Source organism: Triticum aestivum, chromosome 5B, assembly GCF_018294505.1.
Source record: "Triticum aestivum cultivar Chinese Spring chromosome 5B, IWGSC CS RefSeq v2.1, whole genome shotgun sequence".
Classification (NCBI taxonomy): Eukaryota; Viridiplantae; Streptophyta; class Magnoliopsida; order Poales; family Poaceae; genus Triticum; species Triticum aestivum.
In genome coordinates, this window is record NC_057807.1 from 653,940,153 (window position 1) to 654,012,241 (window position 72,089).

Sequence of the window (72,089 nt, forward strand, 5' to 3'; positions counted from 1 at the left end):
GATTTCTTTACCACATGGGACACATATTTATAAGTAGGTGTGCAGCACAGCGTAATTACGTAGGTGCCCCTGTCTGTTCACATCCGTGGGGTACGTGGCAAGCATGCAACACATTTAGAATTGTCCCACGTTCCCACGCCCGCCAGGTATGTCGGATGTTCGTTCTGGCTTCTCCGGATATCAACAATAAAGATGATTCATTTAAATAGGACTTGATGTTTTGTCTCTGTGTCTTCTGTTGACAAGGATGCAGAGAAGACATTCGACAGTTTCAATAGAATGCATATGATTTGGACAGATAGAGTTTGAGATAGTAAGCATAGTGAGATTAGGGTCCGATCACATTCACTTAGTTCAAAAGATTCAGCAGTGAAGACATAGCTATAAGTGAATGTTGTAGAGGACAGAACACTAGTATATATATATGCAATCAAATCATCATAGCGCAGAAAATCACGAAGATAAATTGAAACTGAAGACAAACCAAATGCGAAGTCTTTGCAAAAATAACGCCATGAGTGAAACACTTCAAACATGAGAAATTTGGTGGTGGCGTTTCCCACCGTATAGGAAGTATTAGACCCAGACACGGCGCACAATTATCGTGGCGCTCCGAAGTCAAATTCCATGTTAATATATTCACACTCAGAGTGTCAGTCTTCATTGATTGAAGATATACATTACTTTGTGTGTTGCACATCTAAGTCATCAACATGCATAAGTGTTAGGATGTGTGCCTGATCACAAGACATTCGAGGATTCCAAGATATTTAGCTCACACTGTAACTTGCAAAACCTTTTCTCATCCAAGGGCTTTGTGAAGATATCTGCCAGTTGCTCTTCAGTGTTGACGTGCATGATATCTATATCTTTCTTCATAACATGATCTCTGAGAAAGTGATGACGAATTTCAATGTGCTTTGTCTTCGAGTGCTGGACTGGATTGTTGGCTATCTTGATGGCACTTTCGTTGTCGCAGAAGAGAGGTACTTGTTTCAGGTTGATGCCATAATCCTTGAGAGTTTGCTTCATCCATAGAAGCTGAGCACAACAGGATCCAGCAGCAATGTATTCAGATTTAGCAGTTGAGAGTGATACACAGTTCTGCTTCTTTGAAGACCAACAGACAAGTGATCGACCAAGAAAATGACATGTGCCTGATGTAGACTTGCGATCCACCTTGTCACCAGCATAATCAGCATCCGAGAATCCAACCAGATCAAACCTTGAGCCCTTTGGATACCATAATCCGAGTGTTGGGGTGTAAGCCAAATATCGAAGAATTCGCTTCACAGCTAAGTGATGCGATTCCTTTGGTGCCGCTTGGAATCGAGCACACATGCAAACACTAAGCATAATATCTGGCCTAGATGCACATAAGTAAAGTAAAGAACCAATCATGGAGCGGTATACCTTTTGATCGAACTCTTTACCATTGTCGTCGGGACCAAGATGGTGTTTGGCTGGCATTGGCGTCGTGTAACCTTTGCAGTCTTCCATTCCAAACTTCTTCAGACAATCTTTGAGGTATTTTTCTTGAGATATGAAGATGCCATTTCGTTGCTGACGAATTTGAAGACCAAGGAAGAACTTCAGCTCACCCATCATGGACATTTGATATTGCTCTTGCATCATGTACCCAAACTCATCACTGTACTTCTGGTTGGTGCAGCCGAAGATTATGTCATCCACATATATTTGGCACACAAACAGTTCACCATCATATGTCTTCGTGAAGAGTGTGGGATCGAGGGATCCAGGTTTGAAGCCTTTGCTCTTCAGGAAGTCTTTGATTGTATCATACCAGGCACGAGGAGCTTGTTTGAGGCCATACAGTGCTTTGTTTAGCTTGTACACCATATCAGGATGTTTTGGATCTTCAAAGCCAGGTGGTTGTGCGACATATACTTCTTCTTCAATCTTGCCATTGAGAAATGCACTCTTTACATCCATTTGATATAGCAAGATGTTGTGATGATTAGCATAGGCTAGCAGTATGCGAATAGCTTCAAGCCTAGCAACAGGAGCAAATGTTTCATCGAAGTCAATTCCTTCAACTTGAGTATATCCTTGAGCCACAAGACGTGCTTTGTTTCTGACGACTTGACCATGCTCATCTTGCTTGTTTCGATATATCCATTTTGTTCCAATAATGTTATGCTTGCGAGGGTCAGGGCGCTTGACCAGTTCCCAAACATTATTCAGCTTGAACTGTTGAAGTTCTTCTTGCATGGCTTGAATCCATTCAGGTTCCATAAAAGCTTCAGCAACTTTCTTGGGTTCTGATATTGACACAAATGAAAAGTGCCCACAGAAGTTTGCTAACTGTGTTGCTCTTGAGCGAGTAAGCGGACCAGGCGCATTGATGCTGTCAATTATCTTCTCAATTTGTACTTCATTTGCAACACGAGGATGAACTGGACGAAGACCTTGCTCATGCTGATCATTGTCATCATTGGAAGTATTGTCTTCGGTCTGAGCATTGTCTTCAGGTTGGTTTGGTGCAGAAATGATAAGTTCCTCTTCAGGCTGTGCTTCAGAGGGCATGATTTCACCAGTTCCCATCAGCTTGATAGATTCACTGGAAGGAGCTTCATCAAGTGTGCTTGGCAGGAGCTCTCGTTGTGAACCATTGGTTTCATCAAATCGCACATCCACTGTTTCAACGATTTTGTAGTGGAAGAGGTTGAAGACTCTGTAAGAGTGTGAATCCTTTCCATAGCCAAGCATGAAGCCTTCGTGAGCTTTGGGTTCAAATTTTGACTTGTGATGGGGATCCTTGATCCAGCACCTAGCACCAAAGACTCTGAAGTAACTGACATTTGGCTTCTTGCCAGTAAGGAGCTCATAGGATGTTTTGCCCAGAAGCTTATGGATGTAGACACGGTTGATGATGTGACAAGCTGTATCAATGGCTTCAGGCCAGAACTTTCTTGGTGTCTTGTACTCGTCGAGCATTGTTCGAGCCATCTCGATGAGGGTTCTGTTCTTGCGCTCAACAATGCCGTTTTGCTGAGGTGTGTATGGAGCAGAAAATTCATGAGTGATTCCCATTGTATCCAGATAAAGATCAAGCCCGGTGTTCTTGAATTCAGTGCCGTTATCACTTCTGATATGCTTGATCTTGACGCCATAATTGTTCATTGCTCGATTGGCGAATCGTCTGAAGACATCTTGTACTTCAGTCTTGTAGAGAATTATGTGCACCCATGTATATCTTGAGTAGTCATCAACAATGACGAAGCCATAGAGACACGCCGTTGTTGTGAGGGTGGAGTAATGAGTAGGTCCAAATAAGTCCATGTGTAGCAGCTCGAAGGGTTGAGATGTTGTCATGGTTGTCTTTGAGGGGTGCTTGGCCCTTGTCATCTTCCCAGCTTCGCAAGCACCACACAAATGATCTTTCTTGAACTTGACACCTTCGATGCCTATGACATGCTTCTTCTTGACGAGAGTGTGCAAGTTCCTCATGCCAGCGTGCCCCAGCCTTCGATGCCAGAGCCAGCATTCTGAAGCTTTTGCAAGAAGACATACGGCAAGCTGTGGACCTGCTGAGAAATCTACCATGTATAGATCACCTTTCCTATACCCTTCAAAGACTAGAGATTTGTCAGATTCCATTAGTACAAGGCAACGATATTTTCCAAATATCACAATCATGTTTAAGTCACAAAGCATTGAGACAGACATTAAGTTGAATCCAAGGGATTCAACAAGCATCACTTTATCCATGTGTTGATCCTTTGAGATTGCAACTCTACCTAGACCCAATACCTTGCCTTTACCAGTGTCAGCAAATGTGATTTGACTCTTGTCGGATGGACGTAAGGTTGAGTCCATGAGAAGACTTCGATCACCAGTCATATGATTAGTGCATCCGCTGTCAATAATCCATTCTGAAGCTTTTGGTAACATGCCCTACAGTGCAGTTAGGAGGATAGGCTTCACAAGGTATGTTGTGAAGCATAAGCAGTTGATGCACACTTGGATTATCATAGCATAGATGAAAGTTAGCACACAGTATGACAGGTAAGCGATTCATATGTGGAATACATAGTAAGTCATTTTATCATGCGTCCCTTTGTGTTTTAGGTCCCCAGCAATATATCGGACGCCATTGATTGCTGGCTGGAGACCACATTCTGCAAAAGAGAGTTAATTCTTCTTTACCACCCACATCTTGAGGGGTGGCTTAGAAGCAATGAGTCTAAGTGCAGCATCTGTGAATTTCGGCTTTGGAGCCCTAGCAAATAGCCTTGCAGGAGATGAATGATACTCATATGAATAAGCAGAAAAGTTCTTAGTATTATGAACATAGCGGTTTGAAGACACACGCTCATATTCATGAGTTTGAGTATGATTTCCCTGCAAAACATTGGCGTTAGGGTGACTCAGGTGAGTCCTGTTTCCGTATGAAGCCGTTGGACCATGTGACGCCTTTGGTCTGGGTTTGTCTTCTTCCCTGGTGGTGTCATGATGACATTCACTGGAAGATTCTCAAGACAGCTTTTGGGAACCCAGATCTTCTTCATTGGCGGTCCATTCCTGCAGTTAGTACCAATATACCTGGCAAACACTTCACCATTCTGATTTTTGAACAGTTTATAGTTTGCATCAAAGGATTCATCAATGATAATAGGATTAGCACAGGTAAAGCCAGATAAAGTAGATGGATCCACTGAAGGTTCCTTTGCAGCAACCCATGTAGTTTTGGGATACTGCTCAGGCTTCCAGTAGGAACCATCAGCATTCATTTTCCTCTCGAACCCAACACCCTCTTTCCTAGGGTTTCGGTTCAGAATCTGCTTTTTGAGGACATCACAAAGTGTCTGATGCCCTTTCAGACTTTTATACATCCCTGTTTCAAGCAATGTCTTCAACCTAGCATTTTCATCAGAAATAGTAGTGGTATCCTCAGAAGAGGGGTTAGTTACCACATCAGTAGTTGAAGACAGAGCAACAGTAGCAGCAGTGGAACATTCAGCAACAGAGGCAGCGTTATCACGCTCAATGCATTTTAAGCATGGTGGTTCAAATTCATCCTGAGCGGGACTGATCTGTTGAGCAAGTAATGAATCGTGCTTCTTCAGAAGAACTTCATAATCCACTCTTATCTTTTCAAGATCTTGCTCTCTTTGAAGACATTCAGAAGAAAGTTTCTCATGATCAGATAAGAGAGCATTATGTTGATCTTGAAGGGCGTCAAACTTGGAATGAAGTCTCTGAAGACTCTCAGCCAAAGCTTTTGACTGATCCATTTCTTCGCCCAACATATCATCGCTCTTACTAAGCATGTTTTGAATCTTTTCCAAAGCTCTTTGTTGTTTAGTGGCAAGGGAAGCAAGTTTGACATAGCTGGGGCCAAATTCATCACCTGATTCATCATCACTAGTTTCAGAAAGATAGCATTCAGTTACCTTAGCACCCCCTGCCATGAGGCATGGTGAAGATGAAGACGGTTCAGGTGGAAAGGTCATCTCTTTAAGAGACTCCTTGTAGTCATCAAGCCAAGGATCATGACGATTAAGATGACTATCATAGACCTCAGAAAGTCGGTCCCAGATTAGCTTCGCGTGATTGAGGTGCATGACGTTCCTGAACTGATTTCGGGACAGGCAGGAGCAGATGACATCCTTCGCTGTGAGGTTCAGTAGAGTGTACTTGCGAATGTCATCAGCCTCCGCCATCTTGCATAGATCGGTAAGACCAATCTCGGTGACGGTCCACAGTTCGCTGTCCATAGCCATGAGTCGCTTCTTCATCATGGCTTTCCACCGGGGATACTCATGACCGTCAAAGGTGGGGCAAGATACATTCCTCAATCCTGCAGTCGACATAGCTGAAACTCCAGGTGGTTAAACCGAATCACACAGAACAAGGGAGTACCTTGCTCTGATACCAATTGAAAGTGCTAGTTATCGACTAGAGGGGGGGTGAATAGGCGATTTTTATCAAAGTCTTCAAAACGTGGAAGTTTCGAAGACAAACAATAGAAATGACCTAATTGATATGCAGCGGAAGATAAACTACAACAAGCAAGCCATAGTCAAGTATGCAATAGCGTTAACGTACGAAGACTAATAGCAGCTAGGTAGTAGGATCAGGATGGAAGATAGTATGAAGCCAATCAACAATAGTAGTCAAGCAATGAAGTCAATCAGATAAGACAGATAAGCAATGACTTCACGAAGACAAACTCAAAGTAAAGGAGGGAAGAGATAGAACCAGTCACTTGTTGAAGACACAGGATTTGTTGGACCAGTTCCAGTTGCTGTGACAACTGTACGTCTGGTTAGGGAGGCTGAGATTCAACTCAGAAGACCGTGTCTTCACCTTATTCCCCTTGAGCTAAGGACACTTAGTCCTCGCCCAATCACTCTGGTAAGTCTTCAAGGTAGACTTCCAAACCTTCACAGACTTCGTTCACCCGGCAATCCACAATGACTCTTGGATGCTCAGAACGCGACGCCTAACCGGCTGGAGGATACACAGTCCTCAAGTGTAATAAGTCTTCAGGTCACACAGACAGAAAGACTTCAGTGATGCCTAACACTCTTTGGCTCTGGGTGTTTGGGCTTTGTCCTCGCAAGGATTTCTCTCTCTCAAATGCTTCGAGGTGGGTTGCTCTCAAACGACAAAAGCCGTATACTAACTCTGAGCAGCCACCAATTTATGGTGTAGGGGGTGGGCTATTTATAGCCACTAGGCAACCCGACCTGATTTGTCCAAAATGACCCTGGGTCACTAAGGAACTGACACGTGTTCCAACGGTCAGATTTCAAACACACGCGGCAACTTTACTTGGGCTACAAGCAAAGCTGACTCATCCAGCTCTGGATAAGGTTTGCTCTCATTGTCTTCGCTCGAAGACATAGGATTTGAGTTGAGCATCACTTCAGTCACTCTGACTTAGTTCACTTGGACCCCACTTAACAGTACGGTGGTTCCTATGACTCAACAAAGAAGAAAAGGAAACAACGAAACCATACAGTCTTCGTGCTCCATAGTCTTCACGCAATGTCTTTTCATGTCATAGTCTTCAATATGAATATCTTCTCATACCACCATTGTCTTCAATGTCTTCATACATTTTTAGGGGTCATCTCCGGTAGATAAACCGAATCAATGAGGGACACTACCTGCGTTATCCTGCAATTCCCACAAACGCATTAGTCCCTCAACCAACTTTGTCGTCAATACTCCAAAACCAACTAGGGGTGGCACTAGATGCACTTACACCAACACCAGTCATTGAAGATCTACTGGATGAGCTCCATGGAGCAAAGTACTTTTCCAAAATTGATTTGAGAGTTGGGTATCATCAAATCAGAATGCACCCTGATGATGTCCATAAAACAGCCTTCAGGACCTTTTTGGGACATTCTGAATATTTGGTTGTGCCTTTTGGCCTCTCTAATGCTCCGGGAACTTTCCAAGCAGTAATGAATACGATATTTGGGCCATATCTCAGAAAATTTGTGTTAGTATTTTTTGATGATATACTGATCTACAGCAAAACACTCAAAGAACATATGGAACATATACAAACAGTGTTGCAACTATTGAGAGAAAACAAACTATGTGCCAAACAATCCAAATGTGTTTTTTCTGTTCAACAGGTGGAATATCTAGGTCATGTGATATCTACAGAGGGAGTAGCAACAGACCCAAAGAAAGTTCAAGCTATTGCTGAGTGGCCCACCCCAAACAATGTGACAAAACTAAGAAGTTTCTTAGGCTTGGCAGGTTACTATAGAAGATTTATTAAGGGATATGGATTTATATGCAGACCACTGCATGATCTTCTCAAGAAAGGGAAATTTGCCTGGACAACTGTGCATGACATGGCATTTGCACAACTGCAACAGGCTTTAATTACTGCCCCAGTACTAGCACTACCAAATTTTGCCCAGCCTTTTTTTTAGAAACTGATGCTTCAGGCAAGGGAATTGGAGTTGTTCTAATGCAACAGAGCGGGCCCATAACATTGATAGTTCTACACTCTTCCCTAGAAATGTTGCTATGTCAACATATGAAAAAGAGGCCCTAGCTATTTTAGAAGCACATAAAAGGTGGAGACACTATCTCTTGGGCAGGGACTTGATAATCAAAACAGACCAGCAGTCACTCAAGTTCATAACTGACCAGAAGATAACAGAGGGTGTAAAACACAAGTTGATGATGAAGCTGTTGGAGTTCAATTACCAAATCCAGTACAAGAAAGGGGTGCTGAATAGGGTAGCAGATGCTCTCTCCAGAGCTCTACCTGCATGTACGACAATGTCAACTGTTACACCTGCTTGGGCAGAGGAAGTAATTCAGAGCTACCAACAGGACCCTGTGGCCAAAGCACTATTGGAACAATTGTTACTAAACCCAAATCATACAATTGCAGAGCATCAACTGACAGCAGGAGTTATCAGATACAAAGCAAAAAAATTTAGTAGGGAATGCTCCTGTTCTCAGAACAAGGCTATTAGAAGTGTTGCACAATTCCCCTGTGGGAGGTCACTCGGGCACAAGGGCAACATAACACAAAGTAAAAGCAATATTTTATTGGCCAGGACTAAAGTCATCAGTAGAGAGTTTCATTGTTGCTTGCCCCATTTGCTAGAGAGCAAAACATGAAAACTGTATACAACCTGGTTTACTTGATCCAATTCCCAACGCTGATATGGCCTGGCAACATATCTCCATGGATTTTATAGAGGGCCTGCCAAACTCACAAGGAAAGGAAGTGATACTAGTGGTAGTGGATAGATTTACAAAATATGCCCATTTCATGCCCCTCTCACATCCTTATTCAGTTCTCACTGTAGCACAAGCATTTTTGGATAATGTTTTGAAGTTGCATGGCCCACCCAAACTGGTAATCTCAGACAGAGACAGGATCTTTACCAGCAAACCATGGAAAGATATATTTGCAGCTTGCAAAAGTGAATTGAGGTACATCACTGCATATCACCCCCAGACTGATGACCAGACAGAAAGAGTCAACCAGTGCTTGGAAACCTATCTCAGGTGTATGGCAAGTACAGAACCAAAGAAATGGTGCTCTTGGTTACCACTGGCTGAATATTGGTATAACACTACATATCATACTGCTATCAAATTGTCCCCCTTCCAGGCTTTGTATTGTTTTGCCCCTCCCATGATTTCTGAAATTGCTATACCTGGTCCTGAGGAAGAGGAAGCACAAAACTTCCTTTCTGGTAAACAACAGATGCTGGAGCAACTCAAAACAAATTTACAGCAAGCTCAGAACAGAATGAAAAGGTATGCCGATCTCAAACGAGTGGAAAGAATATTTGAGGTGGGAGATATGGTATATCTCAAAATGGCACCTTACAGATTGGTAGCATTTGGCTTCCGAGGCGCTCTGAAATTGCAGAATAAGTATTATGGGCCATTTCTGATTGTATAGAAGATTGGCAAGTATGCTTACAAGCTGCAGTTCCCAACGCATGTACAAATCCACCCTGTTTTCCATGTTAGTCAGCTCAAGAAGCATATTGGCCCTACTTCTATTCCCATCCCAAACCTATCAATGGTTAATCAGGATGGCACAATCAAGACTGGTCCAGCGTAAGTTCTACAAGTTAGACAAGTCCCCATACACAATGTACCTGTCGTGCAATGGCTAATACAGTGGCAGAATTTATTAGCAGATGAAGCTACTTGGGAAGATGCAGACTTCATCAAGTACGCATTCCCGGAATTCTTCAAGACCACAACTCGAGCTTGGCGTCATGCAGCTCAAGCATCGTGAGGACACGTCGATTCTTACGAGGGGGCAATGTCAGACCCAGTATTCAGTATCGATCACCTGTAGCGTTTCTGGCAAATACCGCTTCGGAGTGATGAACGGCTGGGATGATCTCTGGGCTCACGAGGAGCGTCCACCGTTAGATCTCAGTTACCGTTTACTGTACTGTTTCATGTGTTTCCGTTAACGGACAAGTCTCTGCTTATAACCAGTCGGGTTGTGGCTGGGAAAGTATGATGATTTTCCTATTTGCTTCTCATCGGGATAGAACCCTGAATAATACAGCTCCTCTTACAGCTCATACATGCTAGATCTGAGAGTTTACTCACCCTATCTCACGAACAACCTTATGTTAGATCCTTGGCACCCATCTGGGGTTTGACAGAGGAGGCTCCCTGGTCGGTGATGACTTGAGTCGCGCACTAGGGCACGTACGGAGGCAAGCGAGCGGGGGAGGGGGGTGCGAAGCGAACGGGGCAACAGGCTGCAGCGAGCGGTAAAAATGAGCGCATGCATGGGCTGGGCATTGCGTGTTTCGGCGATGGGCTGCAATCTAGGTCGTCGGACGTGGGCATCGGACGGCTGCACTCGTTTCGCTGCCGGGCTTTTTATTTTATCCGGATTAGCACAATAGCTAGCGATATAAAAACACACACACACACAATAGCGCCCGTTTGATTCGAGACCTAAATGATGGGTTAACCAGAAAAAAGAGAACAAAAAAGCTATTTTCCACTGTATTTTCGTAACAGGCGCGTATGATTCGCTAACCCTTCGATTTTTATATCAATGGCTGCATGCGCTTGCATCCTTTCTTCTAATCACACGCATGTCGCTTTCTCTTAAGAATTACGCTAAAAATCCCACGTTAATTGGAAACATCTGGTCGTTTATTTTGCAGAGCAAACATCTGGCGCCATTAGATCTCGAAATATCAATTTCACATCAAAGTTAATTAAAAAAAACACACACACAATAGCGCCCGTTTGATGCTCGAAAAAAAAGATAGCCCGCGCTCATCCATGATGGTATCTCTCTGACATTTTAGTGAGTGCAGTGCGCCGTGGATAATGCTCCTGCGCTCTCTGGCCAACAGCTTCAGGCAGGCGTCGGCAACATCAAGGTTGGCTTTGTTAGACTAAGTATATAGCATATATACGTGTTGTAACATAACCTGTATTTGTACGGTTCCCTCTTATAAATATATGACAGCCGTACCCACCAAGGGTAACGTGCATTGTTCCAAACCCTAATATGTCTAACATGGTATCAGACGACGCGTTCGTTCCGCGCCGCGCTTCCGCCTCCTCTGCTGCCGCCACGTCGGTCCCCCCCCCCCCGCCGCGCCGCCTCCCGCTACCCTGGCGATGGAGTCGCTGTTCCTGGCGTCACCTCCGCTCGCCTGGGCTCGATCTGCTGCATCCGGGGCGCACCCTCCAGGGCCGTCTCGATCGCCCGTCCTGCCCCCGATCACGGACAGCGCCTCGATCTCGCCCCGCGCCCCGATCCCGCTACATGGCGCGCCTTCGCCGCCGCCCTCCTACGGCGCCCACGCGCAGGCGACCTACGCCAATCAGCCTGCCCCGGCCCGGTTCCCTGGCATGCAATCTGCCTCGGGGCACTATGGCGCTCCCATGCAGATGCCATACGGTGGCCCGTACCCCGCGCCCTACGTCGCCCAGTCGGCGGCTTCCTACGTGTCGTATGGTGGGAACTACGGCGATGCACCTGCATCACATACCGCGCCCCTCGCACTCCCATATGGTGTGCCCCCGTCGGCCGATGCCCTGTTCTCGTACGGTCATCCCCAACAATCCCGAATGCCGCTGCCGGCTGATGCCCTGGTGTCGTACAGCACCGTCCCAACGGCTGATCTGCAGCTCTCAACGCCAGCAGCCGAACCAGGGCCGTTTCACTTCGCTCACCTGGTGACTGTCAAGCTTTCTACTGATAACTATCTTCTGTGGTGTGCTCAAGTGTTGCCGTTGATGCGTAGCCACTACCTCGAGGGATATGTTGATGGCACACTACCGTGTCCTCCGGCTGTGGTTCTGGTCCCTTCGTTCCATGGTGGCTCTGTCATGGTCCCTAACCCTGCTCATCATCGGTGGGTAGCACAGGATCAAGCCATCCTCGGGGATATTCGGTCTTCGCTCACGCCGTCCGCGGCCGGCATGGTGGTTTTTGCCGCGATGTCGCGAGATGCATGGGCTACCCTCGACTCCAGCTTCTCCTTGCAGTCACTGGCACGTTCGTCTGCTATTCGTAATCAGCTTGGTGAGGTCAAGGAGAATGATCTCTCTGTTACAGCCTTCTTCAACAAAGTCAAAAGCTTGGCTGACACACTGTCCTCAATTGGGAAGCCTCTCCGTGACGAGGTGTTTACTTCATTTATTCTCAATGGCCTGGATGAGGACTATGACTCTCTTGTTGAAAACGTCAACGGACGTGACACGCCGATGCCGCCTCGTGACCTCTACGCTCGCCTCCTCAGCACGGAACAACGGCTCGCTGCTCGTCGTTCCACTGGAGTCTACACGAAGGGCCCGTCCGCAAGTGCTGCTCTTTGCGGGGGTGCCCATGGTGCTAAGCAGAAACCACCTCCGTCCTCGGGCAATCAGCCCCGTCCGCCCGCTTCAGCTCCTCCCACGGCCGGCCGCAAGCGGCTCCACTGCGAGGCATGTGGTGGTGGGGTGGAGTATCAGCTTTGTGGCATTGAGGGACACTTGGCGTCCCGGTGCCATTGTCGGTTTAAACGTGACTTTCTTGGCATTGGGAACAATCGGAAAGGTAACGAGAAGCAAGCTGCTCTCGCCACACAGGAGCCTGGGTTCACTCCTTCATACTCGGTGGATCCTGCCTAGTACATGGACACAGGCGCAACAGATCACCTGACGAGCCAGCTTGACAAGTTGGCTACTCGCCAGCCCTACACCGGTCAAGATCAGGTCTGCACGGCCAATGGATCAAGTATGCCCATCTCACATGTTGGTCAGGCATCTCTTCTTTCGCGTACCGCTAAAACTTTGCATCTTCTTGAAGTCCTTCGTGTTCCTTCAGTCACACATAATTTACTCTCGGTCCCTAAGTTGACTTATGACAACAATGTGTTTGTTGAGTTTCACCCTTTCACTACAAGAAACATGTCAACTTGTGACCACCACTATTGGTCACTAAATGGTCATTGTTTTCCATTTGTGACCTTTTTGTGACCAAAAACAGAAGGTCAAAAGCTGGCGGTCGTAAACTGACATTCATGACCTTCTTTGTGATATGTAAAAGGTCGTTGGTTCCACGACCAAATTTTTGGTCACTAGCAACCTCCCCAGGCCACGTAGGTATCCAGCGTGGCAAGCTGACGTGGATAGGAATCAGCCCAGTCCATTTCGGTGCTTTAGTTGGGCCGAGCCCATTAATTCAGCCCGTTTGTAGTTGTTTTTTCTTTCAATTTGGGTAAGCTACACGGGCCAGGCCCTATAATTCAGCCTTTTTATTTTTGGGTTGTGGCCCTTTTTTTCTTTTCTCAAATGGGTCCCAATTGTTAGGTTCTGATAAGTGGGTCCCAAATGTCCGATTCTGGTTTGTGGGTCCTTGTTGTCATGGTCATGTTCCTCATATTTCAATATGCCAATAATTAAACAGCCAATATTTAAATCAAATAGACAGAAAACAAGTGTAATACTTCAAATAACAAGCAACAATCTGTTACATCAACACACATACAAATATGTCACATGAGCCAAGTTCGTGCTCTACAGGTGTACAGTATAACAAGGGCTTCATTACTCCTTGAACTAGCTCCAATGACCTTGAACTATGCTTCTTCCGACTTCTTCGTCTTGATGCTCGCGATGAAACAGGAAACGCCAGCATCTGCATGTTATAGAACAAAATGGTTAGGTACAAAATAAAAGCAAATCTAACAGCATATATCTAACAGCATATACAAAATAATGAAGGCCAATCCGTGTGCATATATACTAGCGTGCATATATACTAGCAGAACACATAAACCCATCGATCAAAATCTTGTTTCTGAACATTGGCATCAATTCAACACAACACTGAATTAACATGCACAAAAGGAAAGAGCTAATACAGGGCAGGTATATGGGTATCAAAACAAACAAGAAAGACACTACAATCTATTCTAAGTACTTCAGGTTTGAGCCATTTTCGATACTACAATCAATACATAACAGCCAACATTTCAATCAAGGCCAACAAGGTACTAAGGTACTTGCTACTTAAAACCACAACAAGGTACAGAGCCCATGCAGGCCAACAACAAATCAAGGAACCCAGAACAAGACACTTGGAGGAAGCAACTGATGTAGTAACAAGCTTTGATGGTGCTAAATGCAACAGGTTTGCATAACCTAATTCACAAGGCTAGGAACAGAAGGGGGGAGTCGGTCGTATCTCACAACAAGGTTGGAAGGTTGTCCTTTAAGAGGTGAACGGTGGTGAGCTCATCGACCTACAGCTTTTGTGGCATGGCGACGACATAGACGTGCCACCGTGGGTTGGTGCCCACGAGGAAGCCCACGATGAACGCCACAATGAGGGATCCACCGGCGGACGCCATAGGCCACAGTGTGGACTGTGGATAGAGGGTCTAGGGCGGCTGCTGGTCTGCACGCAACTGCGAGGGGGAGCATAATCAATAAGAAACATGGCAAAATTGATGAAGAATAGAAAGCTTCAGGCTAAAGAAAACATTTACAAAGGCACTGAATATGAAATCTTCTTCAATAGGACATAGCACAGATAGCTTAGTGTACGAGGATATAAAAAAACAGACTGATATATTTTAGGACAAACAAGCACAACCTGAAATAAGCCCGCAAAAGACAGCACGTACACTTGGATTTACGTGTACACATGTATGTACAAATGTAGAACCAGTTAAAACAGTGTACAAGAGTTGATGATCCTAAGATCCTACCTACCCAGCACTAAAATGCAAAACTTTTAGTAGTAACCGCTAAATATACATGTTATGAGGGGTGATAAACAATTGCATAGCAAAAGCATCATCCTCCATGTTTCCATAAAAAATTCTTCCCCAAGATTAACTACTGACAACAGGAAATAGGGGAGTTGACGATCCTATTATTCTACACACCCAACACTCAGATGCATAACTAATAGTCACACGATGTTCAGAGGGGGTGATGCTACCAGCCGCGAAGGGAACGTAACTTGACCCCTGGGTAATCAATTATAATTCTAGTAACAAAACATTGCTAAATAACAAAGGAACATCAGCTGATGGTACCTTGCAATGCTATCTAAGCATATGTTCCTTGTTCCAGCACTCGAAACAATAATACAAAGCAGGTCAAGCAAGCTGAAAACTTGATTAGGTGCTGTAGCAATGTTCCCAGCATGAATTCAGCATTTTATTGATGTGTATCCCTTGGATAACTTATCGTACAATGGATAGAAATGTCTCTTGGCAAGCAAGATCTTCGTACAATGGACAGAAATGATAGTAAGCATCCTCTTCTAACAGAGGAAACCTTGTATAGCAAACAAGTAAACTCATTCTCAAATCTCTACACAGCATTTACCTTGTGGTGAGCAAATTCTATATGCGAGGGATCAGAGACGTTCTCCATCAACGTGTCATACCCATAGAAGAGGTCCCTCTGGATCGTCACGATGGAGAAGGCCGGTCATCGAACTCCTTCGGCAGCCTAAAGCCAAGCGAAACAAAATGATGATGTTTCCTGTTTACTGAATTTTCCAGTGAAGAAGTCATGTAGCTAGTTGACGCACATACATTGGAGGCTTTGTGGCCTTGGCCTTGTCCCATCCCTTCTCGTCAGGCCAGACAAAGAGCAGCCCCTAGGAGAGGAGCGTGGGGAACTTGGTGGCGCAGGCCCTGGGCGAGCGCAGCGCCCGGGGCCCTCGGGCGCGGCCTGCGGGATCCTGGTGCAGGCGCCGGAGCCGTCGAAGGACCAGCCATGGTAGGAGCACTGCAGGCTGCCCGTCTCGTCGATCCGCCCCTCCTGCGCGCGCGCAGGCATGCAGCACCCACTCATCAGTACTACATGATTTGGCTCTTGAAACAAACAGAGGCGAGGGAGAGGAGATGAGATGAGAGGTACCGAGAGTGGGGCGAGGCGGTGCGGGCAGCGGTCGTCGAGCGCAACCCACTCGCCGGAGTTGGGGCCATTCCAGATGACGAGGTCGCGGATGAGGAGCTCGAACGGGGTGGGCACGCGCGGGTACAGGTCCTCCACGAGCGAGACCGGGTACCATCGTCCTGCTCTGCGCCTTGGTGTGAGGTGTCTGCCCCTCCGCTGCCGGCGCCGGGGCTCTGAGGCGCTCCGCCTCCATGTTGTACCGCAGCACCGCGAAGCACTCGAGCCGCTCCTTGAAGTTGGACATCTGTAGCGCGTGGCCCCGGCGCCGCCCGTGGCTCAGCAGCTCCTCCCTAAACGCGCCACCGTCACCCACTCGTGGCTCTGTTCGAAGATGAGGTTGGGGCAGAGTCGAAGTCGACCGCGGAGGGCGACCTGCAGCGCGGGGGAGTGGAAGGTGAGGGTGGGGCTTGAGGTGGAGGCCGCGCGGAGGCGGGCGAGGAGGACGGGGTGCGCGCTGAGGCGGACGATGGCAGATCGAGATCTGAGGGAGGGAGAGCGTGGCTTGGAGACGTGGATCGGTGGTGGCAGAGAGGAGATGGGGGAGGAGGAGTGCGATGTGAGTTAGGGTTTGGGTAGGTGGCTGCGTGTGGGGTTTGGGGGTTTGGGAAAGAAAGGAGGCGGGGGGTGGATGAAAAATCACCAGCTAGGGTTTGGGGGTGGTGTGGGAGGGTTGAGGAGAGCCGTTGGATCAACGAGCATCCGACGGCATATGATGCACGATCCGCATGAAACGTCTACGGACCAATCAGAATGCAGTATGATGCTATGACCATCTAAATTGGTCATGGTTGCCTAAAAACAATGTGTTAAAACCATGTCAGCTATTTTATGACCTAAGAAATTCAAAAAGAAAATAGAAAACCTTCTCATTGTGTCACCAAAATGTGAACGAGTTTTCAGAAAAAATAACAAACATGAAAAAAGATAAATATCTTCAAAAAGGAGTAGTGAGAAATGAGTTTTTTGGCAAAAAAAACATTTTTCATTTTTTGAGGGCCCAAAATAAGTTTTTTGTGAAGGACCTACCGTATATTTGTTGCAAAATTGGACCAGATCAATTTTCTAAAATACTAGGACATATTTAATGCACAATTGACCAAATGGTTGGGTGTCAAAAGTTTTGATCCACCTCTCGTGAAAAAGACAAATTTCCGTCGATTCAGTTGGAAGCGGGTCAAATTTGAACTATAGCTACCTCGTAGTTTGTTCTTAATATTTTTCAAAAATCATTTATAGGTACATAAGTATCTATTTAATCAGAGAAACACAAAAAAAATTCCAAGATTCAATCACTAGATAGGAACGGTCATTCCCGTTGTTTTGACCGCATCTTGAAACGGGCATAAAAAATTCAAAAAAATCAAAAAATTGGAAAACCTTCGCATTGTGACATTATATGTGACCAAGTTACCATCAAAAATTATAAACTTGTAATACATTAATTATTTTAGAAAAGTGTTCTCAGAAACGAGCTATCAAGTGTGAAGATGAATGGCTTTCAACCCAAATGCTCAATCTTATGGCCACATTCATGGCATAGTTTGTTCAAATGATCTCATATTATGCACAAGGGTGCATATTGGAATGACAAACAATGTTGCCTAAGGAAGTTTCATTTTCTTTGCACGGAAAATTCATTTTCCATTTTTCGAGTGCTCGAAATGAGTTTTTTTTGTGAAAGACCTACCGTATATTTGTTGCAAAATTGGACCAAATCAATTTTATAAAATACTAGGGCATATTTAATTCACAATTGACAAAATGGTTGGGTGTCAAAAGTTTTGATCCACCTCTCGTGGAAAAAACAAATTTTCGCCGATTCAGCTCGAAGCGGGTCAAATTTGAATTGTGGCTGCCTCGTAGTTTGCTCTTTATTTTTTCCAAAAATCATTTATAGGTACATAAGTATCTATTTAATCAGAGAAATATCAAAAAAATCCAAGATTCAACCACTAGCTAGGAACGGTCAAGCCTGGCATTTTGACCGCATTTTGAAACGGGCATAAAAAATTCAAAAAAACAAAAAATTGGAAAACCTTCGCATTGAGTCATTATATGTGACCTAGTTTCCAGGACAAATAATAAACTTCTAATACGGTAATTATTTTAAAAAAGTGTTCTCGGAAATGAGCTATCATGTGTGAAGATTCATGGCTTTCAAGCCAAATGATCAATCTTATGGTCACATTCATGGCATAGTTTATTCAAATGATCTCATATTGTGCAAAAAGGTGCATCTTGGAATTCCAAACAATGTTTCCTAAGGGAGTTTTCATTTTCTTTGCACAGAAAATTCATTTTCCATTTTTTGAGTGCCTGAAATGAGTTTTTTTTGTGAAGGACCTACCATATATTTGTTTCAAAATTGGACCTAATCAATTTTATAAAATACTAGGACATATTTAATGCCCAATTGAAAAAGTGGTTGGGTTTCAAAAGTTTTGATACACCTCTGGTGAAAAAGACAAATTTCCGCCGATTCAGTAGGAAGCGGGTCAAATTTGAACAGCAGCTACCTTATTGTTTGCTCTTTATTTTTTCCAAAAACAATTTCTGGTTACATAAGTACCTATTTAATCAGAGAAACACCAAAAAAATCCAAGATTCAATCACTAGCTAGGAACGGTCGTGCCCGCCATTTTGACAACATTTTGAAACGGGCATAAAAATTCAAAAAAAAATTGGAAAACCTTCGCATTGTGTCATTATATGTGACCAAGTTTCCAGAAAAAATAAAAACTTGTAATACGACAATTATTTTAAAAAAGTGTTCTCACGAATGAGTTATCATGCATGAAGATTCATGGCTTCCAAGCCAAATGATCAATCTTATGGCCACATTCATGGCATAGTTTGTTCAAATGATCTCATATTGTGCACAAGGGTGCATCTTGGAATTCCAAACAATGTTGCATAAGGGAGTTTTCATTTTCTTTGCACGGAAAATTCATTTTCCATTTTCCGAGTGCCCGAAATGAGTTTTTTTTGTGAAGGACATACCATATATTTGTTGCAAAATTGCACCACATCATTTTTATAAAATACTAGGACATATTTAACGCACAATTGACAAAATGGTTGGGTGTCAAAAGTTTTGATCCACCTCTGGTGAAAAAGACAAATTCCCGCTGATTCAGCAGGAAGCGGGTCAAATTTGAACTGCAGCTGCCTCATAGTTTGCTATTTATTTTTTCCAAAAATCATTTCTAGTTACATAAGTACCTATTTAATCATAAATACATGGTTTGGTGGCGATACGTCGAGGTTTGGACGGTGGCCAAGGGCCCCAACTCTAGAGCGCGTAAACTCGCATGCCCGCCGCATGGTCACCGTGTGACCTTGGCATTGCCAGGTGTTCTGGGCGGCCTAGGCATGTCTAATGGGTTGGGCACTCCCCAGGTAAGTGCTAGGAAGAAAATCACAACATAAGATTCTCACGAGGAGACCGATCGATGCTCAAACATGAATAAGGAGCCAAGTGTTTGATTAGCGGTACAGGAAATGCACATGGCTAATGGGCGTGAGTTTTGGCTGAGGATGATCAGTTACTAAGAAGACCGTCTTCACAAATTTTTAGCTCAAAAGGAGGAGCCTAGGTGGTACTTGGTTTGCAAAGTACCACACTCGACATAAATACGAATGTTGAAGCTGGGCTCAAAATAATGAATGGATTGAGCTGGCATTTGGTGGAGGATGGTTATTTGGGCATAGGAAAGCACTGCAGAAAATGGATACCATTTGGACATGCCAAAGTGGTACTTCCTTCACAAAGTGTTTTTCTGAACAGAATAGGAAAATGAATATTTTTGAATTATTTATGAACTAGGCAAGGAAGGTTTTTTACATATTTGATGAAGATATTACCCAAAGAATTTATGAGATTTTTTTGGGAATTTTGAGAATGACAGAAATATAGGTTGCTTCACAACCTAGGGCAAAAACTGCCACATGGACATGACACATAGGCAAAACTGATGAGGTGGCGCCTAGTCATAGCAATAAGTACTAATGCATCCACGTTCACAACCTCATGACCATTTATATTGGTCGTAATCAGGTAGAAATAAGGTCATGGACCACTCTTGTCTGCTTTATGACCATTTCGTGTAAGGCAATTCAGGGTTTGAGCCCTTCCAAGCGAAATGGCCGTGGATTTATGACCAATTCAGCTAGGGTCACTAAGAGAAGGTCACTAGTTGACATATTTCTTGTAGTGTTTCCATTTTTTGTCAAGGACCGGGACACGAGGGTCGTTCTACTTAGTGGTCGAGCTCGCGACGGCTTATATGCGCTTGATGTACCGCAAGTGCTTGATGTGCCACGAGTATCTCAAGTTTTCAGTGGTGTTCGGGTGTCATCGTCACAGTGGCATTCTCGCCTTGGTCATCCTGCCACTCCCATTGTGCGCCATGTGTTGCATCGTCATCATCTTCCTGTTGAGTCTAGTGATAAGGAGTTTTTAGTGTGTGATGCCTGTGAACAAGGCAAGAGTCATCAGTTGCCTTTCTCTGTATCGAGTCGTGTTGTTAAAGCTCCTCTTGAACTTGTGTTTTCGGATGTGTGGGGCTATGCCCAAACCTCTGTCAGTGGTCACAACTATTATGTCAGTTTCATTGATGCTTTCAGTCACTTTACTTGGCTTTATCTCATTAAGCGCAAATCTGATGAGTTTCATGTCTTTATGCAATTTCAAGCACATGTTGAGCGGTTGCTTAAGCACAACATAATTCATGTTCAGTCCGACTGGGGGGGTGAATACCGTAATCTTAACACCTTTAAGAAGCTTGGCATCTCACATCATGTGTCCTGTCCTCATACACATCAGCAGAACGGTGCAGCTGAGTGCAAGCACTGTCATATAGTTGAAACTGGTCTAACACTCCTTGCACATGCCTTTGTCCCGTTTCGGTTCTGGAGTGATGCTTTTGTTACTGCTTGTTTTTTGATAAACAAGATTCCCACACGACTTCTTCACATGAAGTCTCCTCTAGAAGTGTTGCTTCATGAAACTCCAGACTACTCCTTCCTTAAAGTGTTCGGTTGTGCGTGTTGGCCGCATCTTCGTCCGTACAATAAGCATAAACTTGAGTATCGATCCAAAAAATGTGTGTTCCTTGGGTACAGTCCTCTCCACAAAGGTTACAAGTGTCTCCACCTTCCAACAAATCATGTTTATATTTTTTGTGATGTTGTGTTTGATGAGACTGTCTTCCCTTTTTCCACGCTCACATCACCCACTGATACTCCTATCACCGAGTTGCACTCTTTTCCAGTTTTGCCTGATCAATTTGTAGATGCTGCATATTCTCCTTTGTTGTTGCCTAACCATGGTGCAGGAACTGGACAAGGTGCTCGACTCGAGCTTCTTGATGATGATGCAGATGAGGCCTCGACTGCACCAGCTGTCGCCGCGCCGGCTGACTCCGTTGCTACAACGGCTGCCTACCCCGACACTGATCGTACGTGCATGCCCCATGCACGTAGCCTCGATGGAGCGCCCACGTCGCCTGGGCTAGCGGCCTTGCGGTCGCTTGGGCTGACGACCCCTGTCGCGACGGACCCTACGACGCCCATGTCGCCTGGGCTGGCGTCTACGCAGTCGTCCGGGTTGACCCCGCGGCCCTGTCACTTAGGCCGGCGGCCTCGCCGGCTGGCGCCTCAGGTTCGTCCTTGTTGCCTCGCCTGTCATCACCAACCATGCCTGGCCTGTCTTCGCCAACTACTCCAGGCCCGGATGCGTCAGTGACTACCTTGCCAGCTGCGATCACCGACTCGCCTGAAGACGTGTCTTCCTCGTCGCTGACGGACAGTGGCTCCCTGTGGTGGCTGCTCTGCCGCCACCTCCGACGGCCGTCCTGCGTCCTCATACTCGCAGCAAGAGTGGCATCTTCCAACCGAAGAAGCGCACTGACGGTACTGCCGCATGGCTTGCGGCCTGTGTGGCTCATGCTGAAGCCGATCCTACGACTGAACCACGACATTTCCAGGCAACACTTGTATTCCTCATTGGCGTGCTACCATGGAGCAGGAGATCCATGCTCTTCAGAAAAACAACACTTGGCGTCTGGTTCCACCTCCATCTGGTGTCAATGTCATTGATTCTAAATGGGTTTTCAAGGTGAAGAAACATGTTGATGGCTCCACTGAGAGATATAAGGCACGCCTGGTTGCCAAGGGATTCAAACAACGGTATGGGATTGATTATGAAGACACATTCAGTCCTGTTATTAAACCAACTACGATTCGTGTTCTTCTTTCCTTGGTTGTTACTCAAGGATGGTTGCTTCGACAACTTGACGTTCAGAATGCCTTTCTTCACGGAGTTCTGGAAGAAGAGGTTTACATGCGTCAGCCACCAGGTTTTGTTGATCCTGCTCAACCACATCACTTATGTCGTCTTGTCAAGGCTCTCTATGGTCTGAAGCAGGCCCCTCGTGCGTGGCATGCACGTCTTGGCGCTGCTCTTCGTGCGCATGGGTTTGTGCCTTCTACAGCAGACACATCTCTTTTTATTTTTCAGAGACCTGAGGTGACTATGTACATTCTGGTCTATGTTGACGATATCATCCTTGTCAGTTCGTCCGCTACTGCTACGGATCGGCTTGTGTCCTCTCTTGGTGCTGAGTTTGCTGTGAAGGATCTTGGGAGACTGCATTATTTTTTGGGTTTGGAGGTACTTCGTTCTGATGGTGGCTTGACTCTTACTCAGAAGAAGTACTCTCAGGATCTCCTACGCCGTGCAGGTATGTTGCAGTGTAAGGCTGCTCTGACTCCCATGTCTGCCACTGACTGACTGACAGCTTTTGATGGTGACTTGCTCTCTTCTGTGGATGCCACTAAGTACCGCAGCATTGTTGGTGGGCTGCAGTACTTGCTCATTACTCGACCAGACATATCATTTGCTGTTAACCGTGTGTGCCAGTACCTTCATGCACCGCGTGACTCTCACTGGCCGGTTGTTAAGCGCATCTTGCGCTATGTTCGTCACACTGGTTCATATGGTCTTCATCTTCGGCCTGCATCTTCTGGCTTGATCTCAGCATTTTCTGATGCCGATTGGGCTGGTAGCCCTGATGATCGGCGATCCACGGGGGGACATGTTGTGTTCTTTGGACCTAACTTGATCGCCAGGCAAGCTCACAAGCAAGCTACAGTGTCTCGGAGTAGTACTGAAGCTGAATACAAAGCAGTTGCTAATGCCACAGCTGAGATCATGTGGGTGCAGTCATTGCTTCGGGAGTTGAAGGTCTCTTCGACTCAGCCGTCTGTCCTTTGGTGTGATAACATCGGTGCCACATATCTTTCATCCAATCCAGTATTTCATGCCCGAACGAAGCACATTGAAGTTGACTATCATTTTATGAGGGAACGTATTGCTCGGAAGCTTCTTCAGATCAAGTTTATTTCTTCTAAGAATCAACTTGCTGATATTTTCACTAAACCCTTGTCCTTGCCTTTTTTTGAGGGATGTCGACGCAATCTTAACCTTCTGAGTGTTTCAGGACATAGTTAAGATTGAGGGAGGGTGTTAGACTAAATATATAGCATATATACGTGTTGTAACATAACATGTATCTATACGGTTCCCTCTTATAAATATATGACAGTCGTACCCACCAAAGGTAACGTGCATTGTTCCGAATCCTAATATGTCTAACAGGCTTCACGCCTCAGCCCGTTCCTCCTCAATGACCGAGGCCACTTTGTGCAGCTCGCACAGCGGCCTTGACCGAATCACCCTCGACATGGCCGCCGTGGACGTGCATGCATCATGCATGTGTGGACAGCGGGTGTCCTTTCTGCTTTTTAAACTCATGTGTCCAATAAATCGCATCTGCTTCAGAGAGATACCATACGTAAATCGCAGCTGCAAAAACTCATGTGTGGACGTGCATCGCTTTTTAAAACTAATTGGTTCCTTTTTTTTAATAAAGATTGTACTTCATACAATAACCATATATTCGTTTGATATTTTGAAATTGGAAAACCTTGTCAAACTTTGCCTATTGATGTTAGCTAGAAGACATGTATTTGATATTTTGAAATGAGACGCCCTTTGTTGTGAGCAGCGTCGATCGTTTTTCTTTATTCATGTGTTCAGTTCAAAAGTAAATATTTACTCTGATGAGGTGCATATATATATATATATATATATATATATATATATATATATATATATATATATATATATATATATATATATATATATATATATATATATATATATATATATAAACGGGGCGAAAGCCTTTTTTAACACAAGAGTTGCTCGAGTGTATTTTGTTGGCTGGTGAAAACAATAGGACCGCACTATCTAGCCCTGATCCGTCGATGACCGAGTAATAATCAAACCAATGCGAGCACGCGATCAGCCGTCCGATTAGAATTTGTTTATCTGAGGATGTCTTCCTTGAAGTACATGTAAGGGATGGGCTCTCGCATAAAGTTATAGGAGAAAACAAATTACATACTCTCAGCCCCGAGAGAGAGCTGCTCACACATCACCGAGATTGGATTTGACTTGTGGGGGAGCAGTTTTTTGGATGTTGTTTTCTGAGTCCCGTCACCATTTTGTATATTCCCATATATCCATAACTTTGAAAAATATGATTTTTTTTATAGTTTTAACCGCCTAAATACTCTTCTCCCCCACGAGGCATGGTATCTCTTCGAGCCTATCTTCATATCTAACGCCCATTGTTATTCCCCCACACTTCCTTGCCCATATTTTAGCTATTATTGGGGACTAGGAGGGAGATTTGAGATCCAAGTATTCCTCCTCTTTTGGCTGGCGAAATATTTGAGCATTTCAGCACGTTTCCAAGACTCTTTGTTTTTTTTTTTACTCTTGGACTAGGCGTAGGTGTCCCTGATGAGCTTCCAAATTGTGGATTACCGTGGAGTTTGTTAAGGTTCTAGGTAAACTTTAAAGGCTGGGTCGGCTTGTTCGGTTCGTGAGAATTAGAGACGGGGAATGAGAGTTAAGGGTGAGGGGATTAAAAGTCCACTAATTGTTTAGGGCCAATTCTTTTGCTGGCTTTTTTGGGCTTCCAGAATAAGTTGCCCCCTACCCAACTTATTCTAGAAGCCGAACCATTTTTTTCTTTTAGAAGCCTACTAGTCAAGTCTTAACTATTAGGCTTATAAAAAATAGTTTGGGCTTCTAGAATAAGCTGGGGAGGGGGTAGCTTATTTCAACATATTCTAGAAGCTAACTGTTGTTTTTCAAGGCAAACGGTGTGGGTGCTACCGAGGTGAACCAAGCTCTGGAAGCTTACTGCAATGCTTCAGGTCAGAGAATTAACTATAATAAATCTTCAATCTTTTTTAGCAAAGGTGTTCCAGAAAACACACGTTTGGAGATAAAAACAATGTTGAATGTTCCAAACGAGACTTTGAATGAAAAATACCTTGGCATGCCGTCTGACATTGGTTCTTCAAAGAATGGGGCTTTCAAATATCTCAAAGATCGACTTTGGAGCAAGGTGTAAGGGTGGATTGAAAACTGCATGTCTAGAGCGGGCAAGGAGGTCCTGGTGAAAGCAGTTGCACAATCGGTCCCTGTTTTTTCTATGTCATGTTTCAAGCTTCCAAGAGGATTATGTGAGCACCTGAATATGTTAATCAGGAAGTTTTGGTGGGGCTCAAAGGAAGGCAAACGCAAACCTCATTGGGTCTCCTGGGAAACTATGACACAACCAAAGGGCATGGGTGGTCTTGGGTTTAAAGATTTTGAACTTTTCAATTTGGCTATGTTGGCAAAGCAAGCATGGAGACTTCTGCAGGAGCCCAACTCTCTCAATGCCCGATTACTAAAGAGTATATACTATCCAACTAGTGATATTCTGCAAGCCTCACTAGGGGGACACCCGAGTCAGATTTGGAGATCCATAATCGAAGGTCGTGACGTTCTGAAGCAGGGTCTGATCAGGCATGTTGGAAACGGTGCATCCACCAATATATTGATGGATAATTGGCTCCCAAGGAAAGAGATGCTCCGGCCCTATGGATGCATCGCTGCGAACCCACCACGGCTTGTGTCAGAACTGATAGACACAACCTCAGCTAGCCGGAACAAGCAAAGGGTGAACGAGGTTTTCATGCCAATGGATGCAAATATTATTTTGAGCATTCCTCTCTGTATGCGCAATATAGATGATTTCTGGAGTTGGAATTTTGACAGCAAAGGCATTTTCTCAGTTAAATCTGCATACAGAATGCTATCTGAAACAAAACAGCGTCGTGAGGCATGGCTTGAGGGGGCACCGGGAACGTCAATGTTGCAGTCAGAAGAAGGGATGTGGAAGAAACTATGGAAAAGCGAAGTGACAGGCAAAGTCCGGATGTTTCTGTGGAGATTGTCGAAACACTCCCTCCCCACTGAGGATGTGAGGGCTCATCGCCATATGACGAATTCCAGCAGTTGTGGTCTATGTGGGATGCCGGATTCATGGAAACACTCACTGATTCAATGCACCATGTCCAGATGTGTATGGGCGCTGGTGGACGAGGATCTCGCACATAAAATGATGGATTTGACAGAGCCAAAAGCGAAGCAATGGTTGTTTTCGCTAATTGAGTCCCTTACACATGAGCAGTTTGCCCTCTTATCAATAACTCTTTGGTCAATCTGGCACGCGAGGTCGTAAGGCGATCCATGAAGGAATTTTTTAGAGTCCTCAAGCAACTCAAAATTTCATTAGAAGATACTGTGATGAGCTTAACATGATCCGGCCTAAAGTGTTGAGGACGGAGGCAACTAATGCCACAGCAGGATCACAGCGACCCAAGGCTCCTCGTGCGGGGTTTGCGAAAATACACGTTGATGCCGCTGTCCGGCCAGGGAGAGGTGGTGCAGCAGCTGCGGTATGCCTCAACTCGAGCGAAAATTATCTTGGAAGCTCAGGTTTGGTGGTGGAAGGAGTGGATGATCCAGCTTCTCTGGAAGCGATGGCTTGTAGGGAGGCAATGTGCTTGGCAGAGGATCTTCTTATCAACAACTACATAGTTGCCTCGGATTGCAAGGAGGTTGTCTCGGATATAAATCCTGGTAGCAGAGGGCGGTATGGTGCCATAGTGTCCGAGATCAATATTAGAGCTACATTATTTCAATGTACTTTTACTTTCGAGTGTCGTGTTGTGAATTATGAAGCACATAGACTAGTCAGATTCTCCCTTAGAAGGGGTCCGGGGCGCCATCTCTGGCTCGGCCAACCCCACGACCTATCTTGTATCCCACTCTCTGTGGATTTTGAGTAATAAAGCTGGCTGAATTCTAAAAAAAACTTATTCTAGAAGCTAGCAAAAGAACTGGCCCTTAGAGGGAATGAAAGTTTAAGTGAGAGGAGAAATGATAGTTGAGGAAGTCAACCCGCGGTATGGTGCCATAGTGTCCGAGATCAATATTAGAGCTACATTATTTCAATGTACTTTTACTTTCGAGTGTCGTGTTGTGAATTATGAAGCACATAGACTAGTCAGATTCTCCCTTAGAAGGGGTCCGGGGCGCCATCTCTGGCTCGGCCAACCCCACGACCTATCTTGTATCCCACTCTCTGTGGATTTTGAGTAATAAAGCTGGCTGAATTCTAAAAAAAAACTTATTCTAGAAGCTAGCAAAAGAACTGGCCCTTAGAGGGAATGAAAGTTTAAGTGAGAGGAGAAATGAGAGTTGAGGAAGTCAACCCGCGGTATGGTGCCATAGTGTCCGAGATCAATATTAGAGCTACATTATTTCAATGTACTTTTACTTTCGAGTGTCGTGCTGTGAATTATGAAGCACATAGACTAGTCAGATTCTCCCTTAGAAGGGGTCCGGGGCGCCATCTCTGGCTCGGCCAACCCCACGACCTATCTTGTATCCCACTCTCTGTGGATTTTGAGTAATAAAGCTGGCTGAATTCTAAAAAAAACTTATTCTAGAAGCTAGCAAAAGAACTGGCCCTTAGAGGGAATGAAAGTTTAAGTGAGAGGAGAAATGAGAGTTGAGGAAGTCAACCCGCGGTATGGTGCCATAGTGTCCGAGATCAATATTAGAGCTACATTATTTCAATGTACTTTTACTTTCGAGTGTCGTGCTGTGAATTATAAAGCACATAGACTAGTCAGATTCTCCCTTAGAAGGGGTCCGGGGCGCCATCTCTGGCTCGGCCAACCCCACGACCTATCTTGTATCCCACTCTCTGTGGATTTTGAGTAATAAAGCTGGCTGAATTCTAAAAAAAACTTATTCTAGAAGCTAGCAAAAGAACTGGCCCTTAGAGGGAATGAAAGTTTAAGTGAGAGGAGAAATGAGAGTTGAGGAAGTCAACCCGCGGTATGGTGCCATAGTGTCCGAGATCAATATTAGAGCTACATTATTTCAATGTACTTTTACTTTTGAGTGTCGTGCTGTGAATTATGAAGCACATAGACTAGTCAGATTCTCCCTTAGAAGGGGTCCGGGGCGCCATCTCTGGCTCGGCCAACCCCACGACCTATCTTGTATCCCACTCTCTGTGGATTTTGAGTAATAAAGCTGGCTGAATTCTAAAAAAAAACTTATTCTAGAAGCTAGCAAAAGAGCTGGCCCTTAGAGGGAATGAAAGTTTAAGTGAGAGGAGAAATGAGAGTTGAGGAAGTCAACCCCACCGATTTGTGTTGATGTTGAGTCTTGTTAATTTGTTTTTAGGCTCCATCCCAAACTAATTTTCATCATGTACTCCCAAACAAAGCAAAAGATATATTTCCCAGACCTAATCCCTCCAACAAAGATTAGCTTCCCTTTTGCAAGAAAAACAAACAAAGATTAGCTTCCATCCACGGACATTAACTTTAATTTTTCCAACTTTAATTTTTCCTATCTCTTATTACTTCTATAACTAATTTAGGTTGCTAAATTGCTTATCATATATGATCTTCAGTTAGTTACATTTGTAGAGAACTTATAATTCTACAAATATCTAAAATCACCTGCAAAAAGTTTGTAGTCACCTATTCAAACCCCCATCTCTCCCTAGTTGACATCTTCAGTCCTTCATAGATGAGTGGTTCTCGTTTGAAATTACAACCCAAGTAATGGACCGAGCTTCTATCGTGGCAGTAAACTGTATTACCACATATACACATTAAAAAAGCTTCAACTCATCATCGGGGAAAATAAACCTAGGTAACAAATAAGCTAGACAAGGGGAGAGACTGCACACGAAGAAGGAACAAAGATCGAAAATTCTTATTCATATTGAGTGGTTTGGATAAATCAACAGAAATCACAACAAATCATATTACAGGACTCTAGCGAAGGGCGGTCAAACACAGCATACTGTAAGGTATCATCGAAATTAGATCTCCTTGAATGCAGCAAAGAGGTCCCCGCTGATGTAGTCATTGTCCACGAGGCTGACCAAGTAATAGCTCTTCTGAATCTGCAAGTGAAGAGCAAGAAAGATGTCAGCGAAACCCCTAGAGATATATTATCTGCTTCCTGTGGTATCGACATTATCTTTGCAGCATTTCAGAAATAGCAATATACGGAGTGTCAGTGGAACTTAGGTAGATGTGTTATATTATGGAGGCCAGGTTGAAGTGCTTAGATTATGGTTCAGAGAGCATGTGGTACCAAAACAATTGTAATATCTCTTAGCATTAGCTGATTGTCTGAAAGGTGACTCTATTCTAAAGACAAGTTTTTACTTTTTAGCAAAAGCTGGAAGATATTTAGAAACATCTATACATACATATGTAGTCTGTATTGAAATCTCTAAGAAAGGCTTATATTTAGAAACGGAAGGATGCAAAGCATTTATCTGCACAAAAAGTTTCTTTGAGCCTGTTACTAGCGCAAGAAAGAGCGATGGGCGATCTGAAAGTACCTGCTCTAGCAACTCCCTGGACGAGTCGCCCTCAGGGAACAGGCAGGCCCATCCCCTGGACCAGATCTCAAACGCTTCATCTTTCCAGACCATGAAGCTTGCCGAGTCAACGACGGTAGGCTGGATGATCTCCTTGCCGGGGAACACACCCCATGTAACAGCGTTCACGGCGTTCGCAGGGATGTTGGAGATCGATTCCCCTTCCTTGTTCACGGCGATGTACGTGAGGGAAGGGAATGCCTTGCTCTTCTCGATGAGTTGGCCCAGCTTCTCCTTAGCGCAGAAGAATTCGACGTAGGCCTTCTGGTAAACATAGCCTCCTGGGCCGCCCCATCCTGCAGAACAGAACAGAAATAAAGCAGGTTTGGTAAGGCAAACACCATACAAAGCAGAAAAACACTAATGACCCAAGGATGTAAAGAAAGCGTTACTAAAACAAGGATTAAAGGGCTTTATTTATGGCTGAGAATATGGTCTCTACCTAAACCTTGGTCCCAGGCTCCCACCAGTACCAGCATACAGCAATAAGAACAGCATTCTATCAAAAAAAAAAAGGACCAAGCATCCAGAGATTTGACGTACCAACACTAGGAGAATCAGATTTCTCTGCGTTTACAGCAGGTTGGCTGTTGATGGTAAGGAAACCCTTTGAGTTAATCTTCACCAGCTGATCATCAATTATCGTCGTCTCGGGTTGAAGACCGTCTAACTCAGACCATGGACTGCTTTTAAGTTTCCCTTCACAGAAGTTCACAAACCGCTGTAGGTGAGAAAAGCGGGTTAGCAAAATCAATGACACCTTGAAATTGTTTGTATGGCATACAGAGCAATAATATACTATCATGTAGTTCAAGACTTACCTCATTAATGTCTTGCACAGATTTCAGTGGCACAGCCCATTCCTCTTGGAGCTTCTTGCCACGCCCACGTGGCCGTGTGAACTATGAAAGAGCAGATACAGTTATTGCATACAACTACCACTTTATGAAACTTAAATCACAAAAAAGCAGCCTCACTACTATAGGTGATCTTGGAAACAGAGAATAGCCAATGCCCAACAACTGAATTACGTTGTTTGGGCGAATGGTTGAATTGGTACTAAGAACAGAAAATTGTTTCTTTTCGGAGAAAACTAACAGAAAGAGCCAATCAACAACAGTGTTTGGCAACCAATATTTTGTGCTGAACCACTATTTCTGGATCTTATGCAAATGTTCACTTCCAACTGTTGTGAATACCATTATTGTAGATTCAAATAACAAGATGAAATTACCTGGTGGTCATTAAGTGCTCCATATGATGGGTTCCTGGAATCACCCCACCGCCCATGTGGGTACTGATCCCAACCAGTGGTCCTTGAGATGTAACTCTTTGGTCTGTTGGCCCTGCTCAGTTATATCATAGACAAGACTGAATGAGTATATGTGTAGTACTAATACTCAAACAGACACACAAAGAAAAATTCAGAAAAGACTACCAGAATATAGGGCGAACATCCTCTTTGACACGGAAAACATTAGTTGGAGGCCTCCAAGGTAATGTTCTTGAAAGCTTGGACTCCTCTATTAATCCAAGATTCTGGAAAAAAATAAGTTAGCCATTAGAAACTTGCCAGAATAAAATATTAAACCAAGCAAGACAAGGAATCACCATCAAAATTGCTAAAGCAGTCTTTTCCATGTTTAGTGTGTAAAGGTGCAAAGTCTTGATCCCACTAGCCAAAATTTTCTTGCACATCTCAGTACCAAGGTGGATTCCATATGCTTTCACAGCCTCCTCATTGTCTTTAATAGGATCCAAGGCAGCAGTAATCTCAGCTGGAATCTGTTTTTACATTTGAAGTGGCATTCTGTTAGTACCACACTCCGAAATTCAGTAAATGAATAAAATATCAGATTCTACATGTTTTACATGTTCGATGTTTGTTGGATTATCTCCATAAAAAAGGTGTATCAGAAGTAATCCACCCCTTCAGGTGCTCCCATGAATCCCAGTTCAAAATACGGTGCAAATGGGCATGGAAAATTCTAAGGAAATCGAGAGCAAGGGTGCTATATTGATACAAAGTCAATATAGCACAAAAGGGAATGAAGGTACTATTACCTAAAACATGTCTTTTTTTCTGTCCTGTAATTTTATATAATGACCGAATAAACCAGTTTGCCATGTGTTTTGGGGAAAGATGTGAATCCAAAGGGGGGACAGACCAGATGTCATTACTTGCGATGGAGCTACAGCAACACACCATACCTTAGTTTTGCAGAATCCAGTCATGCGCACAAATCCTTTGTAGTTATTTATTGGCATTATGCCAGGAACAATAGGGCATGTTATACCAATTTGACGGCAGTCGTTCACAAACTTGAGAAAGATATCGGTATCATAGAAAAGCTGAGTGACTATAACGTCAGCGCCAGCATCAACCTGCAGAGACAATGTAGGTTGAGAAAGAAGCTGACAAAGAGCAATTTTATGCTCAACAAGTACGTAGGGTATGCAACAGGTTACATCATTAGGGAAGACGATACTATGCAAGACCATGTCCAGGCATCGATCAACAGAGTTAGCAACCATACAGTTTTCATTTTCAACTAAAAGAACCAACAAGATTGGAGAGAACCTTTCTCTTCAAGTAAGCAAGATCTTTGCTATATGCTTCCTCCGTAGCACCTTCCTCGCCTAGTATTACCTCAGGGTGTGCCTCTGACATTTGAAAAACAGAAATGACAATTATAATTTGCAACATTGAAACCGTCCACCGACTGTAGAGAGAAGCTAAGATTTGCAAACCTGGATAGCCAGCGACAGTTATGCCAAAGTAATCACCATACTTGGCTTTAATGTGCTCCACCTGCAATTGGAAAACAGAAGGCATCAGGACTCAACATCTGAAATCCTAGATATCAGAAGCAACAGCAACAGCAATAAGCTTGCCATCATGTCCATGCCTCTCCAATATAATAAGACTTAATTACATTCAATCCGTTGTAAGAAGAGGTGCTTACCAGATCTAGAGCACAAGAAAATCCACCAGCAACTTGAACAAATTTGTCCTGGCCATGTGGAGGATCTCCTCTAAGTGCCAGAACATTTTGAATCCCATTCGACTTGATGGTATCCAAAGCATTATCGATCTTCTCCACTGGCATGTTGGTGCACGTCAAGTGCATCATCGTTTCCACGCATACCTGCAAAATATTAACAAGGAAATATTAAAAGCCCCGACAATATTTATGGCAGCAATGCATAGAATCATTGAAATTTAAAAGAAGCCTCAGAAACTGATTTGAAATTATCCAGAGCAACATATTGGCAAGACAGAATGTTTGCAGTAAACTTTAATACTATCAAATGAGTGTCTTCTTCCAATCTTTTTTAAAAACAACGGTCACTACTTTTGATGGAATTACCCATTAACAATTGTACATTTCCCTGTCCCCAGATAGATACACCCAACATTGAGCACATGACATAAGAAATTCAGACCACGATGCCATGAAACCCAGACAGGAAATCCTAACAAAATGACTCATCCCAGAAAAACTCAGAAAGCAAGCAAGCAACAAGCCCCTTACTGAGAGTGTTGACCAAGTCAAAATGGATGAACTCTGTGAGTCAATGTGGCTCAGCTCATCAAAACTACTAATCTCAACAAAACCCCTACCGTTCCATAGCTTAAATGTACGCTGAACTAAGCATTACAAGCATAAAAATAAAAATATACCATGTTTATAACACTCCCCTGCTCACATCGAAGCATAAATTAGCAATAGGTGTCTCTTAAACACGATCAGCATTAATCGAGAACACAAATCAAGTAACTAAACCGCATGGAAGCAGATGAACTCCTACTTGGCACCAGTTCCATTTCATCCTAAATCAGCCGTTCGCACCAAATGCGCCCGCTCAATTTTGAAATTGGAGTAAAAGCAATTTAAACTAATTAGTGTTCCACCAATCTCAAGCAACAGTTTGTGGAATTAAGCATATCCCACCCCCGCACGAACTACAGAACCTCGCATTGCGCCTGAATCCGAGCCGGATCGAGCCCAGCGCATCCCGGCGGCGGAAGGCGCGCGCCGAAACAGAGTCAGAGTCAGAGCAGATCAGATCAGATCGCGCGCGCGCGGAGGGGGCGGCGGTGACGGGCCGAGGGAGACGTGCGTACCATGTTCTGCATGCGGTTGGCGATGTCGAGGGTGACGTCGGCGGTGGATCCGCCGGCGCCCCAGGTGATGTCGCAGAAGTTGGGGCCGTGCGCGACCATGCGGTCCATCCGCTCGAAGAGGTTCTCGACGCCCTCCTCCGTCTTGGGCGGGAAGTACTCGAAGGAGAAGGCGGTCCGGCCATTCGCCGCCGCCTCCTGGATCTTCTCGATCACCTTCATCTTCCTCTAGAACCTTCCCACGGCTCCAATGGCGTCGGGGCGGGCGGGTGGGCGAGGGGTAGCGGCTGGTGGCGAGTGGGTTTATAGGAGATCTGACTCCACCAACCACTCCCGCTGGGTGGGCGCGGCGCACGAGGCTGGCCCGCGCGCTGCCCGGTGGGGCCTGGTTGTATGCGCGAACGAAGGTGGTTAGGTGTGGCGCTCGTGGGACGGGTGCAGGGATGTGGTGGTGGGGCGGGTGGACGGTCGGTCCCCCGGCGTCGCTGTCCTGCACCTACCCAAATGTGTGGGGGAGGGAGGACACTGACCACTGCGGAGCCGGGTTTGGAAATCTGGCCCGCCGTCGCTGCCATGTAGGCCCCCCCTGAAACTCGGTGAAGATTTTTCTATGCGATCGATCTCATTTTGGTGTGGTAAGGCAACGACATGCCTACCTACGTTTGATTCCCGTGGGATTCTTCCACGAGTGCTGTGGACTTCCGCTGATTTGGTGATCCGGTGACACTTGCCATATGTAAAAAAGGAAATTGAGTGGAGCTTGCCAGATGTGATTGAATTGCCACTGAATTTTGGGGGTGTTTCCATGTACTCCCTCCGTCCCGAAATACTTGTCGGAAAAATGGATAAAAGTGAATGTATCTAGAACTAAAATACGTTTAGATACATCCATTTCTTCGACAAGTATTTCCGGACGGAGGGAGTACGTACGTAAAAGTTTCAACATTATTGGAGCACCAGAAGTCGTGCAACACGTGGACATAATAATCCAAGAGAAAAACAAAGGAAAATGCAAGATGGGGACAAGGCCACTCCTGCCGACTCGCCCAGCTCCACAGAAATGGAATGGGGTGGCGCCATCGTGACAACAATCTCGACTCGCCTCTTCTTGTCATCTTCTCCTCTATGGATTAAAAACAATGTATAGCAAATCAAATTTTATGGAGCTGGATCTGAAGAAAGCTGCTCCCTCCGTCCCATAATATACAATTCATTTTCATATTTCTTTAAAACAAAGATGTAACAGCTCTCTTGTTCCATAATTAACCGACTGAGTGAATTCCAATGAAAACCTATGTTTATAAGAAATTATCGGGTAGTCCTTACTTCATATAGAACTAAAATCCTAATGACTATAAAATTACCTAAGTTTTAGAATATCTTGTTTAAGAAACTCAGTATGGAACTAGCTCAATTCGCAGAGTTACAAGCCTTTGCACAATTCGCCTAAGATCGTTTTGCAAGCTCGATCTTATATTATGGGACGAAGGGAGCACGTCTGAATTAAACTCAAAATCTGATTGTAGGAAAGCCAAAACATAGAGAAATATAACAAATTTTAGCACTTTGAACTTGGCATCTTTGATGCCATTGTTTTCTTCGTCCGAACTCCCCCTGCCCCCCTCCTTTTCACTCATAGAGCTCGAGGTGTAATGAGTGGCGTGTATCGAGGGATGCCACTAGAGGCCTTTCGTGATGCTGGTTTAGAATGGCATATCTCTACTATTAAAACGAGTTTGTTGGCTTGGTTTCTACTCTTCACGTCGATACACGCTCTCTTCCATCATTTTTTTTCAAACCAAGTGGTAATCGTCATTAAGAAAATCAAACCAACGCCCCACCTCCTCGTTTATTGAGATAGAAATCTCTTGTAGGCAATCAGCAAGAATAAAAAAAATCATTAATAACAAGAAATCTCTTTGAAGCAAACAACAAAATCAACTCGCGTAGTTGTATGTACACGATCTCAATCTCATATTTTCTTACCTTTGCCTATGGATTCCCTCCTCACAGCATATCTCAATCTCAACCCAATCAAAAATTTCCTACAACTAACCAATAGAATAAATTTCCGCCATTGCAACGCATGGGTATTTAACTAGTATCTACTATTAATGGAGAATTTTTTTTCATTTTGGTTTCATCGTTTCCGCCCCTTCCTATCAATACATTCCCCCTTCCATCGGTTTTTTAGAATCACACGATAACCCCCATTATTATTTTTCAAACTAACCCCACCTTCTTGTTTTTGGAAAAGGATATCCCATATAAATCAATCAACAAAAATCAAATAAATCATCAATAGTAAGAGCCCTTTCAAGCAAACAACAAAATCAACTCACATAGTTGTACATACACAGTCTCAATCGCATCATATTTTCTTCTTACCTTTGCCTATGAATTCCTTTCCCACGGTATATCTCAATCTCAAACTCGTCTAAAATTCCTACGATGAAACACAAAAATAAAGTTTCCCCCGTTGCAACACACGGGTATTTAGCTAGTGGTAATAATAGGCCATCATAGGCAAGCAGTCAAAAGTCATTTCATCGTTACTCCTACTGTTATCCCCTCTTCTTGTTAAAAGTGAGAGACATACTGCATTGGTGACACTAGCCTGGCGATTACAACTCAATATTTTTTATAGTGTTCTCAAGAAATAAAGTTTGATGTTATCAAAGCATACAAAAATCCGATGTAGTAATATGTGGATACAATACGATGGGAAAAAGAAAAAGAAAAAGGCATGGACGTAATGGATAAATTGTTATTGGACAAAGTAATTGACAAATAGATCGCCCTACAGGAAATGTTTCTCAACAGAATTATATAATTCTAAATTTGTTTTTATGAAAATATTCTGACATAATGGAAGGGTGGCACTATAATGACAACAATCTTGATTCTTTTCTTCTTCTCATGTTTTTCCTAGAGATTGAGAAAAATGTAGAAGAATATAGAGCAAACCAATAAAAGTTTTTTCATAACAAAAAGCAAAGGGGGGACTTGAGATTTGTGTTCCTAGACTCTAGGAGTGGAAGCGGGTTGGATAATGCTCTTCTCACTTCTTATATTTTCAAAACAAAATACAAATGCGAACATGGATTTGACTGAATACGAATACGGAGCGGATGTTATTTCAATATGGGTACATATCAGATGTTTACTTGATTCGGAAAGGATCCGAATAATAGCAACATATTAGTTAAAACAAAATAAATCAACAGCTATGTGACACAAAATAACCAATTTGCGATGCACAATAAGTCAATCATGAACATGCTTATGAATAAATACTACTATGCATAATAATTTCTAATTTAATCACTAAAACAATTGACCACTTCCTAGGATTTTATGTTGGATAATTAGCATACTGGGACTAGTATTGCTTAAACTAGATGATTCCCCGTGCGTTACTGCGGTAATCTTGTTAAAAAGACATGCATAATTAGGTGCTGCATAAACAACTAAAAGCAATGAAAATAAAATATAAGAGTATTTTTATATAAACTTAAAAATTATTAAAATAATGTGAAGTAGATAACAGAAACATGTATAAAAGAGAAAAATAGACTGTAGTTAAAAGAGTGTAATTCTAAAAAAAAGTGAACGATCAACTTTATAGGAGCATACCTATAAAGATTGTATGTGGAAAAAATAAATATTACGTTGTAGTGATTTAAATAGAGAAAAAAAGTACCATTTCTAGAAAAAAAATGAAGGATCAACTACATAGGTATGCTCAAAGTGCCCAACACATATACCATGTCTATGAGAGCACAAAATGTAATGCTAAAAATTAACCAATGACTTACATGCATTAACTGATGAAGTGGCAGTGTTGCATGGATATGCTATTGCAAAAAATGTAACCTATAATTTACATGCATGACATGATGATGTGGCAGCTCGCATGGCTAAAAAAATAGTAGTTGGTTGTTTTACAACTAAATTTAATGTGATTTAATGCCCACTTAGAATTCACTAATGCATGTTGCATGGTGGAGGACTCCCATGATCAAACGGATGATAATGCATCTAGATAGTAAATTTAACAAATATAACTATTTTAGTGATGTGGAAGCATGCTTGTTAAGATAACTAAAAGTAGCAGGATCAGTCTCTTAGATATAATATAGGATTAGCTCACGTAATTATTTGGATACGGATATATGCGCTTCCATATTCATATGTGTGTCAAAAATCTCATATCATATTTATATTTTAATATGCAAGATAAATTGGGACACCTTTCATTTTCATTTAGTTCGGATGCGGATGTTTCATATAAATAGGCATTTTCTCAAATACGAATATCAACCCACTACCACTTTTCATCATTACCCACCTCCATCTAGGCATCTAGCTGTACTTGAGGCTTTCTATAGTCCCTCTTCAACGTTTTCTTTTTCAAGGCGGCGTTTTGCTATGTAGATCGCGGCCGACACCGTTTTCTGGCCTACATTGATGACTTTTCGGCCGCTACTTGTATATGCTTTTGGGTTTAAACAAGCAGGAGAGGCAACGAGCTTCGCTCACGGTACACCACAGATGAATGCAGGAGAAAGAAGTCTTCAACAACCCAAGATATTCATATTTTTTCATTTTCCGTAAGGATGTTTTTCGTAATGCTCTATGCTACTTAATATTTGGCCTTTTCGCAAAAAAGAAATAAACTAAAGCCGGAGGGAGCCGAATCGGAAGAAAGTTATGTGCTAATAAAACTTGAATTATAATTCTAAGTTTAGGACAGGCAGACACTTGAAAAAAAAACAAATTCGTGTGCATTGATCCTGGAATATTCGATGTCATCATTTTCGGCTACCGGCATCATTTTAGTTATGCATTCACAGTAAAACGTTGATATTATCAGAGCATAAAAACATTGGCCTTGGTGAAACGTAGACACAATACAAGAGGAAAAAACAAAAAAAGATGTGGACGGAATGGACATGATATTGCTTTTTGCACATCTACTTTTGAATATAGTATCTAGCATAAGTTGTCTGTTTCTTTTTTCACTGATTTAAATATTCTTTCCCCGTTCGAATGATTTTGTTATATCTAATCACAAATGTTCACTAGATGAATGAACTTGTCTTTCTTGACTAAAACAGATGAGATCGAACTGATCGGTCTCTTGTGTTGCTCAGATCAGCTGATTTCGCTTTACCTGATTTGCAAACATTCACTACTAGACGACTGAACTTGTCTTTTGACTAAAATAGATGAGATCGAACCTTCATAGCTCAGATTCATAGTTCAAACCTTCATAATAATTATAAGAACGATTGGCCTTGACTAAACTAGTTGGTTTTTCAATGTGCCATGATTAGTCGATTCTGTGTGTTGCCATGCTGACAAATGCTCAGTGAAAAAATAAAATCCAGAGGCAAAAATCTGAAGAGTGTTTGATCACATCTAAGATTTTTGTTTAAAGAGATCCCAAGAAGAAAGCGAAAGCTCTGAGAGGTTTGCAACGTCGGGTAACTAGCTAGGCTGGAACTGCTAGCTAGTTTAACTCGTTTTGTTTTGACAGAGATCGCTCATGTGTGTGTTACGAGTTCACATCCTTGCTGATACGTACTCCAAGGTGGAAGGCGCCTTCATACGAATACGTATACGCCTCTCTACGCGTTAATGCCGAGGGTAATACCCATCCACATCATTTCCTAGTATAGTTTTTTTAGAATTCATTCACTAGTTGCCTATTTTTTTGGATATTTTTACTAGTTGCCTGTTTATCTTACAGATAACCCTTTGGTAATTAGTTGATTATAATTGCTCACCAAATAATCTCACACCGATGCCCCCTATATATTTACCTCGCCTCGTACAACTTTGCAGTGAGCACACAACACAGCAAACTTGCTTGCATCTTGCAAGCAATACCACATAGTCATGGCCGCCTTGCACGAGAGCTCCGCGCCGCTCCTTGTGCTCTTTCTGTCGCTAATGCTCTCCACGATGTCTTCCGCGCGCCACATGCCCGGCGACCCACTCCCAGTCATCCCCTCTCCGCCGCCCCGCAACCACATGCCTGGAGATCCATCGACGGTCGTCCCTTCCCCACCGCTCCGCAACCACATGCCAAGTGACCCACCGTCGACCATCCCCTCCCCACTGCCTCACAATTCTGACAACCACATGCCTGGCGATGTCATCCCTCCTTCTTCGTCTTACATGCCCGACGGCCTAGTGCCAGGCGTTCCTCTCCCGCTGCCAAACCTCCCACTAACCCCGCTTCCAACCCTGCCTCTGCCCCCACTACCTAATCTTCCTCTCCCCCCGCTACCAAACCTGCCTCTGCCCCCGCTACCTAACCTTCCTCTCCCCCCGCTTCCAAACTTGCCTCTGCCCCCTCTACCTAACATTCCTCTCCCCCACTACCAAATCTTCCTCTACCCCCGCTACCAAAGCTTCCTCTGCCCCCGCTTCCAAACCTCCCTCTACCCCCGCTACCAAACCTCCCTCTGCCCCCGCTACCAAACCTCCCTCTACCACCGCTCCCTATCATCCCTTCCCCACCTCTCCGCATGTCGTCTCCATCAGTGGAGGGGCGAGGGAAGGCCTCACGGCGGTGCCGAGGCCAGTTCCTTCTGGGCCAAACCCCATACACCATGATCATCGTGCCCCAGCACCACAACCCCACAAACATCACCGTCATCATCCCCCGCAGCCTTCTTCGATGAATGAGGCGATGGAAGGCCTCATAGTGGCACACATGTTGGTTCCTTCCGGACCGGGCCCCATACATCATGAAACTCCCGCCCCGGCGCCGCATCCCCAGCATCATCATCGGCGTCATGCCCCGCCACCGGCTCCATCTCAGGCGTGATGGTTGCCCCACTGGCGACACATACACCTTTTACATTTAGTTACACCGGAATCACTAGCAGAATAAGGGATGGATTATTACACCTAGTTAAACAGGTGGCATGTAACATGGATTGTTAGTTATCTATGATGTGCTGTATTGAATTCCATTATATTTCCCTATGGCTAGACAATAAAGTGATACTTAACATGGAAGGTGAATTTTCTATACCCCTCACTGTCCTAGAGTACAACACTATTCCAGACGTCAATACGATCCGAGGTGTGGGACATGAGGAGGATTACAGTGATATAATATATGCCACCGAGAGGTAAAGAAATGTACTAAGGGCATCTCCAACACCGACCCTCAAACTACTCGCAACCGTCCGGATCGCTCGGTCCACACGTGTTTTGCAATCCAACGCGGGCCTGTAGCGATCCGGCGAGCGGTTCAGACCCATTTTTTTCGCAAACCGGAGACGAAGTGTGAGTGTGTGCGGAGGGGGGGTTGCGGGCGTCCGGACTGCTGCCACGTCCGCTCCTGGCAACTGGTCCACCCAAAATCCTCCTCCCTCGCCCATGTGCTTTCCCGCCCGAAGCTAGTTGCCCGCATTGACACCGACCCAAAGTGGACGCGGCCTCTCCCTGCCGGCATTGAAGCAACGCGGCGGTCGAGAGAGCACCGCCCAACTGAATATGCCTCCTCGCCGCATTCAAACGGCTACAGACTGCCTGCCTTCCTCCATAAAACATGTGTGTGTGTGCGCCGAGAAACCTACTTCGGCCACACATCCGTTCGCGAGCCAGCGGGCATTAAACATAAAGTCGGTTGGCTCCTCGCGCCTGCTCACTATTTAAACAAGGCTAGACGCCGGGCAAACACCGCACCACACCTCCGCTTCCCATCTCCTCCTTGCACCATATTCTTCACACTCTCCATGGCAACCGGCGAGCAGGAAGAGGAGTTCTCCAGCATAAAAGCCGGTTGGGTGGCCCGTCGAATATGAGCCAGGCAACTCGCTACTCCACCTCCCTCGCCACTCTAGGCTGTCAGTACCATGGGAGAGGCTGCAGTCTAGTGCTACTTTTTGAGCTTGCGTTGATTTTTCCCTTGAAGAGGAAAGGATAATGCAGCAAAGTAGAGATAAGTATTTCCCTCAGTTAAGAACCAAGGTATCGATCCAGTAGGAGGAACACACAAGTCTCCAATAGATCCACATGCACAAACTAACAAACACTTGCACTCGACGCAAAAAAGGGGTTGTCAATCCCTTCACGGTCACTAGCAAGAGTGAGATCTAGTAGAGATAGGTATAAAAGATAAGTAAAAGTGTAAAACAAAGTAGATATAAAAAAATTGCAGCAAGGTAGTTTTGTATTTTTTGTTTTATAGATCTGAAAATAATATGATGAAAAATAGACCCGGGGGCTATAGGTTTCACTAGAGGCTTCTCTCTTGAAAGAACACATAGGTGGGTAAACAAACTACTGTTGAGCAATTGATAGAAAAGCGCATAGTTATGACAATATTCAAAGCAATAATCATGAATATAGGCATCATGTTTGTGACAAGTAGATAGACTCCTGCCTGCATCTACTACTATTAGTCCACACATCGACCGCTATCTAGCATGCATCTAGTGTATTAAGTTAACAAGAATGGAGTAACGCCTTAAGCAAGATGACATGATGTAGAGGGATAGATCCAAGAAATATGGTAAAAACCCCATCTTTTTATCCTTAATGGCAACAATACAAATACGTGCCTCGCTACCCCTATTGTCACTGGGCGAGGAAACCGCAAGATTGAACCGAAAACAAAGCACATCTCACATTACAAGATAAATCAATCTAGTTGGCCAAACCAAATCAATAGATCAAAGAGAAATACAAAGCTATCTTAATCATTCATAAAAGAGTTCAGAAAAGACTCAAATAATATTCATAGATAATCTGATCATAAACCCACAATGCATCGAATCTCAACAAACACATCGCAAAAGAAGATTACATCAAATAGATCTCCAAGAACATCGAGAAGAACATCGTATTGAAGATCAAAGAGAGAGAAAGAGTCATCTAGCTACTAGCTATGGACCCGTAGGTCTGTGGTAACTTAGACATCATCGGAAGGGCGGCAATGTTGGTGTGGAGGCCCTCTGTGATCGAACCCCCCTCCGACAGAGTGCCGAAAAAGGCCCCAAGATGGGATCTCATGAGTACAGAAGCTTGCGGTGGCGGAAAAGTATTTTTGGTGTGCCCTCTAGTATACGAGGAATATTTTGGTATTTACGGAGCCAAGATTAGGGTTAGAGGGGTCCCGAGGGGCCCACAAGCCTGGGGGTGTGCCTCTAGGGCTTGTGGCCCTCTCGTGGCTCCTCTGGCCTCATCCCGAAGCTTCGTGGTTGTCTTCTGGTCTAAGAAAAATCCTCAGAAAGTTTCATTCCATTTGTACTCCATTTGGTATTGATTTTCTGTAGAAGACAAAAACATGGAAAAACAGCAAGTGGCACTTGGCACTAGGTTAATAGGTTAGTCCCAAAAAATGATATAAAATAGCATATTAATGCATATAAAACATCCAAGATGGATAATATAATAACATGGAACAATAAAAAATTATAGATACGTTGGAGACGTATCAGCTAGCGCGTGGAGGAGAAAGTGACCACTACAAGCCGACATGTGGTTCAACAACTCGTCGCTCCAAGCCAGCTTGCAGAGGAGTGGCGAGTTGCTCAGGCCACCACACGAGGGAGCATGGTAGCGCCACATCGTGGCTGCTGTCGGCAAGGCCATGTTGTATCGCTCCTCCCCCGCCACCCGTCGTCAATGTTCATGAAACTACACCCCGCCAACGGAGAAAGAAGCCGGCTTCACGGATATCAATGAGGTGGACAACACGTTTGCGCCCGCTGCCAAGCTCGAGGAAAAGTAGACCATGGGAGGCCGCCACTGATTGGGTCCCACGAAGGCCCCCACCATCGCGTTGCCGGCATGCACGGCCGCTGTCTTGCCCTCTTCGCAGGCCACCGTCGCCCCCGCCCCAAAAACCAACACTGATCTGTGCTTCATGGAAGCGGAGGCCACACCAATGAGTGGCACAACCGGACATAGGGAAGAAATAGGGGAAATCGGAGGTTGTTCTTCCCCTCTCACTGAAGCATATCCTTCGAGGGCATCCGGCAGTCCGAGGAGTGGGCTGCCGGACATGGGGAATACATGTCAGCGGAGGGCTGTGAAGGGGAGGGGGCTTCATTTTTCGGGACTCGTGGCCGGCCAGAGATGGGCAATGGGCGTTGACGGACATTTTAGTCTAGGTTTAGAGTTTGGTCTAGTTGAAATATGTCCAAATGTAATGAATTTGCTCTGGTTTAGATGAAAAGTATCTGATTTTATGTAAAAATCATCCAAGTGTGAATGAATATTGCCTCGTTTGTTTAAATTTGAATCAGTTTTGTTCATTTTCGTTAAATTTTATTTGAAATGTAGCTAGACATATGCGGCTAGCTTTCGATGCCCGGCTCCCGCATCCATGTCTGCGGGCTGATCCCCTCCTATCCACGGGCGGATGTGGGAGTAAATTTGGGATCATCATTGGAGATGCCCTAACACGAACCTTAGGGTTGCACGCCTTACATCGCTCCGTCCCACCGCACTACCTCATTTTATATCACAACTAAACTTTCATTGGAGACCAAAACATATATCTAAACTTTTGTGGTAGACCGAAATATGTTGTTTTTTTCTTCAAAACAGAGGCAAAAGATTTGCCTCATCGATTAATTAAGAATAAGATAATTGCCCGATTAATTAACGGAAAACCGGGCGAAAACCGATACATATAGATCACAAGTGAACTACTCACTAAGAAAGAAACTCCATGACCTCACGGTCAACCCGACAAACATACATAACACACAACAACCACGAACCCTAGCACTTCTATGTCGCAAAGAAACCCTCAACAAAACCAATGTTGAATACATCAGACGCCAAGAAATCCACGGAGACGAGCCAGTTGGAGATGGAGGACGAAGACACTGAGTATCCTCCATTAAGCAGCCGCAGACGCCTTATGAATGGTGTCATTCTTCTTGCCTATGCCCCTGAGAGCCTTCTTTGCCTTCTTTATTTTGCCTGTAGAAATCTCATCCACTAGGAAGCAAGCAATCACATCGCGAGACCCAGGATAAGTTGCCTCCAAGGAGGCGAGCAAACGGTCAAGCTTTTCCACAAAGACCACCTCGTCAATACGTGCCAACATAGTGTCACGGTCAATGATGGGCGACCGAATGGGCTTTGGCGCCTCAGAATTAGCTGCCAAAGCACCTATCTCATCAACCTCGGCACCCACAGACGCCACCTGGGCAACAACCTCTGGTGAGAGAGCAATAGCAACATCCAAACCTCCATGGTCCACAAAGGCGAGTGATGTCTACTACACAACCTTCTTCTTGTAGACGTTGTTGGGCCTGCAAGTGCACAGGTTTGTAGGACAGTAGCAAATTTCCCTCAAGTGGATGACCTAAGGTTTATCAATCCGTAGGAGGTGTAGGATGAAGATGGTCTCTCCCAAACAACCCTGCAACCAAATAACAAAAAGTCTCTTGTGTCCCCAACACACCCAATACAATGGCAAATTGTACAGGTGCACTAGTTCGGCGAAGAGATGGTGATACAAGTGCAAAATAGATAGTAGATAAAGGAAATTGTAATCTGAAATAATAAAAACAACAAGGTAGCAAGCGATAAAAGTGAGCGTAAACGGTATTGCAATGATAGGAAACAAGGCCTAGGGTTCATACTTTCGCTAGTGCAAGTTCTCTCAACAATAATAACATAGATAGATCATATAACAAGCCCTCAACATGCAACAAAGAGTCACTCCAAAGCCACTAATAGCGGAGAACAAACGTAGAGATTATGGTAGGGTACGAAACCACCTCAAAGTTATTCTTTCGGATCGATCTAATAAAGAGTTCGTACTAGAATAACACCTTAAGACACAAATCAACCAAAACCCTAATGTCACCTAGATACTCCATTGTCACCTCAAGTATCCGTGGGCATGATTATACGATATGCATCACACAATCTCAGATTCATCCAACCAACACAAAGTACTTCCAAGAGTGCCCCAAAGTTTCTACCGGAGAGTCAAGAACGTGGGCCAACCCCTATGCATAGGTTCATGGGCGGAACCCGCAAGTTGGTTACCAAAACATACATCAAGAGGCACATGATATCCCATTTTCACCACCGATAAACACGGCAAGACATACATCAAGTGTTCTCATAAAAGACTCAATCTGATAAGATAACTTCAAAGGGGAAACTCAATTCATCACAAGAGAGTAGAGGGGGAGAAACATCATAAGATCCAACTACAATAGCAAAGCTCGGGATACATCAAGATCGTGCCATAGAGGGAACACGAGAGAGAACACGAGAGAGAGAGAGAGAGATCAAACACATAGCTACTGGTACATACCCTCAGCCCCGAGGGTGAACTACTCCCTCCTCGTCATCGAGAGCGCCGGGATGATGAAGATGGTCACCGGTGATGGGACCCCCCTCCGGCAGGGTGCCGGAACGGACTCCCGAGAGGTTTTGGTGGCTACAGAGGCTTGCGGCGGCGGAACTCCCGATCTATCTTGATTTTTTGATGGTTTTAGGGTACGTAGGCATATATAGGCGAAAGAAGTCGGTCGGGGGGTGCTCAAGGGGTCCACGAGACAGGGGGACACCACCCTGTAAGGGGGCGCACCCTCCTATCTCGTGGCCTCCTCGAGGCTCTTCTGACGTGAACTCCAAGTCTCCCGGACCATAATCTTCCAAAAAAATCACGTTGCCGAAGGTTTCATTCTATTTGGACTCCGTTTGATATTCCTTTTCTTCGAAATACTGAAACAGGCAATAAAACAACAATATGGGCTGGGCCTCCGGTTAGTAGGTTAGTCCCAAAAATGATATAAAAGTGTATAATAAAGCCCATAATCATTCAAAACAAGTAATATAATAGCATGGAACAATCAAAAAGTTATAGATACGTTGGAGATGTGTCAAGCATCCCCAAGCTTAATTCCTGCTCATCCTCGAGTAGGTAAATGATAAAAACAGAATTTTTGATGTGGAATGCTACCTAGCATGATTCTCAAAGTAATTTCTCTTTATTGTGGCATGAATGTTCAGATCCAGATGATTCAAAATAAAAGTTCATATTGGTAAAAGAAATAGTAAACTTCAAGCATTCTAATCAAAGAAATCATGTCTTCTCAAAATAACATGGCAAAAGAAAGTTCATCCCTACAAAATCATATAGTTAGGCTATGCTTCATTTTCGTCACACAAAGATGTTCCCAACTTCTATACCCCCGATGACAAGCCAAGCAATTGTTCCGTACTTAAATAATCTCAAACCTTTTCAACCTTCACGCAATACATGAGCGTGAGCCATGGATATAGCACTATGGGTGGAATAGAATATGATGATGGGGATTGTGTGGAGAAGACAAAAAGGAGAAAGTCTCACATTGACGAGGATAATCAACGGGCTATGGAGATTCCCATCAATTGATGTCAACATGAGGAGTAGGGATTGCCATGCAACGGATGCACTAGAGCTATGAATGCTCAACAAAAGAAAACTAGTGGGTGTGCATCCAACTTGCTTGCTCACGAAGACCTAGGGCATTTGAGGAAGCCCATCGTAGGAATATACAAGCCAAGTTCTATAATGAAAAATTCCCACTAGTTAAAAGATAACTTATGAGACTCACTATATGAAAAACATGGTGCTACTTTGAAGCACAATATATGAGACTCACTACATGAAGAACAAGGTGCTACTTTGAAGCACAAGTATGGAAAAAGAGATAGTAACATTGCCCTTTCATTTATTTTCTTTTTTTTCTTTATTTTTTTCTTTTTCTTTTTTTTGGGCCTTTCTTTTTTTGGCCTTTCTTCATTTTTTTTCATTTTTTTTCTTGGGCAATGTTCTAATAATGATGATCATCACACCTCTAATGATTACAACATATGAATTACAACTCGAAACTAGAACAAGATATGACTCTATATGAATGCCTCCAGCGGTGTACCGGGATGGTGCAATGAATCAAGAGTGACATGTATGAAAAATAATTCATGGTGGCTTTGCCACAAATATGATGTCAACTACATGATCATGCAATGGCAATATGACAAAAGTAAAGTATGTCATGATGATGATGAACGGAACGGTGGAAAGTTGCATGGCAATATATCTCGGAATGGCTATGAAAATGCCATAAATAGGTAGGTATGGTGACTGTTTTGAGGAAGATATAATGAGGCTTATGTGTGATAGAGCGTATCGTATCACGGGGTTTGGATGCACCGGTGAAGTTTGCACCAACTCTCAAGGTGAGAAAGGGCAATGCACGGTACCGAAAAGGCTAGCAAAGGCGAAAAGGTAAAAGTGCGTATAATCCATGGAATCAACATTAGTCAAAGGAACTCATATACTTATTGCAAAAATTTAGAAGTCATCAAAAATCAAGTACTACGCGCATGCTCCTAGGGGGATAGATTGGTAGGAAAAGACCATCGCTCGTCTCCGACCGCCACTCATAAGGATGCACAAGCCAGGTACACTTCATGTTTCAAATTTGTTACAAAACTTTAACCATACGTGCATGCTATGGGACTTGCTAACTTCAACACAAGTATTCTTTAAATTCATAATCACCCAACTAGCATGACTTTAATATCACTACCTCCATATCTCAAAACAATTATCAAGTATCAAATTGATCATAGCATCCAATTCACTTCCTATGATAGTTTTCATTCAAATTACCATGTTGTTTAAGACTCTCAAAATAATATAAGTGAAGCATGAGAGTTCATTAATTTCTACAAAATAAAACCACCGCCATGCTCTAAAAGATATAAGTGAAGCATTAGAGCAAACGACAAACTACTCCAACAGATATAAGTGAAGATTAATGAGTAGCTAAATAATTACGTAACTATGTGAAGACTCTCTCTCATTAAAGAATTTCAGATCTTGGTATTGTATTCAAACAGCAAGCAAAACAAAATAAATGACATTGCAAGGATAGCACAACTCATGTGAAGAAGCAAAAATTTAGGCTCAACCGATACCAACCGATAGTTGTTGAAGAAGAAAGGTGGGATGCCTACCGGGGCATCCCCAAGCTTAAATGCTTGATACTTCTTGAAATATTATCTTGGGGTGCCTTGTGCATCCCCAAGCTTGAGCTTTTATGTCTCCTTAATTCCTCTCATATCATGGTTTCTCTTTTTATCAAAAGCTTCATTCACAACAAACTCAACAAGAACTCGTGAGATAGGTTAGTATAAACCAATGCAAAACCTTATCATTTTCTACTGTAACAAATCACTTAAATTATTATTCTACATTGCATACTAAATGTCTCTGCATATTTAATACTCATATCCTCAAATAGAATCATTAAACAAGCAAACATATGCAAACAATGCAACCATAACAGCAATCTGCCAAAACAGTATAGCCTGTAAAGAATGCAAGAGTATCAATATTTCCCTGACCCCAAAAATTATGAACTAAAATTCCCACTGTAATAAATTTATCAGAGCTTAATATGCAAAACGATTCAACGTTATACCATTTTCTGACTTTTCTAGGGAATTTTTGCAACAGTGGTAAACTTTTTGTTTTCAAACAGCAACATGTATACTAGCAAAATAAGCATGGCAAAGGCTATCCTTGACTTTTTTATTGAAACTAAAGAAGCAAAACATTATTCTAACTAACAGCAAGAAAAAACTAACAAATGAAAAATGACGCTCCAAGCAAAACACATATCATGTGGCGAATAAAAATATAGCTCCAAGTAAAGTTACCGATGAACGAAGACGAAAGAGGGGATGCCTTCCGGGGCATCCCCAAGCTTAGGCTCTTGGTTGTCCTTGAATATTACCTTGGGGTTCCTTGGGCATCCCCAAGCTTAGTCTCTTGCCACTCCTTATTCCATAGTCCATCGAATCTTTACCCAAAACTTGAAAACTTCAACCACACAAAACTCGAAACAAAACTCGTAAGCTCCGTTAGTATAAGAAAATAAAACCACCACTTAGGTACGGTAATGAACTCACTATAAATTAATATTTGTGTAATATCTACTGTATTCTAACTTCTCTATGGTTCATACCCCCCGATACTACTCATAGATTCATCAAAATAAGCAAACAACACATAGAAAACAGAATCTGTCAAAAACAGAACAGTCTGTAGTAATCTGTATCAAACGTATACTTCTGGAACCCCACAAATTATGTAATAAATTGCTGGACCTGAGTAATTTGTCTATTAATCATATTAAAAAGAATCAACCTAAAATCACTCTCCAGTAAAAAATGGCGGCTAATCTCGTGAGCGCTAAAGTTTCTGTTTTTCACAGCAAGATCACATAAACTTCACCCAAGTCTTCCCAAAGGTTCTACTTGGCACTTTATTGAAACAAAAGCTATAAAACATGATTACTACAGTAGCATAATCATGTGGACACACAAAAACAGTAAGGGTAAATATTGGGTTGTCTCCCAACAAGCGCTTTTCTTTTAATGCCTTTTCTAGCTAGGCATGATGATGACAATGATGCTCACATAAAAGATAAGAATTGAAACATAACGGGAGCATCATGAAGCATATGACTAGCAAATTTAAGCCTAACCCACTTCCTGTGCATAGGGATTTTGTGAGCAAACAACTTATGGGAACAATAATCAACAAGCATAGGAAGGTAAAACAAACATAGCTTCAAGATTTAAAGCACATAGAGAGGAAACTTGACATTATTGCAATTCCTACAAGCATATGTTCCTCCCTCATAATAATTTTCAGTAGCATCATGAATGAATTTAACAATATAACCAGCACCTAAAACATTCTTTTCACGATCTACTAGCATAGAAAATTTACTACTCTCTACATAAGCAAAATTCTTCTCATTTGGAATAGTGAGAGTATCATAAAAGACTTGAACACTAAAAATTGTTTCCACATTAAAAGAGTAATGTTCAGAAAAAGGGTAATCATAATCATGACAAGATTTATAAATATAATCATCACTACTTTTTATAGCATAAGTTTCATCACAATAATCATCATAAGTAGCAACTTCGTTCTCATCATAATCGATTGAAACCTCTCCCAAGATAGTGGAATCACTAAATAAAGTTGACACTCTTCCAAATCCACTTTCATATTCATCACAATAAAATTCAACATCCTCCAAAATAGTGGGATCACTACTTCCTAAAGTTGACACTCTTCCAAACCCACTTTCATCAATATAATCATCATAAGTAGGGGGCATGCTATCATCATAACAACTTTGCATATCAAAACTTGGGATGCTAAAAATATCATCCCCACTAAACGTAGCATCCCCAAGCTTGGGACAAACATTAATTTCAGCAAATATATTCTCAAATATTTCATCCTCATCAAACATAGCTTCCCCAAGCTTGGGCTCTTTCATATCATAAGCATAATCACTCTCATCATTAAAAATATGGATAGCACCAATAGTAAAGCAATTATCATCATCACAATTAGGAGCAACATCATTTGGGAGGGATACCTTTTTCCCTTTGTTGCTCCTTCTTTTCTTTTTCTTCTTCACGTTATGTGTGGGTTCAACCTTCCTCTTTGAGCTCCTTATTGATGAGATTGGTTGAATAGGAAGATCCTCCTCATTACCTGATTCATCATAAGAAATAATAGGAGGATATTGGGTAATCTCTTCCCTTTCATTAGTATTCTCATCATCTTCTATTTGTTTTCTTTTCTTTAGGTAATTGGCAATATAAGGATTTTCAATGCAATTCACCGCACAAAACATATAAATCTTTTCTAGATCAATATCAAGGAAATGCTCAAGATTAAATTTTGGAATAGGCTTAGTTAAACGTTTCAACTCTTCATAACCCAAAAGCAAACTAAGTTCATTATAATGAGCAATGGAGATCAAATCATCACAATTTTTGGACACGATTCGGTCATGAAACAATTTGCATAGGAGATGTAAATGACCATGTTCATTGCAAAGTTCACAAGTACGACAAAGGAATTTTAAATTTTCAGTACTCACACCTAGCCTTTCATGCAACAATTTAGTTTCTAAATGCTTATGCCTCTTGCAATAAATATCTTCTCTATTTGGTGTGTTCATGCAAACATGCACTCCACAAAAGTTGACATGCTCATAAGATATTTTCATCATGACTAGAGCAATCATCATTAGTACTATGGATATTCAAGGAGTTTATACTTGCAACATTGCAATCATGCTCATTATTCAGAGATTTAGTACCAAGCATTCTAATGCACTCTTCTTCTAGCACTTGAGCACAATTTTCCTTTCCATCAAACTCGCGAAAGATATTAAAAAGATGAAGCGTATGAGACAAACTTAACTCCATTTTTTTGTGTAGTTTTCTTTTATAAACTAAACTAGTGATAAAACAAGAAACAAAAAGACTCGATTGCAAGATCTAAAGATATACCTTCAAGTGCTAACTTCCCCGGCAATGGTGTCAGAAAATGTTGGGGAACGTAGCAAAAATTCAAAATTTTCCTACGTGTCACCAAGATCTATCTATGGAGAGACTAGCAACAAGGGGAAGGAGAGTGCATCTACATACCCTTGTAGATCGCTAAGCGGAAGCGTTCAAGTGAACGGGGTTGATGGAGTCGTACTCGTCGTGATTCAAATCACCGATGATCAAGTGCCGAACGCACGGCACCTCCGCGTTCAACACACGTACAACCCGGCGACGTCTCCCAAGCCTTGATCCAGCAAGGAGAGAGGGAGAGGTTGAGGAAGACTCCATCCAGCAGCAGCACAACGGCGTGGTGGTGGTGGAGGAGCGTGGCAATCCTGCAGGGCTTCGCCAAGCACCGCGGAAGAGGAGGAGGACTTGGGAGAGGGGGAGGGCTGCGCCAGAACTTCGTGTGTAGCTCCTATGCGCCTCCCCACTATATATAGGGGTGGAGGGGCTGATTTCTTGCCCTCCAAGTCCATTGGGGCGTTGGCCAAGGTGGGAGGAAAGAAATCCCATCATTTCCTTCCCCACCGATTGTTATCCCCCCTTTTTAGGGATCTTGATCTTATCCCTTCGGGATATGATCTTATTCCTTCTAAGGGGGGATCTTGGTGCGCCTTGACCAGGGGTGCGGGGCCTTTCCCCCACTACCCACGTTCATGTGGGTCCCCCCATGCAGGTGGGCCCCACTCTGGAACCTTCTAGAACCTTCCCGGTACAATACCGAAAAATCCCGAACATTTTCCGGTGGCCAAAATAGGACTTCCTATATATAAATCTTTACCTCCGGACCATTCCGGAACTCCTCGTGACGTCCGGGATCTCATCCGGGACTCCGAACAACATTCGGTAACCACATACAAACTTCCTCTATAACCCTAGCGTCATCGAACCTTAAGTGTGTAGACCCTACGGGTTCGGGAGACATGTAGACATGACCGAGACGTTCTCTGGTCAATAACCAACAGCGGGATCTGGATACCCATGTTGGCTCCCACATGTTCCACGATGATCTCATCGGATGAACCACGATGTCAAGGACTCAATCAATCCCGTATACAATTCCCTTTGTCTAGCGGTATTGTACTTGCCCGAGATTCGATCGTTGGTATCCTTATACCTTGTTCAATCTCGTTACCGGCGAGTCTCTTTACTCGTTCCGTAACACATCATCCCGTGATCAACTCCTTGGTCACATTGCGCATATGATGATGTCCTACCGAGTGGGCCCAGAGATACCTCTCCGCTTATACGGAGTGACAAATCCCAGTCTCGATTCGTGCCAACCCAACAGACACTTTCGGAGATACCTGTAATGCACCTTTATAGCCACCCAGTTACGTTGTGACGTTTGGTACACCCAAAGCATTCCTACGGTATCCGGGAGTTTCACAATCTCATGGTCTAAGGAAAAGATACTTGACATTAGAAAAGCTTTAGCATACGAACTACACGATCTCTATGCTATGCTTAGGATTGGGTCTTGTCCATCACATCATTCTCCTAATGATGTGATCCCGTTATCAACGACATCCAATGTCCATAGCCAGGAAACCATGACTATCTGTTGATCACAACGAGCTAGTCAACTAGAGGCTCACTAGGGACATATTGTGGTCTATGTATTCACACGTGTATTACGATTTCCGGATAATACAGTTATAGCATGAATAAAAGACAATTTCATGAACAAGGAAATATAATAATAACTAATTTATTATTGCCTCTAGGGCATATTTCCAACAGTCTCCCACTTGCACTAGAGTCAATAATCTAGTTCACATCGATATGTGATTAACACTCAAGGTCACATCCCCATGTGACTAACACCCAAAGAGTTTAGGGTTTGATCATGTTATGCTTGTGAGAGAGGTTATAGTCAACGGGTCTGAACCTTTCAGATCCGTGTGTGCTTTACAAATCTCTATGTCATCTCCTAGATGCAGCTACCACGCTCTATTTGGAGCTATTCCAAATAACTGTTCTACTTGGAGCTATTCTAAATTGTTGCTCCATCATACGTATCCGGTATCTCTACTCAGAGCTATCCGGATAGGTGTTAAGCTTGCATCGACGTAACCCTTTACGACGAACTCTTTTACCACCTCCATAATCGAGAAAATTCCTTAGTCCACTAGTTACTAAGGATAACTTTGACCGCTGTCCTGTGATCCATTCTTGGATCACTCTTGTACCCCTTGACTGACTCATGGCAAGGCACACTTCAGGTGCGGTACACAGCATAGCATACTGTAGAGAGCCTATGATAAAAGCATAGGGGACGACCTTCGTCCTTCCTCTTTCTTCTGCCGTGGTCGAGCTTTAAGTCTTAACTTCATACCTTACAACTCAGGCAAGAACTCCTTCTTTGACTGATCCATCTTGAACACCTTCAAGATTATGTCAAGGTACGTGCTCATTTAAAAGTATTATTAAGCATTTTGATCTATCTTATAGATCTTGATGCTCAATGTTCAAGTATCTTGATCCAGGTTTTCTATTGAAAACACCTTTCAAATAACCCTATATGCTTTCTAGAAATTCTACATCATTTCTGATCAACAATATGTCAAGAACATATACTCATCAGAAATTCTATAGTGCTCCCACTCACTTCTTTGGAAATACAAGTTTCTCATAAACTTTGTACAAACCCAAAATCTTTGATCATCTCATCAAAGTGTACATTCCAACTCCGAGATGCTTACTCCAGTCCTTAGAAGGATCGCTGGAGCTAGCATACCTTTTAGCATCCTTAGGATTGACAAAACTTTTCTGATTGTATCACATACAACCTTTCCTTAAAAAAACTGGTAATGAAACTTGTCTTGACATCCATCTGCCAGATTTCATAAATGCAGCCAATGCTAACATGATTCTGACGGACTTTAAGCATCGCTACGGATGAGAAAATCTCATCGTAGTCAACTCCTTGAACTTGTGAAAAAATCTTCGCCACAAGTCGAGCTTCATGGACGGTGACATTACCGTCCACGTCCGTCTTCTTCTTAAAGATCCATTTATCTCAATGGCTTGCCGATCATCGGGCAAGTCCACCAAAGTCCATGCTTTGTTCTGATACATGGATCCTATCTTGGACTTTATGGCTTCTAACCATTTGTCGGAATTTGGGCCCACCATCGCTTCTCCATAGCTCGTAGGTTCATTGTTGTCTAGCAACATGACCTTCAAGACAGGATTACTGTACCACTCTGAAGTAGTACGTATCCATGTCACCCTACAAGGTACGGTAGTGACTTGATCCGAAACTTCATGATCACTATCATAAGCTTCTACTTCAATTGGTGTAGGTGCCACAGGAACAACTTCCTGTGCCCTGCTACACACTTGTTGAAGTGACGGTTCAATAACCTCATCAAGTCTCCACCATCCTCCCACTCAACTCTTTCGAGAGAAATCTTTCCTCGAGAAAGGACCCGATTCAAGAAACAATCCATATTGCTTTCGGATCTGAATTAGGAGGTATACCCAACTGTTTTGGGTGTCCTATGAAGATGCATTTTATCCGCTTTGGGTTCAAGCTTATCAATCCTAAAACTTTTTCACATAAGCATCGCAGCCCCAAACCTTTAAGAAACGACAACTTAGGTTTCTCTAAACCATAGTTCATACGGTGTCATCTCAACGGAATTATGTGGTGCCCTATTTAAAGTGAATGTGGTTGTCTCTAATGCCTAACCCATGAATGACAGTGGTAATTCGATAAGAGACATCATGGTACCCACCATATCCAATAGGGTGCAACTATGATGTTCGGACACACCATCACACTATGGTGTTCCAGGCGGTATTAATTGCGAAACAATTTCCACAATGTCTTAATTGTGTGCCAAAACTCGTGACTCAGATATTCATCTTTATGATCATATCATAGACATTTTATCCTCTTGTCACAATGATCTTCTACTTCACTCTGAAATTACTTGATCCATTCAATAATTCAGACTTGTGTTTCATCAAGTAAATATTCTCAACGTCTACTCGAATCATCCGTGAAGTAAGAACATAACGATATTCACTGCATGCCTCAGCACTCATTGGACTGCACATATCAAAATGAGTTACTTCCAACAAGTTGCTATCTTGTTCCATCTTACTGAAACCGAGGCTTTTCAGTCATCTTGCCCATGTGGTATGATTTGCATGTCTCAAGTGATTCAAAATCAAGTGAGTTCCAACGGTCCATTTGCATGGAGTTTCTTCATGCATATACACCAATAGACATGGTTCGCATGTCTCAAACTTTTCAAAAATGAGTGAGCCCAAAGATCCATCAACATGGAGCTTCTTCATGCGTTTTACACCAATATGACTTACATGGCAGTGCCACAAGTAAGTGGTACTATCATTACTATCTTATATCTTTTGGCATGAAAATGTGTATCACTACGATCGAGATTCAATAAACCATTCAGGTTTAATACTAATCTTGATGGTAGAGGGAGCGTGCGATGTTTGATCACATCAAACTTGGAAACAATTCCAACATATATCGTCAGCTCACCTTTAGCTAGTCTCCGTTTATTCCGTAGCCTTTTATTTCGAGTTACTAACACTTAGCAACCGAACCGGTATCTTAATACCCTGGTGCTACTAGGAGTACTAGTAAAGTACACATTAACATAATGTATATCCAATATACTTCTATCGACTTTGCCAGCCTTCTCATCTACCAAGTATCTAGGGTAATTCTGCTCCAGTGGTTGTTCCCCTTATTACAGAAGCACTTAGTCTCGGGTTTGGGTTCAACCTTGGGTTTCTTCACTAGAGCAGCAACTGATTTGCCGTTTCAAGAAGTATCCTTTCTTGCCCTTAACCTTCTTGAAACTAGTGGTTTCATCAACAATTGATGCTCCTTCTTGATTTCTACTTTCGCGGTGTCAAACATCGTGAATACCTCAAGGATCATCATATCTATCCCTGATATGTTGTATTTCATCACAAAGCTCCAGCAGCTTGGTGGCAATGACTTTGGAGAAACATCACTATCTCATATGGAAGATCAACTCCCACTTGATTCAAGTGATTGTTGTACTCAAACAATCTGAGCACAAGCTCAACGATTGAGCTTTTCTCCGTCAGTTTGCAGGTTAAGAAAATCGTCGGAGGTCTTATACCTCTTGACGTGGGCACGAGCCTGAAATCTCAATTTCAGCCCTCGAAACATCTCATATGTTCCGCGACGTTTTGAAAACATCTTTGGTGCCTTAACTCTAAACCATTTATCTGAACTATCACATAGTTATCAAAACGTGTATGTCTGATGTTCGCAACATCCACAAACGACGTTTGGGGTCCAGCACACTGAGCGGTGCATTAAGGACATAAGCTATCTACTGTCCGCATAATCGCTACTGTCAACTTTCAACTATATTTTCTCTAGGAACATAACTAAACAGTAGAACTAAAGCGCGAGCTTACGACATAATTTGCAAAAGGTCTTTTGACTATGTTCAGGATAATTAAGTTCATCTTATGAACTCCCACTCAGATAGACATCCCTCTGGTCATCTAAGTGATTACATGATCCGAGTCAACTAGGCCGTGTCCGATCATCACGTGAGACGGACTAGCCAACGTCGGTGAACATCTTCATGTTGATCGTATCTTCTATACGACTCATGCTCGACCTTTCGGTCTCCGTGTTCCGAGGCCATGTCTGCACATGCTAGGCTCGTCAAGTTAACCCTAAGTGTATTGCTGTGTAAATCTGTCTTACACCCGTTGTATGTGAACGTAAGAATCCATCACACCCGATCATCACGTGGTGCTTAGAAGCGACGAACTGTAGCAACGGTGCACAGTTAGGGGAGAACACTTCTTGAAATTGTTGTAAGGGATCATCTTATTTACTACCGTCGTCCTAAGTAAACAAGATGCATAAACATGATAAACATCACATGCAATCAAATAGTGACATGATATGGCCAATATCATTTTGCTCCTTTTGATCTCCATCTTCGGGGCTCCATGATCATCATCGTCACCGGCATGACACCATGATCTCCATCATCATGATCTCCATCATCGTGTCTCCATGAAGTCGTCTCGCCAACTTATTACTTCTACTACTATGGCTACCGGTTAGCAATAAAGTAAAGTAATTACATGGCGTTGTTCAATGACACGCAGGTCATACAATAAATTAAGACAACTCCTATGGCTCCTGTCGGTTGTCATACTCATCGACATGCAAGTCGTGAATCCTATTACAAGAACATGATCAATCTCATACATCACATATCATTCATCACATTCTTGTTGGCCATATCACATCACATAGCATACCCTGCAAAAACAAGTTAGACGTCCTCTAATTGTTGTTTGCATGTTTTACGTGGCTGCTATGGGTTTCTAGCAAGAACGTTTCTTACCTACGCAAAACCACAACGTGATATGCCAATTGCTATTTACCCTTCATAAGGACCCTTTTCATTGAATCCGTTCCGACTAAAGTGGGAGAGACTGGCACCCGCTAGCCACCTTATGCACCAAGTGCATGTCAATCGGTGGAACCTGTCTCACGTAAGAGTACGTGTAAGGTCGGTCCGGGCCGCTTCATCCCACAATACCGTCGAAACAAGATTGGACTAGTAACGGTAAGCATATTGAACAAAATCAACGCCCACAACTACTTTGTGTTCTACTCGTGCAAAGAATCCACGCAATAGACCTAGCTCATGATGCCACTGTTGGGGAACGTAGCAGAAATTCAAAATTTTCCTACGTGTCACCAAGATCTATCTATGGAGAGACTAGCAACGAGGGGAAGGAGAGTGCATCTACATACCCTTGTAGATCGCTAAGCGGAAGCGTTCAAGTGAACGGGGTTGATGGAGTCGTACTCGTCGTGATTCAAATCACCGATGATCAAGTGCCGAACGCACGGCACCTCCGCGTTCAACACACGTACAGCCCGGTGACGTCTCCCAAGCCTTGATCCAGCAAGGAGAGAGGGAGAGGTTGAGGAAGACTCCATCCAGCAGCAGCACAATGGCGTGGTGGTGGTGGAGGAGCGTGACAATCCTGCAGGGCTTCGCCAAGCACCGCGGGAGAGGAGGAGGACTTGGGAGAGGGGGAGGGCTGCGCCAGAACTTCGTGTGTAGCTCCTATGCGCCTCCCCACTATATATAGGGGTGGAGGGGCTGATTTCTTACCCTCCAAGTCCATTGGGGCGTTGGCCAAGGTGGGAGGAAAGAAATCCCATCATTTCCTTCCCCACCGATTGTTATCCCCCCTTTTTAGGGATCTTGATCTTATCCCTTCGGGATATGATCTTATTCCTTCTAAGGGGGGATCTTGGTGCGCCTTGACCAGGGGTGTGGGGCCTTTCCCCCACTACCCACGTTCATGTGGGTCCCCCCATGCAGGTGGGCCCCACTCTGGAACCTTCTAGAACCTTCCTGGTACAATACCGAAAAATCCCGAACATTTTCCGGTGGCCAAAATAGGACTTCCTATATATAAATCTTTACCTCCGGACCATTTCGGAACTCCTCGTGATGTCCAGGATCTCATCCGGGACTCCGAACAACATTCGGTAACCACATACAAACTTCCTCTATAACCCTAGCGTCATCGAACCTTAAGTGTGTAGACCCTACGGGTTCGGGAGACATGTAGACATGACCGAGACGTTCTCTGGTCAATAACCAACAGCGGGATCTGGATACCCATGTTGGCTCCCACATGTTCCACGATGATCTCATCAGATGAACCACGATGTCAAGGACTCAATCAATCCCGTATACAATTCCCTTTGTCTAGCGGTATTGTACTTGCCCGAGATTCGATCGTTGGTATCCTTATACCTTGTTCAATCTCGTTACCGGCGAGTCTCTTTACTCGTTCCGTAACACATCATCCCGTGATCAACTCCTTAGTCACATTGCGCATATGATGATGTCCTACCGAGTGGGCCCAGAGATACCTCTCCGCTTATACGGAGTGACAAATCCCAGTCTCGATTCGTGCCAACCCAACAGACACTTTCGGAGATACCTGTAATGCACCTTTATAGCCACCCAGTTACGTTGTGACGTTTGGTACACCCAAAGCATTCCTACGGTATCCGGGAGTTGCACAATCTCATGGTCTAAGGAAAAGATACTTGACATTAGAAAAGCTTTAGCATACGAACTACACGATCTCTATGCTATGCTTAGGATTGGGTCTTGTCCATCACATCATTCTCCTAATGATGTGATCCCGTTATCAACGGCATCCAATGTCCATAGCCAGGAAACCATGACTATCTATTGATCACAACGAGCTAGTCAACTAGAGGCTCACTAGGGACATATTGTGGTCTATGTATTCACACGTGTATTACGATTTCCGGATAATACAGTTATAGCATGAATAAAAGACAATTATCATGAACAAGGAAATATAATAATAACTAATTTATTATTGCCTCTAGGGCATATTTCCAACAGAAAAGAGCTTGATGTCTACTACACAACCTTCTTCTTGTAGACGTTGTTGGGCCTGCAAGTGCACAGGTTTGTAGGACAGTAGCAAATTTCCCTCAAGTGGATGACCTAAGGTTTATCAATCCGTATGAGGCGTAGGATGAAGATGGTCTCTCTCAAACAACCCTGCAACCAAATAACAAAAAGTCTCTTGTGTCCCCAACACACCCAATACAATGGCAAATTGTATAGGTGCACTAGTTCAGCGAAGAGATGGTGATACAAGTGCAAAATAGATAGTAGATAAAGGAAATTGTAATCTGAAATAATAAAAACAGCAAGGTAGCAAGCGATAAAAGTGAGTGTAAATGGTATTGCAATGATAGGAAACAAGGCCTAGGGTTCATACTTTTGCTAGTGCAAGATCTCTCAACAATAATAACATAGATAGATCATATAACAAGCCCTCAACATGCAACAAAGAGTCACTCCAAAGCCACTAATAGCGGAGAACAAACGTAGAGATTATGGTAGGGTACGAAACCACCTCAAAGTTATTCTTTCGGATCGATCTAATAAAGAGTTCGTACTAGAATAACACCTTAAGACACAAATCAACCAAAACCCTAATGTCACCTAGATACTCCATTGTCACCTCAAGTATCCGTGGGCATGATTATACGATATGCATCACACAATCTCAGATTCATCCAACCAACACAAAGTACTTCAAAGAGTGCCCCAAAGTTTCTACCGGAGAGTCAAGAACGTGGGCCAACCCCTATGCATAGGTTCATGGGCGGAACCCGCAAGTTGGTCAACAAAACATACATCAAGAGGCACATGATATCCCATTGTCACCACAGACAAACACGGCAAGACATACATCAAGTGTTCTCATAAAAGACTCAATCCGATAAGATAACTTCAAAGGGGAAACTCAATTCATCACAAGAGAGTAGAGGGGGAGAAACATCATAGATCCAACTACAATAGCAAAGCTCGGGATACATCAAGATCGTGCCATAGAGGGAACACGAGAGAGAACACGAGAGAGAGAGAGAGAGAGATCAAACACATAGCTTCTGGTACATACCCTCAGCCCCGAGGGTGAACTACTCCCTCCTCATCATCGAGAGAGCCGGGATGATGAAGATGGCCACCGGTGATGGGACCCCCCTCCGGCAGGGAGCCGGAACAGACTCCTGAGAGGTTTTTGGTGGCTACAGAGGCTTGCGGCGGTGGAACCCCGATCTATCTTGATTTTTTGATGGTTTTAGGGTACATAGGCATATATAGGCAAAAGAAGTCGGTCGGGGGGTGCTCGAGGGGTCCACGAGATAGGGGGCGCGTCCTCCTATCTCATGGCCTCCTAGAGGCTCTTCTGACGTGAACTCCAAGTCTCCCGGATCATAATCTTCCAAAAAATCACGTTGCCGAAGGTTTCATTCCGTTTGGACTCCGTTTGATATTCCTTTTCTTCGAAATACTGAAACAGGCAATAAAACAGCAATATGGGTTGGGCCTCCGGTTAGTAGGTTAGTCCCGAAAATGATATAAAAGTGTATGATAAAGCCCATAATAATTCAAAACAAGTAATATAATAGCATGGAACAATCAAAATATATAGATACGTTGGAGACGTATCAGCGGGCGGCTGACTAGGCTCCAAAGACAAGGTGAGGTCACAGTCGGCATCACCAACTCCCCTCCAAGCGACCCCATCTCCTTAGGAAGCACCGTCAAAATAGGCAAAGTGGGCTCCCCATAAAGCTTCTGCAGCTCAGTCATAATCTGCAGCACCGGAGCCACGACCTCGAGAACGACCTCACTCCCAGAAGCAATCGACACGACAGGTAACGACAACCGACAAGATGTAGCACGAGGGGAGAGATCTCCATACATGCTTGCTTCCCCATCGGCAGAACCAACCAGGATCTCAGGCGACGGGGATAAATCAGGGGCAACCCCAATCTGAAGCTCAAGTAGCGAACACACATCCGGCACCACCTCAAGTTTGGCGAGAGTGGCCTCCGGCCTCACCAAAACACTCCCGACTCGCGCAAGACAGTGATGAAGCTCAGTGCGAAGCATCTCGGTCTCCTCCGACAACCCGACTTGCTGAGCCGAGACAAACTGGAGCTGCACATCTGTCATGGAGACATCACCGATGGATGGAGGCGGTGGAGCATGACATTGGGGCGGAGAAGCTTGGTGGACATGCTTCTTAGCACGGCAGAAGCGGGCGATGTGACCAGATCAAAGGCAGTTCGTGCATCGGATTGGATCCCTGCAGTAGTGTGCATAGTGACCTCGACAAAGGCATCGGAAACACCCGTCTCTCAGTCATGCCAGCGGTGGAGGACGCCGGCGGAACATGCCATCCCCCAACGCAGTCCCACTTGAAGCCTGACACACAGGGGCTTCCGGCGAAGCCTCGCGGTCAAAACATTCTCTCCAATCTTCCCAACCTGAACGCACCGGAGGCGCCTGCATGACGTGCCCGTCGCCCGCAACATCAGTGTGGGAAGCTATAGCAGCGGGCATGCCGTTTTCCTTGCCTGAAGCGGGGCCATCAGAGGCAGCTCCCCGAAGGCTGTTGTCTCCAGAAGCAACGACGACCGGCGTGGCAGGCATCGGAGTTGCCAGGACCAGATCGGAGTTGGTCGGCATCTCGGTCGTGGAGGGAAGCTTGCGTGAGGCAAAGCGTCCCCGCACTACCGGGTCGGCCTTGCAGGAGGCGAGGTAGGCCGCACCGACGTCTTCCACAGAGGGCGACGACAGATGGGCTGGGGCAGCGCTGGTAGAAGAAGCCAGAGAGACCGGCATCGTCAGAGTGGGAGCGCCGACAGGAGCAGCCAAAGAGGCCGAGGCAGCCTTCATCGTCCAAGCGGGGTCGCTGGCAGGAGGATCCGACGAGGCCGGGACGGCCGCCAACATCAAAGCGGGGAGGACACCAGCCAGAGGGGTTGTGGCGGCCACCGACGTTGGAGCGTGGGGAGCCATGATAGCTTGACGAACGGGAAGGGGAGTTGGAGAGAGCACATGATGGGGATTCCAGATTTGGTCTCGCTGGACGCTGAGCAGGCCAGAGCCAGGAGATCAGGCCGCGCTGCCACGTGCGCGAGCGCTTTCGCCACAGCTCACACCCGCCCAGCTTTCGCTGCCCACTGCATGTATGAAACATGTTGTGTGAAATGTTCAATTTTGAATAGTAGGCTAGTGGAGGACGCAGATTTGGTGAACATGGTTCCACGCGCACCCTTTATGAATAGTAAATTCGAAAAAATACTAGGAAAATCAGAAAAAACTGATGTTTTTTGTAACATATGGCACCGCACCAGTTGCTCTCTCCGGCGGCGTCGATCTCTTGGCACGTTTGTTTGGGTCATCCCAACCCCGTTACACTTCGTCATATTCTTAAGAGTTTCAGTTTCAGTTGTAATAAGATAGAGGATCACACCTGTCATGCCTGTCGTGTCGGCAAATATGTTCGCCACCCGTTTAATAACTCCACCACCACAACATCTTTTCCTTTTCAGTTGATTCATAGCGATGTGTGGACCTCCCCGGTTCCTAGTAATTCGGGCTATTTATATTATCTAGTTATCCTTGATGATTATTCTCACTATGTGTGGGCGTTTCCTTTACGACAAAAGTCGGATGCACTCTCCACTTTGACGGCCTTTTACTCCTATGTCAGCATGCAGTTTGGGCGTCTCATCCTTGCTCTTTAGACTGACAATGGAAAATAGTTCGACAACCTTGATTTCCGCACTTTTTTGTTGCACCACGGCACAGTTTTTCGTCTCACAAGCCCGTATACTTCACAGTAGAACGGTCAAGCCGAACGCGTCCTTCGCACTCTGAACGACTGCGTCCGCAGCTCCTGTTCCATGCTAATGTGCCGCCTCGTTTTTGGCCGGACACACTCGCTACTACTTCACTTCTCCTTAACCTTCGCCCTTGCCGCCCACGGTGGAACTATGCACCACACCATCTTCTCTTCGGCACGCCCCCATCTTACGATGGCTTGTGTATTTTCGGGTGCCTTTGCTATCCTAGCACTGCCGACTCCGCTCCTCACAAACTCGCACCTCGTTTTGTCGCTTGCATCTTCATCGGCTACCCCTCCAACTCCAAGGGGTATCGGTGCTACGATCCCGTCTCCCACCGTGTGTTCACTTCCCGACACGTTTACTTTGATGAGCATGTGTTTCTGTTTCAGCAGGTACCCTCGGCTATTTCTCCCGCCACCGCTGACGCGGGCTCCTCGACGCCGCTCCTAGGGCGCTCGCGCGCCTCTCTTGGCCCACCCCTGGCTTTGAGGCACGCCCCCCGCATGCGACGCCTCCTACATCCGCGGCACTGGCGCCCCCGACCTTCGCGTCCGCGGCCCCCTCGGCAACTGCCGCCCCCTCGACGCCCATGGCCCCGCGGTCCCATCGGCGCCCCCGGCCCCCGTGGTGCCCCAGGCGCCCCTGACGCCCCAGGTGCCCCCGGCGCCCCCGGTGCCCGGCCCGGTCACCCGCGCCTGTACGGGCGTTTTTCGCCCGAGCTCGTGCTACACCGTGGATGACTACGTCCATGCGGTGTCCACCTTTGAGCCATCGCTGTTACCGTCCTCTGTACGAGCCGCTCTTCGTGACCCACTCTGGATGGCTGCGATGCAAGAGGAGTTTGACGCCCTGTTGCGCAACCGGACGTGGCAGCTTGTTCCCCGTCCCCGGCACGCCAACGTCATTACCGGGAAGTGGGTCTTCAAATACAAGCTCCGTCCTGATGGTACCCTTGATCGCTATAAAGCGCGTTGGGTCATTCGTGGCTTCCGTCAGCGTGCTGACATCGACTTCACCGACACCTTTGCTCCGGTCGTCAAGCCCGACACGATACACACGGTGCTTCACCTTGCGGTCTCCTGTGCTTGGCCGGTGCACCAGATGGACGTCTCCAACGCCTTCCTCCATGGTCACCTCGAGGAGCAGGTCTTCTGCCAGCAACCCACCGAGTTTGTTGACCTGACGCTTCCCGACCACGTGTGCCTGCTCTCGTGGTCCTTATACAGACTTAAGCAGGCTTCGCGCGCTTGGTACCAGCATCGCGGTGTTTCTCCACCAGCTTGGGTTCTGCTCTACCCGCTCGGACGCCTCGCTCTTCATTTATCATCAGGGCTCTGACACGGTCTACTTGCTACTCTGTCGACGACATCATCCTGACAGCATGTACGACTGGTCTCCTCAGTCAGCTCACGGCTCGTCTTCGCACTGAGTTCGCCATCAAGGACTTGGGTCCTTTGCACTACTTCCTCGGTGTCGAGGTGGTGCGCCGTCCGGATGGCTTCTTCCTTCATCAGCGGAAGTACGCTCATGAGCTCCTGGAGCGCCCTGACATGCTTAACTGCAAGCCCGCCGCCACGTCTGTTGATACAAAGGCCAAGCTTTCTATCACAGATGGTTCTCCTGCTTCGGATGTTGCTTTCTATCGGTCTATCGTTGGTGCTCTCCAGTACCTCACTCTGACTCGACCGGAGATCCAGTATGTTGTGCAGCAGGTGTGTCTTCATATGCATGCCCCCCCGAGACGTTCACTGGGCTACCGTCAAGCGGATTCTTCGAGTGTTCGTGGCTTCGCCAGCTGCTTCAAGAGCTCTCCTGCCCTGTTGACCGTGCCACGGTGGTCTACTGCGACAACATATCGGCGGTCTATCTCTCCGCTAAACCGGTGCATCATCGGCGGACCAAGCATATCGAGTTGGATAATCATTTTGTTCGGGAACAGGTGGCCCTTGGCCATATTCTTGTTTTACACGTCCCTACTTCCCAACAATTTGTAGATATCATGACCAAGGGCTTGCCTACGGCATCATTTGAGGAGTTCCGGTCCAGTCTTTGCGTCAACCGCGGTGTCGCTTCGACTGCGGGGGGAGGGGGGGGGTGTTTGAGTATACGTGTTACGTGCATATTATGTATTGGGCCCGCCTCCTAGTTCCTTGTATAGTTGAGGTCCGTGGCCCACCGTTGTACATCACATATACGTGCCTATGCACGAGAGCAATATATCGTGCAATCATAATCTCATACATAGTCAACCGGTATACTCATGTATGAAGTTTCACGAAGAAATCACATCCATGGTAATCTGGGCAAAAATGACAAAATCGAAGCTCTATTAAAAATCATTGTTTGATGAATAGTATGATCTCAATTGTATTTTCTTCAATAAAGAATAGCATGGGTGTCAATATATCATGAAACTTCACACATGAGTAGAATGCTCGACTAAGTTTCATACGTCAAAATTTTAGAATTTCTTTAAAAAATCCATTATTCCTTTTTAATCTACTATCCATGTGGATGTGTGTGGAATCATGTTCACCTTTGTGTTTTCGGCTAGTGGTATCCATATGTGTATCTTATTGTTCCAGTCTTGCATAAAATGGAGCGAGCTGCTATCAATACTAGGTCGGTTGTGTTGCCAACACACTGGTGCAAAAATAGCAGTATTACAAACGACCAACGACGTGGAAGAGTTTCGTGCATAAGGGCATCTCCATGTACACGCACGCGCGGCGCGGCTCGCTCACACAACGTACACTCACACACGACGCCCATGCACTGATTTAGGGGAGTTCAGCATGTACAATGGTTCTATCTTAGCAATGCCACGTAGGATAAATGATAAGGTGGAGGAGAAAGAAATCATACGAAAAGGCTCGTCTTCTCTTATTTAAGAGAAGACAAGAGATGATCTCTTAGTATAATATGTCTCACCATGTTTGTAGGAATAACTAGTTATTGAAGATAAGGCTAAGAGATGACCCATTGTATAAACCTTTTTTTGTCATCTCTAAATTACATGCAAGACTTAAGATAAGACTACCTTATCAACCATTGTACATACCGCAGGAGAAAACGTTTCACTCGGCGCGGGTGGATGGGGATGTCTGCGACATTTTTGCGGGCCAGCAGAGCCAGATTTCACAGGTATATTTCAAGCATATGGCTATCCTTATCCTATCTCATCTCAGCTGGTTCACAAACCAAACAGCTGCTATCCAGTAAAGAAAATGGATATCCCTGTCCCTTGGTTGGCTATCCCGTGAATCAAACGCACCCCAGGTGGCTAGGGATGGCTTGGCAGGTGACGCCCCACACTTGTGTGCCCCTGCGAATTTCCTACTTTAATAACATGTCGACATAATACAAGAAGAGAAAACAAAAAAGATGAGGACGGAATGGAGACCAAACTGTTTCCATGGAATTATATAACTCTGAATCTTAAGTATTATCGCTTTTGGTTGTTAACATATCCTGGTGTTACTTTTGCAAAGCTGAACTGCCTGCCATCTAGCATTCAGCATGGATGGTGAGCTCTCTCAAAAATAATGAACTGCCTGCAACCTATTGCTCTTCGCACGTCTACTTCTGAATATATTTACATCTTCCCCGTTCGAATGATTTTGTTACATCCGGTTAAAAATGTTCACTGGATGACTGAATTTGTCTTGGAGAGAGAGAGAGACTGTTGTGTTTGTTGTGTGTGTCTTGTGCCGGTGTTGGGCTTGTTGTGCTGTGCCCACAGCTGAACCTGGGTTCCGTGTGTGTGTTTGTTCGTCAGACCTGCATGCGGTGGCTTTGTGTGCGTGTGTTTGTGTAGTTGGACCCTTGTTACTTTGTGCTCGGCGGTTGCTTTATTTATAAAGCGGGGCAAAAGCCTTTTTCGGTAGAGACTGATTAGTCTCTTGTTTGGTCAGATCTGATGATTTCGCTCTACATTTTTTTTGTTTGAAAATATTCACTACTAGACGACTGAACTTGTCTTCAGATAGAACTACTAAAGTATGATTGCATGTGTTGCCATGCTGTATAGAATCTATAATCTATAATAACTAAATAGATGATCCCCACTAACCTATTTTTCTACACATGCAAGCTATACACATCAGCAAGCTTCTGATTGGTCCACATCATCCCACATGCACATGCAACCACGTCACCTCTCCGAGATGTGTGAACCGAACCATTTGTATCTGTCCCCACGTTCAATTTCTAATCGTCCATTCCTTTGCCCTTCCACCTTCTGTAGCTGAAGAGTCAATCTAATCGTCCTTTTTATGATAAAAAACTGAAGAGTCCATCTAATATGCACACAAACAGGTCATGTGTATCCAGTAGTCGAACCCTCCTGGAAAGTGACCCAGTGAGGCGTAGCGACGCTGCCGAAGTGCCAAGCGACCCCCCGGTGATCCAAGCACGACATACAGTGTGACCCCGGTGAGCCGCCCACGACCCTGCCGACGTCGCCCGACCTCGCTACCCGGCGTCCCCATCGGTGCCGCCACATGTGACCTCGGTGAGCCACCCGCGACCCCCCTGCGTGTGATGCCGCTCCGGCGACCCTCCCTCACCGCGTGTTCGTTTGTCCATCGACTACTTTAGCTGATGTATAGGGGGAGGCCAATTCAGTGGGCACTCTGTAATCACTGCCAAGGTCAACCTAGCCTCGCATCATGTTGCAGGTAATCGAGCCTCCGCGGACCCATGCCCTGCGCCCCGGCGTCGACCAGAGCTCCAGATGAGCCGCACGCGCCACCGTCAGTGTCCTCCCTCCACAACACCTGCACCAAAGGTGGAGGCTCTCCTTCCTCTATTTCTCTCCAGATATGAGTGATTTTGTTGAGTTAGCCTGGGTTGCAAGCTCTAATTCGTGTGTGGCAGGCAATTTTTTTTAGAAGAAAGCTCTATTCCGTGGGCACTCTGTAATCTCCTATTCCGTCTCCAGCCACTTCCTCCGGGGCAGCAAGTCCGGTCTCCAGCAATGCTGGCAAGCATTTTTCAAGACGCGACGGATTCGTGATCATGTTTCCAAGCCGGTTGTTTTAATCCGAAGCACTAGATGGTCAAAAAATTCTCTTCATTTGTTTATTTCTTCAAGAACACTAAAGAAAACAAATGAAGCTTACCATTTATGACGTGCAACTACAATCGTGTATCTTTCTCTATATACTCTCTCACTTACATACACATATATGTTAGTTTAGTAAAAAAAATTGGTATTTCTAATGCTGCCCATTGTTTTTTTGCAGAATCGGAGCATATGTGATATTTCTGCACCGTCCGTATTTCTATTTACTTTCAGGTATGTTGTTGCCTAGCAGTTAGCAATTCATAAGTTAGACAAAGTATGTTTGTTTCATTAATTTTCATACTGCCGCTTTTGATGGTGTACATGATGTAGGCAGTAGTATCTAGCACTTCCCCTCCCACTTCTTTGGAGTAGTTCCACGTTCTATTTCCAACAGGTGGTCGTACCCTGTTCACATGGAATTGTTAAGTCCCCAAAACTCATCATGTTCTTACAGGTTTCTTCTCAGATTCTTTATGTACATAGAGCAAGTACTATGACTCAACACATTGTCTTCTAGGGCTAATTCTGCACCCGTTGTGTTTGAGAGAAGATAATTATTCTTCTTCTTTCACATTTAGCAGAAACAATTGCTGACACACGTGCTAGAATTTGGTGTGTATCCATCATGAATTCAATCTGCTTATTCATGTTCGCCACTACATCCATGTCTATTAAATCATGGATGCTTATGTCACTCATATTGACCCCTAATATTTTAATGCAGAGATGAAGACTTGGATTTGCTTTTTCTTTGGGCTCATTATTTGTGCGGATATTTTGTATCTCGAGATTTATTGCATGTAATGGTGTTGATTAATCTCAGTTTATGAAAACGCAAATTGTATCTGGTAAGAATTTTGGTACAATTTGTGTTCCCAGAATTTTAATACAGTTTGTGCTTTTTAGAAATTAAGTTGGCAGAAATGGTTAATATCAGATTAAGGAAATGCAAATTCTATCACTCTAAGGAGACTTAGTTAATTAGATTTTCATTCAGCTACTAGGAGTTCCTTTGCGGCCGCTATTTACTATCCAGTCTTGGGATAGTTGAAGAATAATGTGGAGAGAAGTCTTTTGTGAGCTGATTTGAGCCTAGGTACAGTTGATCTCTTTCTTTCTCAACGCCATCTTATTTTTACTTCATGCTTCACATTTATTCTAGACATCAGTTAGTTGACTGAATAATGCGGTGAGTGATCTTTTATTGAATGATTGAGGTAAATGAATATTATGGCGATGGAAGCATTTGTCAGGTTGTTTCAGCTTACGTAGAGATTGTTCTGTGATTAAGGCTTGAAGCTGCTCATTTCTGACAGGTTTGCATGAGCTCAAAGAAAAAGATACAGTGAAATCTCTCATCAGCTTACTTGACCTTTCTTATATTAATATCACAAAGTCTCGCACATATGGGATGTTCTCTGATAAATGTGGCATCGCTTCTGTATTGAAGAACATTACTAGATGGGGCCAAAAGAGTTGTCTTTGTTGATCGATATGCTATTGCCACAACATTTGTTTCATGGTTTATCACAATTTTTGCCTTCTTCCTCCCTCTCTATTTATATCAGAATTTGGTGTGACATTCAGATGTATTTGAATGTGATTTGGGTAGACATTGACATGAACATACATTAGTAGTCCAAGTAGTTCTAGAATAGGAGACACCAGGATGACAAGTAGAATACCAACCAAACCACCCCCTTATGTGAAGGAAATATGCCCTAGAGGCAATAATAAAGTTATTATTTATTTCCTTATATCATGATAAATGTTTATTATTCATGCTAGAATTGTATTAACCGGAAACATAATACTTGTGTGAATACATAGACAAACAGAGTCTCACTAGTATGCCTCTACTTGACTAGCTCGTTGATCAAAGATGGTTATGTTTCCTGACCATAGACATGTGTTGTCATTTGATTAACGGGATCACATCATTAGGAGAATGATGTGATTGACTTGACCTGTTCCATTAGCTCAACACTTGATCATTTAAGTATTCTGCTGTTGCTTTCTTCATGACTTATACATGTTCCTATGACTATGAGATTATTCAACTCCCGTTTACTGGAGGAACACTTTGTGTGCTACCAAACGTCAGAACGTAACTGGGTGATTATAAAGGTGCTCTACAGGTGTCTCCAAAGGTACTTGTTGGGTTGGCGTATTTCGAGATTAGGATTTGTCACTCTGATTGTCGGAGAGGTATCTCTGGGCCCTCTCAGTAATACACATCACTTAAGCCTTGCAAGCATTACAACTAATGAGTTAGTTGTGAGATGATGTATTGCGGAACGAGTAAAGAGACTTGCCGGTAACGAGATTGAACTAGGTATTGGATACCGACGATCGAATCTCGGGCAAGTAACATACCGATGACAAAGA

At 44.2% G+C, this 72,089-nt stretch overlaps 1 protein-coding gene and 1 pseudogene across 2 annotated transcripts; both read right to left on the reverse strand.

Moving 5' to 3' along the window:
• Positions 1-15,327: 15,327 nt before the first annotated feature.
• Positions 15,328-16,165, reverse strand: LOC123115178 (pheophorbide a oxygenase, chloroplastic-like; annotated as a pseudogene).
• Positions 16,166-29,112: 12,947 nt separating this feature from the next.
• On the reverse strand, positions 29,113-34,226 carry LOC123113925 (probable methylenetetrahydrofolate reductase). Of its 2 annotated transcripts, XM_044535255.1 has the most exons (12): positions 33,940-34,226; positions 32,777-32,959; positions 32,562-32,622; positions 32,392-32,474; positions 32,022-32,195; positions 31,422-31,595; positions 31,249-31,349; positions 31,045-31,156; positions 30,632-30,712; positions 30,354-30,531; positions 29,772-30,106; positions 29,113-29,324 (listed from the first exon to the last, which is right to left on the reverse strand). In XM_044535255.1, exons 1-12 carry the CDS (start codon positions 34,156-34,158, stop codon positions 29,241-29,243), a joined length of 1,785 nt encoding a protein of 594 aa, XP_044391190.1. In that variant the 5' UTR covers positions 34,159-34,226; the 3' UTR covers positions 29,113-29,240. The 2 variants fall into 2 exon arrangements, with proteins under 2 accessions (XP_044391190.1, XP_044391189.1); XM_044535254.1 differs by having other exon boundaries at positions 32,392-32,622.
• Between the last annotated feature and the right edge of the window lie 37,863 nt (positions 34,227-72,089).

What these genes read in the sequence shown, in the direction of transcription:
- LOC123113925 (XM_044535254.1), bottom strand. Translation starts at nt 34,158, where the DNA reads ATGAAGGTGATCGAGAAGATCCAGGAGGCGGCGGCGAATGGCCGGACC. An exon ending in CTGTGCAAGACATTAATGAG is followed by an intron (nt 30,532 to 30,631) that starts GTAAGTCTTGAA and finishes TCTCACCTACAG; the next exon opens with CGGTTTGTGAACTTCTGTGA. An exon ending in CCAGGGAGTTGCTAGAGCAG is followed by an intron (nt 29,325 to 29,771) that starts GTACTTTCAGAT and finishes CTTCACTTGCAG; the next exon opens with ATTCAGAAGAGCTATTACTT.